The 71317-nt window shown below is 45.5% G+C and overlaps 3 protein-coding genes across 3 annotated transcripts in view; 2 read left to right on the plus strand and 1 right to left on the minus strand.

Moving 5' to 3' along the window:
- The window catches only part of LOC122730132 (zinc finger protein 2 homolog), a 23141-nt gene extending 18066 nt beyond the window's left edge, over positions 1-5075 (plus strand). Inside the window, exon 5 of the mRNA XM_043969359.1 lies at positions 2957-5075. Within this exon, the coding sequence (XP_043825294.1) occupies positions 2957-4959 (2003 nt within the window). The 3' untranslated portion in view covers positions 4960-5075. The remainder of the gene's footprint in view (positions 1-2956) is intronic.
- Positions 5076-13879: 8804 nt separating this feature from the next.
- LOC122727973 (extracellular calcium-sensing receptor-like) lies at positions 13880-24156 on the minus strand. The gene is made up of 5 exons (XM_043965929.1): positions 23884-24156; positions 20256-21203; positions 16811-17038; positions 15771-15894; positions 13880-14787 (listed from the first exon to the last, which is right to left on the minus strand). Exons 1-5 carry the CDS (start codon positions 24154-24156, stop codon positions 13880-13882), a joined length of 2481 nt encoding a protein of 826 aa, XP_043821864.1.
- Positions 24157-51033: 26877 nt separating this feature from the next.
- LOC122728484 (nudix hydrolase 24, chloroplastic-like) lies at positions 51034-53546 on the plus strand. The gene is made up of 8 exons (XM_043967145.1): positions 51034-51174; positions 51416-51651; positions 51734-51797; positions 51910-52058; positions 52300-52418; positions 52519-52666; positions 52764-52860; positions 52946-53546. The coding sequence occupies exons 1-8, from the start codon at positions 51069-51071 to the stop codon at positions 52990-52992; spliced, it is 966 nt and encodes a 321-aa protein (XP_043823080.1). The 5' UTR covers positions 51034-51068; the 3' UTR covers positions 52993-53546.
- The last annotated feature ends 17771 nt before the right edge of the window (positions 53547-71317 follow it).

Raw genomic sequence — 71317 nt, forward strand, 5'->3', positions numbered from 1 at the left:
AACAACTTTAGCAAAGTTGCAGGATACAAAATAAACCCACAGAAATCATCAGCATTTTTATATATTAACAACAAATTCTAGCAGCAACAGATCAATTCAACAACATAAAATATTTGGTAGTCTACCTGCCAAGACAAACTCAGGAATTATAAGAACACATCTGTAAAACACTTCACAGAAATAGTCAGATCTGAACAATTAGAAAAATATTAATTGCATCAAACATATATGTCTGTACTTACCCATCTATGCTTATAAAGTAAGTAACCCAAAATAGAATGTGCCACATTATCCTGGTGTACAACCTGTTCTGAGAATCAGCCATTAATGGGTAGGCCAAGCCAATATAATAAAAATGACAATCTGGGGCAGCTAGGTGGCGCAGTGGATAGAGCACCGGCCCTGGATTCAGGAGGACCTGAGTTCAAATCCAGCCTCAGACCCTTGACACTTACTAGCTGTGTGACCCTGAGCAAGTCACTTAACCCCAATTGCCTCACCAAAAAAAAAAAAAAGACAATCCTACCTAAATTAATCTATGTGTTTAGTGCCATACCAATCAAGCTATCCAAAAAAAAAATATTTTGTAGAGCTAGAAAAAACAATAAAATTCATCTGGAAGAACAAAAGCTCAAGGATATAAAGGGAATTAGTGAAAAAAATTTGAAAGAAGGTGGTCTGGCGGTACCAGATCTCAAACTGTATTATAAAGCAGTAATCAAAACACTCTGGTACTGGCTGAAAAAGAGTGGTGAATCAGTGGAATAGAATAGGTATGAATTCGACTATAGTAAATTACTATAGTAATCTAGTATATGATAAACCCAATGATCCAAACTTTTGGAACAAAAACTCATTATTTGACAAAATCTGCTGGGAAATCTGGAAAAGAGTATGGCAGAAACAAGGTGTAGACCAGCATCTCACACCATGTACTGAAATAAGGTCAAAATTACCATAAAGGGTGATAGCATAAGCAAATTAAGCTGAGGTAAGAACATGCACTTGACAACTAGGAAAGAGACCAGAATGCAGAGGTTGAGGTAGAGGTGGGGCCTCCTGTCAGCCCTGGGTCCAGTCAGTAAACCTTCCATGTTCTGGTCAATGTGCTAAGCCCTGAGCATACGAAGGCGAGCAAAAGATAATCCCTACTGTCAAGGAGCTCACAATTTAGTGTACAAACATGGAGATGTTTGAGAAGAAGCATGAGGAGCTGATCTAAAGAGAATACTGTAAAAAGACTCACATGTGTATGAGGTGGAAAATGGATCAAGCTCTCTTGCTGAGAGTTGGAGATTCATTTTTTGTTTGTTTTTAGGTCCCTAACCAGTCAATAAAATGAATTGCTGGTTACGATATAAAAGATTTCTTGTTTTCCTGGCTCGTGACAAGTAGTAAATTAAATTATAAATACTTGAAAGTCAATTACATATTACTTTGGTTTGTTGTTGGTGTTTATAACAGTATTTGTATTTAAAACCACCTTAGTAAGGATAGAATTTCTTCAGACATAACTTTCTTTTTTCTACCACTGGCAAACTGGTTATACTCTCACTGAAACTCTAGTGAATGAGTAATCTGTTGCCAACCGCTTCCTTTGAGAACCTGCCAGGGAGACAAATAGTAATATAAGTGAAGGATAGGTTCAAATCAGAAAATGCTTCAGCATTGCAAGAGTGGCCATTTAAGGGCTGTTTTTGTAGAAAGTTTGTGGGGGTCCATGATGCTTTCATGGTAGCCTCCACTGTGCATGCTCGCAAGGCTGGTTTTCAGAGAGTCTTCCATCTCTGCTCTCAGATTGCAGACCAAGGAAGATCTTGATCTGACCATTACAGCTTAGATGAGATGTGATTAGCAGGTAACCCAGCAATGAGAGATTCTGTACACCTGTGAATGTTCAATCTTTCTGGAAGTTTGGGAAGAATTTGATGTCAGGATGAGAAAGTGAAAGAATATGTTGCACTTGGTCTGTAATTACTGCATCAGATGCCTGATCCTGACAGTTCAGAATCAATACAGAAAGAATCTTCTTATGGCTGAAACATGTACATGCTTGTTGTCCTAGAGGAAAATATCTTTGTAACAAAATTGGGACATTATTAACTGCTTAAGGTGCCAAATCCTGTGAACCACTGTCTAGAACCTCTAAGGACTTTGTGAACAACTAAATAGGAAGAGCTTCAAGAGGAGTAATCATGAAGCATGCTGGCTACTTCCTTATAAAAGGACTCAAGTTCCTGTATGAGATGTTTTCAGACATGGGAAATGCCATGCATTTTTTAAAGTTGTATTTATTTTAAAGAATTTGATTTTATTTTAGTGAGCAGGGGCATTTAAAGATAAAATTTTGAAGAGAAATAAGTAATGCCTATCCCAAAAAAGTAATGGGCCACAAAAAAATCTCTTATGCCTCAGGTAAATTCAAGAAAATGTTGGAATTCATTAAGTGATTACCAGGGAAACTGTGTTATGCTTACAGACATGATAAATCATGAAATAATATTTAGCATAAGTGCACCAAATAGCATGATGTTTATGAAGAAAGGATTGAAAGTATAGACAGTGAAAGCGGAGACTGTAAACAGAGCATGCCCAGTCACAGGGTTGGAGTTCCAATTTCAGCTGCTAGGATTTGGGTCCAGTCACTCTGAGTCATTCTGAGCTCATGGCTTGAGCTGTGAATGTGATGATAATGCTGGACCTGTTTACGTCAGAGGTTTGTTGTGAGGGTCCAGTGTGATTGTGTGTGAAGCTCTTTATAAATAAAATCATCCTTCAGGTGTGAGACAATTTCATTTTCAAATGATTGATTCTGCACATTGAAGTTTGAAGGCTTCTCTTTGCTCAGGGAAACAGAATGTAAATGAGTTTACATTCTGCCAATGGAGGGAAGGGGATAGAATTACATATGTGTGTATATGTGACTATATGTATATTTATTGTTTGCTTCTTTCAGAAGGAGAGATCAGACTTGAAATGAAAGCGACTCCTGCAGAGCTAAGCTTTTCTGTGGAAGAAACTCTCAAGCACAGATTCATGAGTGACAGTCCCTGTGATTTCACTTCAAGAGAAATCTGTGCTATACATCAGAAAATCCACACTGGGGAGAAACCTTTTGAATGTTATCATGGTAAAGCCTTCAGTCAACAGACATCCCTTATTTACCATCAAATTCATATTGGAGAGAAACTAGATGTGTGTCATGAATGTGGCAAAGCTTTTAGTGAACACTCATCCCTTATACTGCATCAGAGAATTCACACCAGAAAGAAATCTTATGAATGTAATCAGTGTGAAAAGGCTTTTACACAAAAGGTCAGTCTTGCTGTACACGAGAGACTCCACACCAGAAAGAGACCTTATGAATGTAATCAATGTGGAAAGACTCTTAGATTTAGGAAGGATATTGCTGTACACGAGAGACTCCACACTGGAGAGAAACCTTATGAATGTAATCAATGTGGAAAGGCTTTTACTCAGAAGACCCATCTTACTGTACATCAAAGAAGCCACACTGGAGAGAAACGTTATGAATGCAATCAGTGTGGAAAGACTTTCAGATGTAGCTCCAGTCTTCCTGTACATCAGAGAATCCATAATGGAGAGAAACCTTATGAATGTAATCAGTGTGGAAAGGCTTTTACACAGAAGGGGGGTCTTACTGTACATCAAAGAACCCACACTGGAGAGAAACGTTATGAATGCAATCAATGTGGAAAGACTTTCAGATATAGCTCCAGTCTTCCTGTACATCAGAGAGTCCACACTGGAGAGAAACCTTATGAATGTAATCAATGTGGAAAGGGTTTCAGATCCAGCTCCAGTCTTACTCAACATTGGAGAATCCACACTGGGGAGAAACCTTATGAATGTAATCAGTGTGGAAAGACTTTCATACAGAGGGCCAGTCTTACTTTGCATGAGAGAATCCACACTGGGGAGAAACCTTATGAATGTAATCAATGCAGAAAAACTTTCGGATGCAGTACCAGGCTTGCTCTACATGAGAGAATCCACACTGGAGAGAAACCTTATGAATGTAATCAGTGTGGAAAGGCTTTTACACAAAGGGCCAGTCTTGCTTTACATGAGAGAATCCACACAGGGGAGAAACCTTATAAATGTTGTCAGTGTGGAAAGGGTTTCAGATCGAGCACCAATCTTGCTGTGCATCAGAGAATCCACACTGGAGAGAAACCATATCAGTGTAATCAGTGTGGAAAGACTTTTACCGAAAAGAGCAGTTTTACTGTACATCAGAGAACCCACACTAAAGAGAAACCTTATAAATGTAATCAGTGTGGAAAGGCTTTTACACAGAGGGCCAGTCTTGATCATCATCAGAGAATCCACACTGGAGAGAAACCTTATGAATGCAACCAATGTGAAAAGACTTTCAGATATAGCTCCAGTCTTACTGTACATCAGAGAATCCACACTGGAGAGAAACGTTATGAATGTAATCAATGTGGAAAGACTTTTACAGAGAGAAGCAGTTTTATTGTACATCAGAGAACCCACACTGGAGAGAAACCTTTTGAATGTAATCAATGTGGAAAGACATTCAGAACCAGATCCAGTCTCGCTGTACATCAAAGAAACCACACTGGGGAAAAACCCTATAAATGTAATCAGTGTGGAAAGGCTTACCCACAGAGGGCCAGTCTTGACCATCATAAGAGAATCCACACTGGGGAAAAACCTTATGAATGCAATCAGTGTGGAAAGACTTTCACATGCCGCTCCAGTCTTACTGTACATCAGAGAATCCACACTGGAGAAAAACCTTATAAGTGTAATCAGTGCGGGAAAACTTTTAGATGTAGTTCCAGTCTTCCTGTACATCAAAGAATCCACAATGGAGAGAAACCTTATGAATGTAATCATTGCAGAAAGGCTTTTACACAGAGGACTGGTCTTACTGTACATCAGAGAATCCATACTGGACAGAAACCTTAGGAATGCAATCAATGTGGGAAAACTTTCAGATATGGCTCCAGTGTTCCTGTACAGCAGAAATTCCAAAATGGAGAGATATCTTATGAATGTAATCAATGTAGAATGGCTTTCATAGAGTGCTGATCTTATTGTACATCAGAGAATCTACACTGGAGAGAAGCCTTGGGGTTGTAATCAGTGTGGTCAAGTCTTCAGGAAAAAGTCACCCCTTGTTTTCCATCAAAGAATTCTTACATAATAGAAATTGTTTAATAGCATTCTATTTTTTCCAATTGTGTAAAGACAACTTTTAACATTCTTTTTTACAAAATTTTAGTTGCAAATTTTTTCCCTCCCCTCTTCCTAAAATGGCAAGCAATTTGATAAAGGTTAAATATGTGCAATCATGTGAAACATTTCCATATAAGTCATGTTGTGAAAGAAGAAACAGAGCAAAGGAAAAAACAATGAGAAAAATAAAGTGAAAATAGTATGCTTCCATCTGCATTCAGAATTCATCAGTTCTTTCCCTGAAGGTGGATAGCATGTTCCATCATGAGTCCCTTGGAATTGTCTTGCATCATTTTATGGCTGAGAAGAGCTAAGTCATTCACAGTTGTTCAGTGTTGTTGAGAATGAGTGATAGCCCAAGAGGTGGCATTTAGGGTCTAGTAAAAGTATATTGTTGTTGTTGTTGGTTTTTTTTTTTGGTGGGGCAATGAGGGTTAAGTGAGTTGCCCAGGGTCATACAGCTAATAAGTGTCAAGTGTCTAAGGCTGTATTTGAACTCAGGTCCTCCTGAATCCAGGGCTGGTGCTTTATATACTGCCCCACCTAGCTGCCCCCCAAAAGTGTCTTTAAAGATGGGGGGAGACTAGCATGTTGGAAAGGAACCTGTTAGTGGGGAAAGCTTGAAAATTTGAGGGGTGGGGAATGAGTGAGGGTGCCCCTTATGGAAAAGGCAGAAGAGGGTGGGATCAAATACCCATCTCTTGAGGGTCTTTGTGAGAGAGTAGAGGAAACATGAATTGGTTTTGAGATGAAAAGAGTAGGAGCAGTTAGTCAACATTTATTAAGTGCCTGTGATGTGCTAGGCATTGGGCTTAGGCTAGTGCAAAAAGGCTCCCCTCAGAGAGCTCCAGATGGGGGTGGGGGCAGGGACAAGCAAACTAATCAATACAAATAAGTTATAGGTGGAATAAATAAGATAGCATTAAAGGGGGGAGTCCCCTGAATTAAGTCAGACGGGGAAAGGCTCCCTGGAGCAGATGGGATTTCAGTTGGGACTTGCAGGAGACCCGTATACAGAGAAAAGAGGATTCTAGCCATGGAGGACAGTCGGAGCTGAGAGATGAGCAAGGAGGTCAATGTCATCAGATCAGTGAGTAGGGGGCAGCAAGGATGGTGTACGAAGAATGGGAAAATAGGTGGTATCTAAGGCACAAAGGGCTTTGAAAGAAAGAGGGTTTTTGTATTGGACCCTGGAGGCGACAGGGAACCACTGGAGTTTATGGGGTTAGATCAGCAATTTAGGAAAATCCCTTTTTGGCCAAATGCATTGGAGTGGGGAGAGCCTTGAGGCAGAGTAACCCACCAGGACAATCAGTATCTGAAACAAAGTTGGAGCTTTTAAAGTAAAAGAAGAGACAAGGTAGCTGGAGGATAGGGCCGCTAGGTGGCGCCATAGTGCACAAAGCGCTGGGCTTCCTGAGTCCAAACCTGCCTCAGACACTTAGCAGCTGTGTGACCCTGGGCAAGTCACTTCACCCCATTTGCCTCCATTTTCTCATCTGTCAAATGAGCTGGAGAAGGAAATAGCAAACCACTCCAGGATCTTTGCCAAGAAAACCCCAAGTGGGGTCGGAACGAGTCAGATGGGACTGGAATGACAACAAAAACCTCTTCAGAGAGGCTTCGCAGATTCCCCGATTTCAGGACTCAGCTTGGTCATTCAGGTCGGGGTATCCCAGCAAATCAGCCCACCCTTGCAATGTCCCCTCCAAAGCCCCCTTTGCCACAGCCTTCCCCCTCATCAACCCCCCCCCCCCATCCAGCTTAAGCTGGGCAGTTGTTTAGACAGCTCAAAGTGGCTGGTAAGGAAGGATCCCAGGGGCTAGGAGGGATTTTTCAACCACTATCTTTTCACAGATACAAATATGGAAAAACATCAACAGTCCCTAGGTTGCAAGTACTGACAGTCTTGTAGAGGAAGACAATACTCAAAAGGAAGGTAGAAAGGGGGGTGGCTATGAGGGTTAGGTACCCAATTCAGGGCCATAGTAAAGAGATAAGTGAGAGAAGTCCTAAAGAATGAAGCTAAGTGAAGAATGAGATTCTTAGATGAGCTTTGTCAGTAATGGAGGTTTGGAGTTTGTAGTGGATAAGGATGGATATTGGGAAATGGAATGGGAAAGAAGACTGGAATAGTTTCTGTTTGAAGTGACTTAGGGAAGCAGAGCTCAATTGTCAGTATAACGAGTGCATGCTATGAATCAATACTATGCAATGAAGAATTGTGACTTGAGAGAATCTCAAAAAGTATAAATGACCAACAAATTCCTTAATTGTTCAGAAGTTAAATAGCAGGTCCCCTCAATCTACCCTGTATGTCTTATCCAGAAGTAGGCAATGAGTGACAGGGCTTCCATATACATCTGTTCCTGAACCGTGCCCAAATTGAAGCCCCTTTATACTGGATCTGGAACCCCTTTTTAGCCTGATGAACAGCCTCTCCCTGAGCTGGGATTCTCAGCAATACTTTTCCTGGCCAGACCCTTTCCCCAGTCTGTCTCTCCCCATTTATGTTCTTGAGTTTTTCATCTTGTAAGAACTGATGCAGAGAGAAATGAGTAGAACCACAAGAACCATATCATGCAAAGCCAATGATACAAGAATGTAAATGGAAAGACTAAAGCAGGTAGACCCCTGAATAACTATCAAATAGTGGATGTCCCTGAGTTTAGATGATGAAAGTTTCCTCCCTCTTCACAGAGAGGCCCAGAGGACTCACTATCTCCACTAGCAAATGTGCCTATGGGTTGGGATTCCCTGTCTCCGTTATTTTTCTTTGTCATGAGAGAGAATTCATCTGGAAAGAGGATGTTTTTTCTCCCCTTTAGTATAAAGATGAAACATCAATAAAACATCAAAGCAAAGGAAGAGGGAAATCCCAGAGCACAATGTGGGAAAGGGTTTAACCAACTTTAGTTTTTGTTTTTACCATCAGACAAGTCTTAAGAGAGAAGACACTTGTAAATGGAATCACTGTGGGAAGGCTTTAGGCTTGAGCCTTTTTTTTTTTTTTTTTTTGGTGAGGCATTTGGGGATAAGTGACTTGCCCAGGGTCACACAGCTAGTAAGTGTCAAATGTCTGAGGCAGGCTTTGAACTCAGGTCCTCCTGAATCCAGGGCCGGTGCTCTATCCACTACACCACCTAGCTACCCCGAGCCTATTTTTGAAAGTCCCCCCTATAGATTTGCCACACTTCTGGGATATTGGAGGAAAACACAACCTATGAAACTTGGGAGAGCCCTAGGCAGCTGGCCTGACTCAAGGAGGATGCTTTCAGCATTGCAGATGCCTTTGTGGACATTTTCTCCTTGAAGCATATTTAGAACCTGTGGGCAAACTTGATTGCATTGCTTGAACCTCGCTTGTATAATTCAGAGACTGGACTTGTTTGTTGCTTTGAGACCAGATTGGTTGCTCAATTGGGATGCGCAGGTCATGCTGACCCCAGAAACCTTTCATGGGATCCAAAGACTGAGGCAAGGAATTTCCTGAGATGCAACTTTTAAGCATCCTATATGCCATATTTGGAAACTCCCTCCAAACTGGCCACTCAGCTGTCATGTCTTTTTTCTTGGGTCTGAAATCTATAGAATGTAAAACTAGCAAAGGCTCCAGGAGTGGCCTCCCCTTTTGACTCTGCCAGAGGACTTGATAAACCTTTCTAAGATCTAGAACTTCAAAAGTAGATATGTAAATGTGTGTGCGCGCGTGTTTTTGTGTATCTAGTAGTTTGCAAGTTGTCTCCTGTTTTCTTTTTTCATTCTTAGCCTCGCTAGAGCCTGCCTGTTTCCTGGGGTACTAGATGCTTCAAAAATGCCTGTTGACTTGATGACTTGAATTAATCCACTATAATGTGAGCTCCCAGGGACTGTTTAGTTTTTCTTTGTATCCTTAATACTTAGCCTACTGGGGCAGCTAGGTGGCGCAGTGGCTAGAGCACCAGCCCTGGAGTCAGGAGGACCCGAGTTCAAATCCGGTCTCAGACACTTAACACTTACTAGCTGTGTGACCCTGGGCAAGTCACTTAACCCCAATTGCCTCACTAAAAAAAAAAAAAAAAAATACTTAGCCTACTGCCTGGCACATAGTAGGTGTTTAATAAATTTTTATTGATTGATTAAGGCTTCTTGAATTAACATGATTGAGTCCTCAGTTCAAGAGAATTTCAGGCATTCACTTATTTTCTGCATTCCAAGTTCTGATAATATCAGCTCTAGTCAAATAAGGAGTCCCATGGGGTCTGTTGAGACTAAGGAGCCTCAGAGGTGTCACTTGTGAAACCTATAACCCCCTCTCACACAAAGAGTTAAATAGTTCCTAAAGCCTTTGTATTATGTTTGAACATAACTGCATGGCATTTGCCCCCTCCCACATGCTTAGTAAAATAACTCCTTTCTTCCACAAAGTTTGGCATCATAGTCATACTCACTGGTTATACCCTTGAGGCATCGGTTTCCTATAGATAAGCTTAGGTGGCCCCAAGGTATCTCCTGAACTCACACTGTGTTGATACCCCACATAAAGCTCTACATCCTTCTAAAAATTGTACTAAAAACCTATGGTTTGGGGCAGCTAGGTGGCGCAGTGGATAGAGCACCAGCCCTGGAGTCAGGAGGACCTGAGTTCAAATTTGGCCTCAGACACTTAACACTTACTAGCTGTGTGACCCTGGGCAAGTCACTTAACCCTAATTGCCTCACTAAAAACAAAAACAAACAAACAAAAAACTATGGTTTTGTCTACTGGTCAGTCAGCTTGTTCACCAAGACTACTGATTCTCTGGTGGGATAGGGGAGCCACAATCCGGTAGCCTTACTGGGGTGATCCTGTACCCCTTTAAGCATGGGCAGTTCCTGGTAGACAGCTCCCATCAGTCTTGTCCAACACTATCACTGGCCACAGGCAAATACACTAGCCTTTACAATAAACATCTCTCTGCCATCTGGAAGCCAGTTCTGCAGGTGCAGGTCCCTGGTAGGTCTGAGCCAGGCCCTGACATGGTGCCTGACTTCTACTCATTCCCCATGTAAGGACCAAATTTAATATGTAGAGAGTTAATTGGGTGGCTCACCTTAATATTGGGGTTCAGAAAATAATGAGGGACCTCTAGGTCCGAAACTCCCTCCCCTCTGAACTGCCTTTTTGGATATTTCTCCCAGGCCAATAAGAAAGGAGTTTAACAGCCTCTTCTCCACAAATGAATCAGGTTTTATTAATGGGAATAAAATACACAGCAAAGTTGAAATTAATAAAGTCAAAGACAAGGGAATGGGGGGGGGGATGGATAATCCCCCTAGCTCTAACAAAAAGCCTATACAATCCCCAAACTCGCTTCCAGCTCAGCTAATTCAAAAGAGCCGGGTTTGTTTATTAACTCACCACCTGGGCTCCGTATCTTCAATGGGAAACAGCTACATAGCAAGGGCCCACAGGAGAAACTGCCAGGAAAAAACCTCTCTCTCGTCCACTCCTGCCAGCTCACCCAACCGGAAAAAGACTCAGACCAGAAAGATACTGAGGTCCTTCAAACTGCCTGTGGAGAGTGGTTTCTCCCACTGACATCAGGACAGGCCAGATGTGGCCCATCCCAATCAGTCTGCCAAATTCCATTATTTTACCACACCCATCAACTGGGTCTCAGCCCCCATCCCCCACTTCAGTTGTGAGAGGTCTCACTCACCAAAGCACTTCATCACTTTAGAATTGGAAACCCTTCTTTCAGCAGCTTCTTTCCCAGAGCTGGGAAGATTTTATGACCTTGCCCAAAGAGAAGGCTAAGTTCCCAAACAACTTCATAGAAAAGGAGAATTTACAGGATCCTTTGTACTTTTCTCAAAGAGTAATTTTTTATTGTTTTTCATTTTAAAGGAAAATATACCCAATCAAATATGTAACAGTTTTTAAACATTGTAACCACATTCTTCCTTCCTAAACTGTGCTACCCAGAATGGAATATAATTCTTTAAATGTAGTCTAATACAGAGTACAATGTCAGCTGGGTGGGACAGTGGATATTAGCATTGGACTTGGAGTCAGGAAGACCCAAGTTCAAATCTTGTCTCAGATTTTTACTAGCTGTGTGGTTCTGGGCAAGTCACTTTAACCTCTGACTGCCTCAGTTTCATCACTGATAAAATGGGGAGAATAACAGCTCCTATATCTCAGGGTTGTTGTGAGAATAAGATAAGATAGTATTGTGATGTTTAAAATCTAACTGTTATGACTAAAATCTAATGTGAGGTCGCCTTAAATTAGAAGCTTATAGCACCAGTCTTTGGGCATTAAGCATTTATTAAAGTATTTAGAAGTTAGCAAAAGACAGAGGAAGAACACATAGAGTTCAGAAAGAAAAAGCCTAACTACCCTGACCCTGCAGCCACCACGGAGATCTCCAATGGAAAGAAGGATCCCCATTCTCCTCCAGTGGAAGCTCCCTACAGACCCACACCCAGCTCCAAGCTAATTGGCTGGTAGCATTGATTGACACAACTTACAGGTGATTCTATGAATAGATGTAACGTCCGGAAGCTAGTCCCATGCTTTCTCCTGGGGGGGTGGGGGGGGGCACTGCCCTGGTTCTCACAATGTCTTTCTTAGCAGGGGGTGGTGCCCTGATTCTCACATTCCCTATAAAGTGCTTTGCAAACCTTAGAGCTCTGGATAAATGCTGGTGGTTCTGTGCTCCTCTTGTAGCCTAAGATGACATTCACTTTCTTGGCTTCTATGACCCATTGTTAACTTACAGCTTAATTCATCATTTCACAGCATCCAGATCAAAAGAGGAGTTAATTTTCTAAGGATATAATTGCATCACCCTTTAGAAATCCAAACCAGGTAGATGGGGGAAGGAGACTAGAGTTAGGAGACTCCTCTTCCTGAGTTCAAATCTGGAATCAGACACTTAGTAACTGTGTGATCCTGGGCAAGTCACTTAACCCCTGTTTGCCTCCATTTCCTCATCTGTAAAATAAGCTGGAGAAGGAAATAGTCAACCACTCCAGTATCTATGCCAAGACAACCCCAAATAGGGTCATAAAGAGTCCAACATGACTGAAAACAACTGAACACTGGAAACCATTTTTCAAATTAATAGCATTTCTTATATAATTGTATTCCTCAAAATCCCAATATAAGAAAAAATAGAAGCATAATAGTAACATAAACAATTTTACAGATTTAAAACATGAAACAAAATAGCCAAATGAAATCGACTCAGTTGAATGCATTTCTGAATTATTTTACATAGAACTCAAAGCTATAAATAAAAATACTTATTTAAAAAAATGACAAGCAAGATGATTTCTGAAAGGCCTGGAAAGAATTATATGAACTGATATACAGTGAAGTGAGCAGAACCAGGAGGATGCTGTGCACAGTGACAGCAATCTTGTTTGATGAGGAACTGTGAATGATTTGACCACTCTCAACAATACAATGATCTAAGGCAATTCCAAAGGACTATTGATGAAACATATTCTCCACCTCCAAAGAAAGAGCTGATATGGATGGAACACAGAATGAAGCAGGCTATTTTTTGCTTTCATGTTTTTCTTTTATTCAAGTTTTCTTGTACAAAATGACTAATATGGTAATGTTTTACATAATTGCACACATATAACCCATATCTGATTGCTTACCACCTCAGGGAGGGGGAAGCAGAGGGAGGGAAGGAGGGGTAAAATTTGGAACTCAGAACTTTAAATAAAAATTTTTATTATCAATAAAAAATGCTCAGTTTCTTCCTCCATAAATTGGGAATAATAGTACAGTAGCTCCTGCCACACACGGTGGTTGTGAAGACCAAATGAGCTGATGCCGTAAGATCCCAGAGACAATGGAAATGCCCCCCCCCCTTGTTAATTTTTCTATTTTGTTCTATCAATTGCAAGTTCCTTGAGCACAGGCCAATCTCCCTTTCAAGTTCGTATCTCCAGCACCCACTAGATGCCTGCTCAGAGTAGGCAGCTGCTGCTGGACCTGGTCCCTTCTATGCAAGAGAGAGTGCCGCAGGTCCAAGACATGAGCCACTAGCCTCCAGGAGGCTGGGCCTTGCCTTGTCGGGGAGAGGGGGTGCCAAGGAGGCCACACAGATGAGTATATAGCTAAAGACCAAGGAGAGGCCAGGGCTGACTGGGCCAGGGCTGTGTTAAAGCCAGGGATTAAAGCAATGGCAAGGAGAAGTGAGCTGAGCCCCATTCTCCTGGTGGGCTCTTGGGCACGGCATGGTGAGAGACAGAGATTGCTCGTGGGGGCAGTGAGGGTGTGTAGGAATACCAGGTTGGAAGCAGAGTTCAGAGGTAGCTCCAAGGTGGCCATGAGGTAAGTATCTGGGAGCTCTGGGGGCTGGGTCACTGGCGCCACCAGCGCCCTGACTTCCTGGCCTAGAAGCAGTCTTGTCTCTCGCGGCCTTTACCACCCACCTCACACATACTTCTACAGTGATGGACTGTTTGCAGAGCACTCCCTGCATGCTATTATTCCCATTTCACAGAGGAGGAAACAGGATGAGCAAGTGACTAACTGAGCAGTATAAGGCCTGAGCCTGGAACCAGGCTCCTCCGGACTTCTGATCGGATGCTGCAGCCCCAATTCATGAAGGCTTGGGGAGTCATTCCCAGCAGGGGCCCCCCAGCTGGAACAGGGAGCAGGTCATAAGGCTGGTGGCCTCCCCATGAGCCACGCCCTGTTGTTCCTGTGGGGCTGGAGCAGGATGATGACACACCTGGGCAGGAAGATGAAGCCCAGCAGAGCAGCGTTGGAAGCCAGAATGCTGAAGGCCTGCACGGCTGCCGCCACTGCCCGGCCCCTGCTGTGGATCTGGGCAGGCAGGGAGGCCAGCCAGACACTCACACACACCGCCATGCTGAGTGTGAGAAGGTGGGCTTCACAGAAGCCCCCGGGAAGCCGGCGGGTCAGCAGGGCCAGGACAAAGCCAGCCAATGCCAGGAGGCCCAGGAGGCCCCAGAATCCAGGAGTCAAGGCCTCGAGACATTCAGGTGAGACCGTGTTGGGGGCCAGTGACAGGCTTCTCCTCTGGCTTGGCGAGGCAACCCCCAACCAGACAATACAGACACCAGCCTGGGCCATGAGGGGCCCTGCGACTAAAGCCCGGGTCAGGCCAGGCCCCAGACATATCTGCAGGGGGCTGCCTGGCCGCACAGCCCGGAAGGCCACAAGGACAGTCGCTGTCCTCGCCAGCACACAGGAGATGGCCGTGGGGAAGGTGAGGCTGAGGGCCACCTGGCGGAGCCGGCAATCGAAAGGACCTCGGTGGCCAAGGAAGAGAAGGGAGCTGAGGCTAGAGAGGAGCAAGCAGGTGAGCAGGAGGGCGCTGAGCCCTGGGCTGCTGGCCCGCACCAGGGGCGTGTGACGGTGGCAGACAAAGATGGCCAGAACCACACCTGTAGCCAGAGACACACAAATCCCCAGGGAGGCAAGGGCAGCCCCGAGGGGGTCCCCAAACTGGAGGAAGATGGCGGGCTGCAGCTCACAGCGATCCCTTGACGGGCTGGGCCACAGGGTGTCATCGGGACACTTCTTGCAGGCAGGAGCATCTGCTGAAAAGAGAGGGCCATGCTGGAGTCTGTGGCCACTCACCCTCAGTCGTGACACCAGCAGCAGCAACAGGCTCTGCCTTTGAGCCGGGGCAGCAGCCCCGGAGAAAGGTCTGTGCCCTAGGTCTTCACAGGGTGACAACGTAGGGTATGTGCTGCCCACCTCTGGTGTGTGTATGTCCACACAGGTTTACTTAAGGGAACTTTTCCAGGAGGCAGAGATAGGCATCCCTGGAACCTGGCCCATGCCTGATTCCCATCTGGAGGACAGGAGAAGGGACCAGGAAGCCACCAACTCTGAATTGGACTAGAAATCTGTCCTTCCCCTCTAAATATTCCTGGGAGAAAGACTTGATTTTTTAGTCTCAAGATGCTTCCCCGGCAGTGACCCCTCAGCAGTATCCCAATCTTAGAGCCTCTGGCTTAACTCATTCCCACAAGGCTAGTTACATGAAAGACCATCCAAAAAAGCAAATGGTGAATAAACCCATTCATTCAAGTTGAGAGAGCAAGTCAGAATCAGAATTTCTAGAGGTGAGAAGATACCAGAAAATATACAAATGAGTGAGATAGCTCAGCCAGGAGAGAGGCCCCAGTCATGCCCAAGGATAAGTTTCTTAGTTTCTAGGGAGGCAAGCTGGAAATCAGGGAAGCCAATTTTCCCTACACTTCTGCCCTACAAGGTCTGTCTCTATGTGTCAGGAGTGGGTCCCCCACACATATGAATGCTCTCGAAGAAGGAATAAATGATGTTTCTCTTGTCCAAAGCTCACACACCAAAGGGCCAAAGGAAAAAGCTGCCACAGAAGCCAAGCAGTGAAGGGTACTCAGAGGTAGGAGGACTTTCTCCCCTCTCCCCACCCCCAGCCCCAGGGCAAGATAAAAGGCTTATGCTGGCACATAGCTAAGATTCCTCCTATTTTAAAGCTATACTCCCAGGACAGAACTTCCAAGAAGGGCAGGTTTTACCTTGGAAAGACCCTCACCTTTGAGTTCAGACACCTGTCCCACAGGGCACTGGGGACAAGCAAAACAGCAGCTTGCCTGGCCAATCTGGGAGGTCCTCCAGGTTCCAGGAGGGCAAGTCTCCTGGCAGATCGAGGAAGAAACCTGGAGGGGGGGGGGGTGGAATGGGAATATCACCTCATTACTCCCTCCAGCTCTCCATTCCATTTCCAGAGCCACGCCCCCACCCCTGCAGTATCTCCCTCAGACCATTTCAGCAGCCTCCAGCCACATCTGCACATAGGGCCTGCTCTGTGCATATCATTGCCCCATGGGGTGCAGTGGGTCTTGAAGCCCAGGCCTGGGGCTCTCAGAATCCTGGCCACTCAACTGGCTGCTTGTTTGGCCCTTGGCCAATCCCTTCTCTTGAGGCCTCAGTTTCTCCATCTATAAAATAGACTAGGTGGCTTCTGAGGTCTTTTAAGCACCAGGTCTAAGATTTAGGATGAGGGCCACATACACAATTGAGTTACAGGGAAAGGGGCAAGGTTGGTGATTATGCCAGAGCATCCTCTGATGATAGGTGAAGTGCAGGCTACTGAGGATTCACTATTCATTAAGGTCTGGCAGCAGTCACGGCACCCCCTGGCTGCCACAAACCAAACTCCATGGCCTCTAAGTCCTTTACCAACCAGTTCCCCTCATCCAGGTGTGCTGCCGTTTCTGCCTAACAACTGATGCCCCCACCTGGATACAGCAGTGCAGATGTGGTCTGACCACCACAGAGGACAGAAGAGTGATCACTTTTCTTCTACTGGACCCAGTTCCTTATTTGGGCCTCTGTGTCCAACTATGGACTCCTGTTTGGACTGTGGTCCAGTAACCCCTCCCCCACCCCCAGATCTTTTTTCAAATGAACTGCTGTCAGCCACAGTTCTACTGTGATGTGCTAGCCAAGTTTATTTCTCAAATTTAGGGTGGACAGGGATTTGTTGAAATGTAGCTAAGCATGTATAGCTGCCCAAAAAATCGTTAAATGAATGAACAAATAAATAAGTAAATGAATGAATTTTTCACCCACCTGCTCCTCCATCCTTTCCAAAGTGAGTCCACTGGCATTTATCTGCAGTTGGCATTCCTGGGCTGCTGTGTCATTAAATCTGGCAATTTCCTGGAAGGGAGGGTAGCCCCTGGGGCCAGGCTGCCATCTCATGACATCATAAAGAGCTGGGGGGTCACCATTAGCATCAAAGAGCACCTCTTCCCCATAGCTGTTGCGGAATCTCACTCTCCTCAGGTAATACAGGATCTGGGCAGAGAGTAGGGGACAGCAGCAGAGGCCATAGGGCAGGCTTCTGCTGCAGAGTATTCTCAGAGTCCCCTGGGTCACAGTGAGGGACACCCATCCCCATGCCCAAGTATTCCCTTCCCATCCATGCAAGAGACCAGTGGAGAGGCAGCTAAGGATACAGTGGGAAGAAGGTAAGATAGAAGCTGTGGGGAGGAATTCCCACTCAGGCTCTGACACACTGTGTGGCCCAGTTCAAATCACTTCCCCTCTCCAAGTCTTAGATTCTTCATCCATGATTGGTTGTAATTCTTACATACCCTACCTCAGGGGTTGCCTTGAGGACAATAGTAGAGGAGGTGATAGTTATTTGAGCCATGAGGAAGGGGGACCAGCCCATAGGTTGGGTGCCCTGAAGCTCCAAATAAAGACTTTCTATCTGAAGGGACTACCTTATGAAATTAGGCTACCTCAAGGAAAAGAAGGTGAAAAGAGGGGTTAGAGGTCATCTAGCCCCCTTGGATTCATGAGGAAGCCCTACTCCCTCCTTTATAAGGGAGAATAGTCCAAGATCCAGGGAGAGATGAGGACTTGTCTGGGTCCCACAGGGAAAAAGGAGAGACAGGATTTGAACCAGTATCCTCAAGCATCCCACTCCTGGAGTGGAGATTTGCCTCCCGCAACTGTGGAGAGTGGAGCCAACCTTTGCCCATGTCTAGTGCTTATGTTTGCCTTTCCCCCAGGGCTGAGTGAGTTCTGGGTGAGCTTTGCATGAGAAAGCAATGGTCAAGGCCTCTTCAAATCTGGTGAACATTCCATGGGAACCAGTACTAGGGATACATGGGAAACCAGGAGTGTACCCAGGGGTGCTAGCAAGCCAAAAGCATTGCTCAGGATTATGGGAAGCCTACAAGCTCAGGTGTTTTCCTCCCTGCTGCTCATAAGAGGTGAGAGAGCCAGAAGAGAGAGCCTCACAGATGAGGATTTCTTCTGCAATTTCATCATGGCAGGGGGCTCGCTGCCAAGGAGGCCTTTGGTCAGGGGTATTGGGAGAAAATGCCTAGGATCCAAACAAGTTGGCAGTTTCTCTGGGACTTAGAGCATTGCCAGGATCACAGTGATATGCAGATACAAAGCCAAGAGGTGGCTGAGATGGAATTCACACTCAGGCCTTCATGCAAAGCTGGCTCTCTAACCACTCATCTGTACTGCCTGACACTTCTCTGTGAAACTGAAGGTTGGGGGTGGGAGGCGAGAGGTCTGTGTTTCTAAATGACAACTTCAAATATAGCAATGGCAAGTTCCTAGACAGAGATGGAAAGCACCTTCCAAAGACCTGATAAAAAATATATTTGCCTAAGGTCTTACAGATTCATCCAAAGAAGCTTTAAGCTGTAACAGCATAGGAGAAAGGGGGAAGGATGGAAGGAAGAGTGACAGAGGATTAGTGTTAGGTAAGACTGATAGCAGGGCACCACATTTTGAAAAGGCTTGATGTCTGATGTCTAGGCTCAAGAACGTGTTGGAGAAAATGATCATCATGAAGCTGACATTTCAAAATTTGTCTTCTCCACATTTTTTGAGCCAGTTTTAAAATATTTCCAAGCACATCACTGGAGGAAAGATTGTGAATTCATTGGTGCATGGAAACTCCCTTCGCTAATGCTTATCAGCACCTCCCCTATAATTTATATGTCAAGGAGTGTGGTCCTGAACTTCTCAGTTCCCCCAGACAACTCTCTAAGACTATATCGAGGGGGTGAGTTCTGCTTGGACCACCTTAGGCAAGTTCTTGAACACCCAGAAAGCTAAGACTATGTGTAAGGGGCAGGTGAGTCCCTAAACATCGCATTCACAAAGACAATATTCTAATATATATTAAGAGACAGAGGAAGAATTTTTCAAGGGAGTTCTGAATTAACTTGATGAATTTCCCAAACAACACAAGAGATTAACAGCCAGGGACCCTTCTATAGAGGCATCCAAGGAGCATTTCCAAAGACGGTGGGCTTTAATGCCTGGTTTCAGAGCTGTTTGACTAAGGCAGGCAAAAGGGGATGGGGGTTCAGAGGTTTAGAAAAAACTAACAGCAGCTCTTTCCTTCACTTCCTCTCCTCCTCCCCCATCCCTTGTCCCTCTCCATCTCCTTTCCCTCTCTCTTTTTTCAGTACAAGGCTAGTACTTAAACTCTACTAGGGAATCATCCCCAAAGCTGTGTCTCTTCTTTTGGAATGTTTGTGAGCACATATAACTCAGCCATGTGTTCTTACAGAAATTCTATCAATGTCTAAGCAGCTCCAGGAGAAAGTCTACTCTCAGAAAGTGTGGATGGGCACAGGTTCTCCTTCACTAGGATACAGGACCATTCTGCTGTGTGCTCATCTTTGAGTGAGAAACAGACACAGGCAGACAGAAACAAGAAAGCAGAGAAGTGAGAAGAGAAAGAGAGTGAGGTAGAGAAAAGGAGGGGAAGAAGGAAGGAGTCGAGGGAGGGGGAGAGGGAAAAGAAGGAAGGTCAGAGCAAGCAGGTCTGTTAGTTTACTTTTACATACTATATAGAAGGGGCAGCCCTCTTTGCCCACATCATCCTGAGCCTCAGTCACTTTGTACCAGTTCCAGCCTCTGAATGTCAACCATCAAGGCATCAGGCAGCATGCCCACTCTAAGGGAAGGTGCCCCTCTGAGATCTCCATTTAGATGCCCACCCATTTTAACCTGTCATGTTGCTTTGGGAAATCATCCAATTGACCAGCACCTCCCCTTCATGGACATTTAGTCTTCTGCAGTGGCCTGTGCTATTGAGAGGTTGTCACACTTGCTGGGAGGAGCATCACTAGTACTTATCAAGGGTGAATTGGAATCTGGAACCAAGTTTCCCCATTGCAACCTTAGTCCACTATCTACTGGACCACATTATCCTGTGGTCAGAAAAAAAATGTTACCATAGGAAAGTACTCAATGGCTTGATTCTGACCCCTAAGCTTAGCCAGACCCGTGGCACACACACACACACACACACACACACACACACATATACACACTTTAGCCAGGGAACCTGCAAAGTGCAGACAATAGCCCTTCTTTGGGGTTCCTTCTCACTCCGATTTTGAGAATGGGGCCCCAAAGCAGGGGACTGAAGAGGGTGAAGGGAAAAGGTAGATGAGACTAGAGGGAAGAAGCTAGAAAAGGGTGGGCAAGGGACCTGGGGGAGGATGAGCCCCAGTCGAAGACCTCTTACCTGCCATGGCTGAAAATTGCGCATGTCTGCGCACTCCCCATCCACAAAGGGCCCATCCCCAGCTTCACAGGTGGCCAAGTTGTGCAGTGCGTGGGCCACACTGGCCACAGCATTGGCCACTGCATAGGTCACACTCAGGTCACTCATGTCCAGAAAGGGGAGATCCTGGCCCTGAAGAGTCTCTTCCCCGGTGCAGTTGTGTGCTCCCCTCCCTGCACCGCTCTTGGCCTCTGCTTGCCGTCCCACACGCCCTAATCTTCCTCCTCCTCCTCTCCCTCCTTCCTCTCCACCCAAGAGCACTCCGGGTTCTCCTCCTCCTCCCACCAAAGCCCACCCAGGAGAGGATGAGTTGTGGAACCACTGACAAAGGAACGTCTCCTCCCAGAAGAGCTGCAGGAACTTGTCCTCTGGGCTGCGCGCAGGGTGCAGCCGACCTAGGAAGTCCGCGAAGCCGGGGATGCGACCGCGATGGGCCGAGAAGGAAAGCGCCCCGTTCAGGGCCCGGCCCAGGGACAGAGGAGCCAGCAGCGTTGGGTCCCAGACTTCGCTGCTAATCCAGAGGTGGCCGCGGCCGCTGGCGCCTTGGTGCTGCAGCTCCGCGGCCAGCAGCAGAAGCTCCTGCGCACGAGAGAAGACTAACAGCACCCGAGGCTGGGCCGCGGCCAGGGTGTGCGCCGCCTTACGCAGCTTCTCGGGGTTCGGGGAGCTGGACAGCTCAGCCGCCACGTACACGCACAGCCCCGCCGCCTCCAGCTCAAGGCGCAGAGCCCTCGCCCCGAGCTGCCCATACTCGTCATCCTGCGCCACGAGCCCCACTGCGTACCAGGCCAGGTGGGCCGCCAGGCGCGCCATTCCGCGAGCCCGGGCTTTGTCGGGAGGCACAGTGCGGAGGAAGGAGGGGAAGCGCTTCTTGTCGCTGAGGACCGACACCGTGGAGCCATAGCTCACCTGGCAATAAGAGCAAGGGCCCCACATCAAGGCTGCCACCCCACCTCTCAGCCAGCTAGCTGAGCCAGAGGCCCCTGAGCCTCGATTGCCTCTGGCCTCCAAGTAGGCTGACAGTCCCCCTAACTATGGTGGATTTGCATATTTAGATGAGGGCGGAGTGACCTTTGGGCTCGACAAGTCCAACTTCGCCTTTTACAGATGTGGAAACTGAGGCCCAGAAAATCAAAGACCCCTCCAAGACTCCACCCATAATTGGAGCACAGATCTGCATCGTGCTCTCACCACTGCTTCCTCATTTCTTTAGGGCCTGCACCCCCTCAACAAGTGGATTTGGGCTACAAGACTAGGATAAATTCACAGACGATGACTGTGTAAGCCTGTTTAGGGGGAGGTGAGGATGCGGGACCCATCAGCCATTTTCAGACTCCATAGCATGGTAGAGTCACAGGGTTAGGGTTGGGTTAGAAATAAGAAATTAAGGTGAGGATTAGGACACCTCTTTGTCTATAGGATTCTAAATGTCTCCCTATTAGCTTTATGTGATCGTGGAGGATTGAAACCAGAGGTCCACTGAGGTCATTCTATTTCCCAGCCTCCCTTTCTGATAGGAGCAGCTTAGCTAGGTGGTACAGTAGATAGAATGCTATTCCTGGAGTCAGGAAGACATTTTCCTGAGTTCAAATCTGGCCTTAAACACCTACTAGCTGTGTGACCCTAGGCAAGTCACTGTTTGCCTCTGTTTCCTCACCTGTAAAATGAGTTGGCAAGAAAACCAGTATCTCTGCCAAGAAAACCTCAAATGGGGTCACAAAGAATCAGACGTGGCTGAAATGACTGAACAACAACAACAACTCTGCCTAATCCCATTTGACCAGTTCCTGCCCTGCTCTGTTCTGGACTAGGGTAGGTTCACAATTGAGGTGAGACTTTACTGACCTTTGGTTGGGACATAAGACATCAACCCAGAGACCTATAATGGTGCATCGTTTCTCTCTCTATTTTTAAAATAATAATAAACATTTTTATTTAAAGTTTTGAGTTCCAAATTCTATCCCTCCTTCACTCCCTCTGTCACCCCCCACTGAGGCAATAAACAATCAGATATAAGTTGTACATGTGCAATTATGTTAAATATTCCCATATTAGCCATTTTGTATAAGAAAACTTGAATAAAAGGGGGGGGATGAAAGAAAATGAAAAAGCATGCTGCTTCGGTCTGTGTTCCTTCTTTGGAGGTGGATAGTATGCCCTATCACTAGTCTTTTGGGATTGTCTTGGATCGTTGTATATAATGCAACATTTCTAACTCTTTCTGATGTGGTCAAAGATGTGAGGTCTTTACTTTCTTGGTGCATTTGAGAAGAGGCTGAACAACTCACTGGGTATGTAAGAGGGGGCATTACTTTTGTGTATGGCTTGGAATTGATGGCCACTCTTCTCCCTTCCAACACTCCAATGCAGTCATTCTGTCTATCAGTTAACAAACACTTATTAACAAGCATCATGTGCCAGGCTGTGTGCTAAAATTGCCAGGAATTCAGAAAAAGGCAAAAACCCAGTCCTTGCCCTCCAGGAGTTGACATTCTAATGTGCTCAACCTTTTTTCATGTAGCCCAGGATTCATCACACTGGCTTCTCTGGCTACAAAATCTGACAGCTGTCTTACTTTCACCTTTCAGTCAACTACAACCCCAGGTATGGTTTGGTTGTTTTTTCTGAAAGATGCCTCTCAAAAGGGACCTGCCCCCTTCTTGGATAAGTGAAGTTCTTTGTTTTCCTTTAACTGACATAAATCAGTCAACACACATTGATTAAACGTCTAGTGTGTACCAGGCACCTTACCTTCTTGACTACTAAGAAACCGAAGCAGCTAGGTGGCACAGTTGAGAGGACCTGAGTTCAGATCTGACCTCAGACACTTATTAGTCGTATGACCATAGGCAAGTCACTTAACGCCAATTGCTTTAAACTTCACCAGCCTGTCTGGATCATTTGGATTCCCATGCCTGAAATGTTGCAACAATATTTTTAGTTTTTTTTTTTCTTTTTTTTTTGGGGGGGAAGGTGAGGCAATGTGGGTTAAGTGACTTGCCCAAGGTCACACAGCTTGTGTCAAGTGTCTGAGGATGGATTTAAATTCAGATCCTCCTGAATCCAGGGCTGGTGCTTTATTCACTGTGTCACCTAGCCACTCCAATCATTTGGAATCTTGACTGTCATTCAGTATGTTCCCTTTCTCTCCTTGCTTGTGATGATTCAAAGGGATTCAAGCAGGAAGGGGTCTTAGAAATCATATGGTTGCACTTAAAACAGTTGGTTTGGGGGTTTTTTGTTTTGTTTTCCAGATGAGAAAACTCAAGTCCAGGCATATAAGTTAGCAAGTTTGGCTCCACCTCTGAGGTGCTGCTCATGCTTCATTGGGAGGCTGAGGTATTATTTGTTGGGTATTCCTTGGCCAGACATCTCATAGAGTCTTAAATACCTCATGTGGCAGTAACTCTTTTGGGCATCACAAGAGGAAAAAAAGGAAGGAGATGTGAATTCTGAAAAGATCTGGAAACTTTAGAAATGTACAGAACAGTCCTTGGTATCAACAGTTTCTAATGGATACTTCTAAGAGGAGGGGAGGTTTGAGCAAAAACTCAGTGATGGGCAGTGAGGGGCTGGGGTGGGCACTTACCTGGGGAATCCTGTAGAGACCCAGCCATGTGGCCATGGCAATGGAGAGTGTAGACCGATCCTCTCCAAGGATGGCAGCGAGGGGGGCCTCAGGGAGAGCACAGCTGTAGTTAGGGATAGGATACCCCTGGCCAGTCAACAGGGCCATCGTCCCCCACAGGGCCCCCAACTCAGAACTCCCAGAATCCCAGATGGCAAAGCCCAGAGTGACATTAGGAAGAAGATGAGGGTTACTGTTGATTTCCTCAATGGTGAAGACAAAACTCTGGACCATTCGGTAATGAGCAGAGGAGAACCTAAGTTAGACAGACCCCAACCCCATGGACAGAGTGAGCTCTTCATTATCACATAAGCCCCCAAATGGAAAGGACCTCATCCTAGGAGCAGCCACTACAATACCCCCAACAAAAGATCATCTACCCACTGCCTCCTGTGGAGATGCTGGAACTTAGAGCAAGCCTAAATGTTTCTACTCTACTCCTCTATTTCTAGTTCTGTCTTTTGGAGCCAATCACTCAACATGCCTTTATTAAACACCTCCCATGTGCCCAGCTCTGTGCTAAGAGCTGGGGATACAGAGACAAACAATACAGTTATTCCCTCCCTAATCCCATTTTACATTCTATCTTATGAAACAATAAGGACAACTATAAGCAGATACAAAAATATACAAAGTGAGCACAAGAGAATTATCGTGAAGAGATACAATCAGCAGGGCTCTCTTGGAGTCAATAGTATTTGAGCTGGGCTTCCAAGGAATTGAAGCATTGCAAGAGGTGGAAGGGAAGGGCAAGGAGGTGGGGGGGTGGGGCAGGCAGGGCAAATGCAGCTGGATTGAAGAGGGTATGACAAGGAGAACTGAAGGAAGATTATGAAAGGCCTGCCATAATAGAGGACTTTGACTTTGTTCCCAAGACAATGGGGGTGGCACAGTAAGGCCTGTGCTTTAGGAAAATCACTTTGGCATTGGTGGGGTTTTTAGACTGGAAAATGGAAAAGGCTGAAGTCAGGATGACCATTTGGGAGGCTACTGAACAGTTCAGGCAAGAATTAGTGAGGACCAAAGATAAGAAGGGGTGTGTGTGTGTGTGTGTGAGTGAATGAGAGTGACTGTGTGTGGTGATGTGATGTGCTGTGAAGAGAGGTCCAGATATGAGTGATATTGTGGGGATAGAATCTAGAAGACCATAGGGTCATAAATTTAGTGTTAGAAAGGACTTCCAAGAATCCAGCCCATCCCAACCTTTCCCTCTCCCCTCCACCACTTTTCCAACAAGAAAACTGAGTCCTTGAGAAGTTGTGATATGCCAACAGGCATACACATAACAAGTTTCTGACTTGGGAGTTGAACTTAAATCATCTGACTCTAGACACAATAACCTTCCTACAATACTATACTGCCTCCCCTTGCAAACTTGGTCACTGATTGCCTGGAAGATGCTGGGAGAGAAGAAAGAGTCTCATATGACTCCAAAATTGCCAATCTGTTTGACTGAAAGGATAGTAGGAATATGGCAGAAATAAGAAAGTTCAGAGAATATGGAGTGCTTTTTGCAGAAAAAATGATAAGTTTTGCTTTGAGCAAGTTGAGTTTGAGATGCCTGTAGGACACCCAGTTTGATATGTCACGAAGGCAATTAATTGGTAATGCAGGTCTGGAGCTCAGGGGACCAATTCACTGCTGGATAAATGGATCAGAGAGTCATCTTCAGAGAGCTAGGTAATCATTGAACCCACAGGAGTGATGAGATCACTGAGAGAAAGGACAGAGAGAGAAGAGAAGAGGACTCAGGAGAGAGCCTTGGTAGACACCCTCATTTTGTGATTATGATGTGGATGGTGATCCAGCAAATTAAGACTGAGAAAAAGTAGGCAGAGAGATGGGAGAAGAACAATGGTGAAACGGTGTTATCTAATCTGGGAAAGAATGTCCAAAGGTGGTTGGAACAAATGATACAGGAGCCACGCAGGGTGACAGCTGAGAAAAGATTTGGTCGTTAAGTGATCATGAGTAACTTTGGAGAGAGCAATTTCATTTGAGAGATGTAGTCAGCTGCCCGAATGGAAGGGTTAGAAACTGAATGGGAGAAGAGAGAAAAGAGGGAATGATTCTATATCAATTTTGGATGAATCTGACTGTGAAAAGGAAAACATGGGAAAGAATGGAAAAACCAGGGAAGATTTTCCGTGGATGGGGTTGGGAGTTGTGGGGGCAGGGGATCAGTCATTTCATATCATCTGGAAAATGACTGAGTCTGCTCACTGAGGCTGACAGGAAATTATGACTGTAACTGTGAAGTACTTTGGCATCCTCAGGTTGGGTCTCCCCCAGGTCTACAGAAATGTGATCCTAGAAAGAACAAGGTCAGATAACTCAGGAGGTAGACTGAGACCCTGTATCCAGCAAGACTGGGACTTGAGGGAAGATTGACAACATGGGGCAGTGTGGCGACCCTGTGCACACCAATATGTGATGTGATATGATGTGACCAATGAGTCAGAAAGAAGGCAAACAAAGACAGGAAAGCTGCATCCCTAGACCTGTTTGCATGGATGAGGTAGGACTGAACCTGCAGCCCTTAGGGAATGACAGGAAAGAGGGACATGTCATCCCAAATACAAGATCCTGCAATGCTGACAGAGAGGATGTTTTAAACCATTTGTGCTTCTTGCTCACTCACCAGAGCTGTTATGGGGTGGCCTGGGTCAGCTCTCTTTTCCCCTCAAGCCATGACCAGAGCACTGGTGTTTAAAGTGCACAGACATTTATCTCCCTCCATGATCAGAGTTGGTTCTATCAACCCTTTCTCCCTCCCACTCGACTGAGTGTCTGATGATGTTCACCACTGTCTTGAAAGTGCATTTCACAGGATCCCCAGGCCAGGACTCCCAAATTCCTAGCTACAGACCTGGACACAGCAGAGGTTCTGATAGGAAATGCAAATACGTAAGAATCAGGTTGTCCAGTTTGGAGTTAGAAGCAATCTCACTGACCATTTAGCAGGAGAGATACCCGGGTTAGGATTTGGCCAGCAGATTCAAGAAGGGATACAGAAGGACGTGGCTGAAGGACCAATGGCTCATTTCTAGGGGTAGGGAATTAAGAGTTTTTAAAAAGAGGGATAATTGTAGAGTATCCCAGGAACTAGACTGAAATTTGGGTTATTTGGCCATGAGTTCAAATCCTGACTGGCACTTCTGACCTTTATGTCCTCAGTCAGCTCTCTTCTCTTTCCTGGATCTTAGCTGACTCCCTTTAAAATGATGCTGATGGATTTCAATGATCTCCATGATCCTTAACAACCTAACAGGGATAGGAACCCTAGCCCTGAAAGCAAGAGGCACCTTGAAATGAAGCCACAAGTTTAGGAATCCAAGAAATTCACACACCACCCCATTAGCACTCATCCTGGCCCTCTCACTCTCCCTGTCTCCCTGTCCAGTCTTGGCTTACCTCTCTGGCTCTGGCTGGGCACCCAGAACCCTTTGAGGAAGGAACTGCTGAGGATGACTACAAACAGCAAAGACACCTCCCAGGATAAGGTCCCCTAATCTCTGGAAGTCAGGCTCCCCTCCACCAAGGCCACGGTTCATGAGGAGGCTGGCATTGGTGGAGGGAAGGGACAGGAGTAGAAGAAGCATCCCAGAGCCAAGGAGTAGTGGCATTGTTGGCCCCACTGGGCCTGGCAAGGTCTTTATGTCCCCTCCTGGTCTGCTCCACAGAGCCCGAGGAACCCAGCAACCTCAGGGATTTCAGACAAGAGAATGTCAGTCATTAAAAGTTCCTGGTTCTGAACCCTAAGGGGACAGCTGAACTCCTAGGCTTTCCCCTGGCTGCATGTGCTCAACTTCTGGGACACCAACCTGTGAGGCAGGGACCCTGGGGCCCTACTCCAGCACAGACACAGGTGGTTCAGAGATTTGGGGATTTGCCAATTGGTCTCCATTTCTTCTCCCAGACTCTTGGGGGTGGGGCACCAGGGGCTTTGCCAGGGCTAGGAAAACCCTAGAGCATCAGATAAGCCAAGAGGGCCCTCCTTACCTCTTATTGCCAATCCAGATGGTGCCCAGCTTCCTCTGGGAAATACCACCATAACTCACAGACATTTGTGCTGGAGCAGGAGGCCTTAAGACCTTCAAAAAACAGGTGAGGAAACCAAGGGTCTGAAAGGGAACCCATTTGAAACCCTACCCAAGGTCAGCCAGGCCACAAAGTATGATTCATGGACTTCACATCACCACTGTATCTTACAGGCTCATAAGATGCAGAGCAGGAAGACATTCTGGGAACCAACCATTTTAATACTTCATTCCGCAGCTGATGAAACTGAAGCCCAGGGAGGGGAAGGTCTTTGCCATATGCATCTAATCAAGATCTGGAGCAAGAAGAACACTGAACACAATGCCTGGCATGTAGTAGGTGCTTAATGAATATTTGTTGGCTGACTTGAAAGATGCAGAAACAGGCTCAGAGCAGAGTCGTGGACAGCTCAAGATGCAGTGAGCCTTAGTTCAGACCAGCATTGTCTCTGGCTGTTAACTGGGTTCCCTGCCTCCAGTCACATGAGGCCCTGGCCTGGAACTTCTAGATGTCTTTATTGCTCACTTAAGATACAGACTCCTTACCCTGACACCAGAGTCCTCCCCTGCTTTCCAGCTTTGATGTTCCTCCATTCTCATCTTTCCCTTTCCTACCCACAGGCTCTCATTCACCCTGTCATGGGAGCCTGGAGTAGTTGTTCCCTCACAGCAATTCATTGAAGTCCCTCTTTTCCTTCCAGACCCCAAACAGGCATCCCCTCCTGGCATCATGAATAGAGAGCCGGAGGTCAAGTCGCACCTCTGACACCAGTTGGCTGTGTGACCTCACAGGACTCAGAGCAACTCTCTCTGACTCTAAAGTACAGAGAAGATGACCACCTATACTTGTGGGAATTGCTCCTTTAGGTTCTTCATTATTTGGTTTTATTTTTTTAATCTCAGTGTTAAAGGGTGTGAAGCTAGTTCACCACTAGCTTTTGGGTTCAGCCAGATGGGGGCAAGTGGGATATTTTCTTGAGCACTGTCAACATCTCTACCCCCACCTCAGGGCTTCCATTGCTCAGGGGACCATAACATGAGGACCTTGCCATTTCAGGGCCTTCATTGTATAGGAGACAAATTTAATATGGGGAGAGTTAATTGGATGGCTCGCTATAATATTGAAGTTCAGAAAATAATGAGGGACCTCTAGGTCCAAAGTTTCCTCCCCTCCAAACTGCCTTTTTTAGTTATTTCTCCCGGGCCACAAGCGAATCAGGTTTTATTAATGGGAATAAAATGCACAGCAAAGGTGAAATTAATTAAGCCAATGACAAGGGAATAGGGAAAGAGAAAAATGGATAAACTCCCTGGCTCTAGCAAACACTGACACAGTCCCCAAACTTGCTTCCAGCTCAGCTAATTCAAAGAGCCAGACTCATTTTTATTAACTCACCACCTGGGGTCTGTAGTTTCAATAGGAAACAGCTGTGCAGCCTCTCAGCGGTCTGCTCCTGGAAGCTCACCAACAGGAAAGACAAGCTACCCTCAGCGAGCATTCCCTTTTCTACTTTTACTCTCCCTCCCCCAAAAGGGAGGTCCTTCAAGCTGGATGTCAGAGAGTGGTTCCCCTGCTGACATCAGCAGCATATATCACTCAGTGCAGGCCAGGTGTGGCCCATATCCAATCATCCCTAGATGGTTTCCCAAACAGTTCGATCATTCAGGTGGGACCCCTGGGTATCTGCCAAATTCCATTATTTTATCACAATTGTATGGCAAATTTCATAGAATAAAAAGTATTTCAAATGTCCCATTGCAGCTCACATTAGAAAGCTTTAGTCAATTGCTTTTGCATCGAATGCCCTACTTGACCCAGTTCCTTGAACCTCTGCTTCTTCTTCTTCTGACCTGGCATCCTCCTGGTAGATGAGGCTTCAGGAGAGAAAACCTAGCAAGCTCAATCATGGGAGATCTGTGTGTGCATCTGTACATACACCTGTATGTGATATAAATGTGTACACACATATATACACCTTTCTTTCTACTGGACACCTCCAAATACTGTTCTTCATCCATCCTGTCTCCATTCCTTAGATCTTTCCCAGGCCATCATGCCTGCACTGGTTGTACTTCCCTTTCCCATCCTCGGTGAACCAGTTCAGCTCTACATTCTACCTCTTCTCTTGAGTCTGTAACAATTGGAATGACGCCACCTGCTGGAGACTTACTGTAGAAAAGTTCCACCATGAAAGGAAGGTCTTTGAGGGCAAGAACATGTGTCTTTTCTTTGGCGTCAGGAAGTAATGTTTGTTAGTGGGAGGAAGAAGGAAGAGCTGGGCGCTCTGGCTGGGGCTCTTTCCTGGGGACTCTGGTGGAGAGCAGAGCTAGAAATGTGCTCTCCCTTTAATAGATAGGAATCTAGGCCTTTTCTCTCTCTCTTTACCAAATTCTTATACTCCTTAATAAATGCTTAAAAGTCTAACTCTTGCCAAAGCTTATAATTTATTGGCAACCACTCATTAGATAGAATCTTAGCCCTTAACAAGTCCTTTGTCCCCTTACCGTATCAAAGGTTTTGCCCACTTAGAAAATCCTAAAGAATCAACTAAAAAACTACTTGAAATTATTAACAACTTTATCAAAGTTGCAGGATACAAAATAAACCCACAGAAATCATCAGCATTTCTATATATATTACCAACAAAGTCCAGCAGCAACAGGTAGAAAGAAAAATTCCATTTAACATAACTGTAGAAAATATAAAATACTTGGGAGTCTACCTGCCAAGACACCTGCCAGGAACCATATGAATACAAGTATAATACACTTTTCACACAAGTAAAGTTGGATCTAAGCAATTGGAAAAAAATATTAATTGCTCATGAGTAGGCTGAGCCAATATAATAAAAATGATGATCCTACTTAAGTTAATTTATTTATTTAGTGCCATACCAATCAAACTATCAAAAAAGTATTTTATAGATGTAGAAAAATAATAACATCATTCATCTGGAAGAACAAAAATTCAAGGACATCAATGGAATCAATGAAAAAATGTGAAAGATGGTCCAGGGGACAGTCTCCATAGTGATTCTGTTCCCAGGCCACATATTCCTCTCTCCTAATAAACCTTTTTATTTTACAAGATTCATGATGACCCACCAATTTGTGGGCAAACTAGCCCCCTGATCCAGCTCACAAAAGTCTCCCCAATCTCCCCAAAAGTCTCTGCCAAAACCCAGGAATGACAGGTAAAAAAAAGAGGGCTGCTCATTTGGCTCTTAGATTCCCTGGTGGGGTGTGCACTGCACTTTCTCCTGTCAGGAGCCTCAGATGTGTTGGGCAGTCCCCCACTGTCTGAGGTTGGATTGTCCAGTCTACATCCTGATTCTTGTTTCTCTACAATCCTGACTTGAGAAATGCTCAGGGTTTTGTCAGCACTCGCTTGTATGTAGGTGCACTAATCTCTCAGGTGCAGTCTAGCCCAGCTCATCAGTATAAGAAAAAAGGAGAAAGCATTCCATGTGCCCCACCCCCCCTTCATCCTTAAAAATTGGAACAAATTGGACTTGGGGGAAAATAAACAAATGATTTTTATTGTAATACAAAATGGCCGTTATTTTCAGGAAAGCGGAGAATTAAGGTAGACAAGCCTCCTGATCAGCCCCTACCACACCTGGATTGGGATAGAAGGTAAAAAGTAACCTTCACTACCTCATAGTTGTTGGTTTGTTTGTTATGTGTGTTTTACATGTATTTATGTATCTGTCAAGCATTGAAGGGTTTTTGTTTTGTTTTGTTTTGTTTAATTCTAAGATCCCCCACAAACAAACAAACAAACAAACAAATAAACAAAAACTTTAGGAGCAGATAGGTGGCAGAGTGGATAGAGCACCAGCCCTGGAGTCAGGAGGATTTGAGTTCAAATCTGACCTCAGGCACTTGACACTAGCTGTGTGACCCTGGGCAAGTCACTTAACCCTAATTGCCTCACCACACACACACACACACACACACACACACACACACACAAAATTCCCTTATATTCTCCAGCTGTGGCCAGGCTGGGAAGGTGGAAAGGGCAGGCTCGGACTGTAGGATGTCTTTACATTGTGAACTACTCAGAGTTTGAATTTGGTATTGAAATGTAAATTCTCTGCTAGGTATTCATAGCCTTAGATGAACATTGTAAAAGCTATTGGGGGGGGGGGTGTTTTGGTTTTTTGTTTTGATTTTGCAGGGCAATGAGGTTTAAGTGACTTGCCCAGAGTCACACAACTAGTAAGTGTCAAGTGTCTGAGGTCAGATTTGAACTCAGGTCCTCCTGAATCCAGGGCTGGTACTTTAGCCACTGTACCATCTATCTGCCCCTATTATATAAAATTTGAAACATAGCCTTATGCTATTCAAATGGATAATTATTTAACTCCTATGAAACACAACACTCCTGGTGGATCAATGTAATAGGTTAGGCACAGGAGTCACAGCAGTAAATTACTATAGTAATCTACTGTTTGATAAACCCAAAGACTCCAGTTTCTGGGATAAAAACTCACTATTTGACAAAAACTGCTGGGAAAACTGGAAGATAGTATGGCAGAAACTAGGCATAGACCAACATTTTACATTGTAGACCAAAATAAGGTTAAAATGGGTACATGATTTAGACATAAAGGGTAATACCATAGATAAATTAGGAGAGGAAGGAATAGTTTACCTCTCAGATCTATGGAGAGGAAAACAATTTATGCCCAAACAAGAGACAGAGAATATTATAAAATACAAGATGGAAGACTCTGATTACATTAAATTAAAAAGGTTTTTTTTACAAACAGAAGCAATGCAGCCAAAATTAGAAGGGAGGCAGAAAACTGGGAAACAATTTTTACAGCCAGCATTTTTGATAAAGGCCTCACTTCTAAAATATATAGGGAACTAAATCAAATTTATAAGAATGTATGTCATTCCCCAATTGAGAAATGGTCAAAGAATATGAACAGGAAGTTTTCTGATGAAGAAGTCAAAGCTATTGCCATATGAAAAAAATGCTATAAAATCACTATTGATCAGAGAAATGCAAATTAAAACAACTCTGAGATAGCACCTTACACTTATCAGATTGACTAATATGACAAAAAAGGAAAATAATAAATGTTGGAGAAGCTGTGGAAAATTAGAACACTAATGCATTGTTGGTGAAGCTGTGAGCTGATCCAACCATTCTGGAGAGCAATCTGGAACTATGCCCAAAGGGCTATGGGACTGTTCATATCCTTTGACCCAGTGGTACTACTGTTAGGTCTGTATCCCAAAGAGACCATAGAAAAGAGAAAAGGACCCACATATACAAAAATAATTATAGCAGCTCTCTTTGTGGTAGCAAAGCATTGGAAATCAAGGGAATGCCCACCAACAGGGGAATGGCTAAACAAGTTGTGGTATATAAATATAATGGAATACTATTGTGCTATAAGAAACAATGAGCAGGAGGAGTTCAGAGAAACCTGGAAGGACTTACATGAACTGATGCTGACTGAGAGGAGCAGAATGAGGAGAACATTGTACACAGTAACAGCAACATTGTGTGATGAACAATGGGGATAGACTTGGTTCTTCTCAGCAGTGCAACTATCTAAAACAGTTTCAAAGAACTCATGATAGAAAATGTTCTTAGCATCCAGAAAAAAGAACTGTGGATTCTGAATGCAGATTGAACCATACTGTTTTTACTTTTGGACTGTTTTTTCCTTCTTTTTTGAGGTTTGCCCCTTTTACTCTGATTCTTTTTTCACAAGATGACTAATGGAGAAATATGTTTAATGTGATTGCACATACACAACCTATATCAGACTGCTTTCTGTCTTGGGGAGGAGGGAGGGAGAAAAAAATATGGAACTGAAAATACTGTGAAAACAAATGTTGAAAACCATCCTTATATGTAACTGGAAAATAATAAAATACTTTAAAAAGAAAGAAAGAAAGAAAAAAAGAAACACACCACTCCCTGTCAATATTAAGCCTTAAGTGCCTCGACTTCGGAGGGCTGCTGCAAAAGGAAAAAAAAGCCTGCCTGTGTAAAGTATAGCGCAAAAGCACATGCAACTAAACTGTGAACACTTGACTGGTAAGTAATTGTTTCAAATGGTTTTGTTTCAAGTTTGTAACAACTCCTAATATTGTTTTAAGGTTCTATAATTTGGTTACTGTCAAAAAAGCAATGAATGGATTAGGAAGCTGTTGGTCTGCTGACCATATGTTCTGTAGTACTAACTTATACTGTTAACTAAACTATTTGGAGTTACATACATATTTTTTGTTTGTTTGTTTGTTTTTGTGGGGCAATAAGGGTTAAGTGACTTGCCCAGGGTCACACAGCTAGTAAGTGTCAAGTATCTGAGGCTGGATTTGAACTCAGGTCCTCCTGAATCCAAGGCCAGTGCTTTATTCACTGCACCACCTAGCTGCCCCCCATACATAATTTTTTTAAAGGGAAACAAACTGAGAGTCTTTTTCTCTCTTTCTCTCTTCCTCCTTCTTTCCCTGAAGCTGACCACTGTGATGTCATGGGCATGGATGAGAGAAAATAAGTCCAGAGAATTTTATGATTGGTGAAAACAAGTAGAAAGCTGTATCTTGTTTGCACTGATGGTGTGAACAGAGAGTTTGAGAGTAAACTTTTGAGGGGGGAAAAAGAGGAATGTATTGTCACTTTAAGTGCTTACCTGCAATTAAAAGGTCTGTGAATCCAGGTAGAACCAAAAAGTAATTGAGTTTGATTGGAACACCCAAGATGGATATTTACAGAGTCTTGCAAACTAAGGTACTGGTCAATTTTAAAGTAACTTTTAAATTGGTGTGTGTGTGTGTGTGTGTGTGTGTGTGTGTGTGTTATAAAATTCCTAAACAAGGAATGGTCTTACTCAGAATTTAAATGGTTGCTTATTATATAGAAGTAATTTATAATGATTGATCTTTACACCAGGACAAGTTTTTTTCTTTCATAATAAATATTTTTATTTATAGCTTTGGGTTCCAATTTTTATCCCTCTTTCCCTCCCTCCCCTTCCCCCTCCCTGAGGCAGCAAACAAGCAGATATGGGTTATACATATATGATTATGTAAAACATTACCATATTTACCAGGACAAGTTTAAACTCAAGAAGAAGAAAAAGAAAAAGAAACAGAAGGGAAAGATGTTATATGAAACTTCTTACATGCGTGTGTCTCCTGGTAAACTTTTTTGATCATTGCAACTCCATGAGAGTAGAAATTTACTATTTAAGATGAAATATTTGGGGACTGTAATTGATATTGTTTTGAGTTTTAAATTCAGGTATAGTTGTCTGATGGATCATTGTCAGTAATCCACCATTAAGTCAGTAATGCCACAAGTTACTCAGAGGGAATGTGCTGCTACAGGTGGAGGTATCTGGAAAAAAGCCAAGAGGACAATCTTGATCTCACCTAAGGTATGATCCTTCTGGCTCAGCTTCCCCATTGTGTTCCTGATGAACAAGAAATGTTTTTCACCTGGTTATTCCTGAAGTCTGGCTATGAGGTAGAATTATCACTGCATGACTGGTTGTTGCTTGCGACTCTTACCTATAATCAAACAGAGCTAAGGATGTTTTATCCTGGCTGTTATTTGTAATCATGTTCCTGCTTTTTCTTTTATAGCAGATTTCTATAATCAGAGAAAGTAGTCAGTAGAAGATATGAGCACAATGCAGGTATGTAAGATCCTGCTGTTTTCAATCTAAATGTGTGGTCACTTGATATGCCAAACAACTAGGTACATTAATACTCGGATTTTCCATCTGTCTGTTAATGCTTACATGGTATTATAATAAGACTAAATTAACTGAGTATCTTCCTTTTTGGTTTAGAAGAAACTGAAATTCCTCCCCATTAAAAACATATTTTGATGAGAGGGGGGATAGTAACTAGGATGACTTATTTGGGTTAAAGATAGTTATGCATTTCTTGTTTTTCATTTGGAAAGAAAGAGGACTATTTACCTCAAAAGATTCTCCTGTGAAGCACAGAAAGAAGATTCTGGAGGCCAAAAACCTGCCCATTCATGTCTCTGTTATTCACTACCTAGGGCATCATGCTATCAACTCCTTCATAGCATAAGGGAATCATAGGGCTGACCTTGGTGCTAAATCAATTGCCTGGTCTATTCATCTGTCTGCTCTAGCCCTGACTCCTTGTATCCTACTGTGCCCCAAGGTATTTCCTCTTCCTATACCAAAGAGGAGACAGTACAGGCTGAAATTCAAGGTTTTGTTCCTAAGGATACAGGATGGTGGTACTCTCCTTCCAGTTTCTGCTTCTCCCCAGGAATATGATGTGGAAATATGCAATGGGCCTCCACAATTCCACTCACCTGGGCAGGGAAGCTCTAAACACTTTAGTAAAGTCTCTCTTTATTTATTTATTTTTTGTGGGGGCAATGAGGGTTAAGTGACTTGCCCAGTGTCACACAGCTAGTAAATGTCAAGTGTCTGAGGCCAGATTTGAACTCAGGTCCTCCTGAATCCAGGGCTGGTGCTTTATCCACTGTGCCACCTAGCTGCCCCCTAAAGTCTCTCTTTATCAGCAAGGACATCTCTAAGATGTCTGAAATTCCTGTGCCCTCTGTGCCCAAACTAATACCACCTGGTCCCTCAAAACTCCCCCTCTCCTTAAGCAATCCAAAGACATGGGGAACTATCAGGGGAAGATAGGCTGATAGATTTTACTCACCTACCACCTTGCAAAAGGTATAGGGTTCTTTTAGTCTTTGAAAATACCTTTAATGGATGCCTTTCCCAGCAGAACAGAAAAAGTACAGGATGTAACAAAAGCCTTTCTCAATGAAATAACCCCTAAGTTTGGCCTTCCCAAATCACTCCAGAGTGATAATGGTCCTGTCTTCATCTCTCAGATTACCCAGACAATTGACCCTTACCAAACTCTTCAAGGAAGCAAAGATTGTGTCCTTGCACTCCCCATTGCACTCACTCAAATTTGAATGGCTCCTCCAGCTAATCTGTGACTAAGTCCCTTTGGACTCCTTTACGGGAGACCTTTTATTTCCTAGACCCAGGAACACATTCCCTTACCAGGGTACTTAGTGTTTCTGAAAACTTGGAAAACAGAGGGACAGAATCAACTGGTGCCTTGATGGGAGGGTCCCTATAGAATCAACCTATCAACACCCACAGCTGTAAAGCTTGAGGGGCAGACTTCATGGACTCATGTTTCTCTCATTAAACCCTTTGTCCCCTCAGAATCAAACAGTGGGAAAAAGAAGGACATATATTCCTGTGAACCAGTGTAGGATCTCGTTTCTCTTCTGCTGCTGAACAGGCACCCTGGAATGAGTATTCCTTCTCTCTTTTTTGTACCCTCTTATTTTTACTTTTGACCCTTCTTCTCCTTGGTGCCTTAGGGACTGAACCATCCCACCTATGGACATTCCCCTCAACATTCTCTGGGCTCTCTCATATCTTTTGATAGTTCAGTATTTTATTATTTTCCAGTTACATATCAGGATAGTTTTCAACATGTGTTTTCATAGGATTTTTAGTTCCAAATTTTTCTCCCACCCTCCCCTCCCTACCCCCTCCCCAAAACAGAAAGCAATTTAATATAGGTTATATATGTGCAATCACATTAAACATATTTCTGCATTAGTCATATTGTGAAAGTAGAGTCAGAGCACAAGGGGAAAAACCTCAAAAGAGAAGCCCCAAAGTAGAAACAGTATGGTTCAATCTTCATTCATAAACCACATCTCTTTTTTCTGAATGTTGAGAACATTTTTTATCATTAAGTTCTTTGAAATTGTTTTGGACCATTGCATTGCTAAAATGTATTGTTCATCACACAATGTTGCTGTTACTGTGTACAATGTTCTCCTGTGTACAATGGTTCTGCTCCTCTCAGTCAGCATCAGTTCATATAAGTCCTTCCAGGTTTCTCTGAACTCCTCCTGCTCATCATTACTTTGCACATTGATTTTTTATTTTTTGTTTTATTTTAATTTTTTTGCTTTGAATAGAATTTTATTTTCTAAAATATATGTAAAAACAAATTTTTAACATCAATTTTTTAAAACTTTGTGTTCCAACTTCTCTTCCTCCCTCCATTCCCACCCCCCACCCACAAGAGCTCAAGCAATTCAAAATAAGTTATACATCACATTGATTTTTTAAAACTTCGTGTTCTAAATTTTCTTCCTCCCTCCCTCCTTATCCCTCCCTATGAAATCCAGCAATTCAATATAAGTCATACATGTGCAGTTATGCAAAACATCTTCTTATTAGTCAGGTTGTGAAAGAAAATAGACAAAATACCTTTAGAAAGAGGAGCTAACAGGGGCAGCTAGGTGGTGCAGTGGATAAAGCACTGACCCTGGATTCAGGAGGACCTGAGTTCAAATCGGGCCTCAGACACTTGACACTTACTAGCTGTGTGACCCTAGGCAAGTCACTTAACGCTCATTGCCTTGCACACACAAAAAAGGAAAAAAAAAAGAGAGAAAGAGGAGCTAACAAATAAAATTATACTTCAATCTGTATTCAGATACCATCAGTTCTTTCTCTGTTGATGGTTTGCATTTTTCATATGTCCTGATATCCTGCTCATCATTTCTTTCACAGTTACTATTGCTAACTATATTACCCTCCATCTTATTCCTTCCTGTGGAAATTTATTTTGATTTGGGGACCCTACCTTTAGGCTGAGATTAGAAAGCCTTAGGCCCTCAGGGTCTCTCCCCCTCCTCCTCAGCTTCAGCTGAGTGAAAAAGCCCCATTGGCTATACAAGACGCCAGGTCAGACAGCTGGGGGGAAAAAAGCCCCCAGCTCCCTCCGACCTGAACGGAGCTATCTGAAAGATAGCCTGTGCTGAGACACGTGAAGTGGGAGTGCACACCCCCCCCCCAAACCAGCCACAGCCCTGGCTGGCTGATTAGCTTGTTTTGTGGGGGTGAAGGAAGCCCCGAGATTTGAGTGGAGAGAAGAAAAAGTATATATAGACCTGAGAGTTAGACAGGAAAGAAAGAAAGAAGAGGGGAGATGGACTAGAGGACAGACTAGAGGAGGACAGACTAGATAGAGAGACAAGATTGGAGAGGGGGGACTGACTAGGAGGAGGGACTAGATAGACCTGACTAGAGGGGAGCACAGACAAGGATGGAGGAGAGTTTGGTTCGGAAAAGGAGAGATGGGGCTGACAAGGTTACAGGCCTTATTACAAACCAGGGAAAGTGTAACGTGCCCTGAGGCAGGAGGCGGCTAAGGCCCTTATTCAAGAAGTTCGAATCGCAGCAGGTGGGAAAGAGACCAATGGAAAGAGACAGCAGGAAAGCAGTCAGGTTGTACTTTATTTCCCTGTATTCCTAATTTGAAATAGTATCTCATAAATAAACTCTGCTTTGATTGTTTAGTTAAGAGGCTTTTTAATCTTTAGTTTATCAGTTTGGGAGCAGTGTGGTGGAACTTTATAAACGGCCCACATTAAATTAACGAAGTCAGCAAAATAGTCAAAAGTCCCCAGATTAGTCCTCCAGTCAGCTTTAGCCCCCCAAATCAGGCCCAGTCAATTCAAAAATATTTCACACTCCCCTTCATATTTACTCTATTTTCTATCTTCCTTCACCCTATCCCTCCTTGAAAGTGTTTTGCTTTTTACTGCCCCCCTCCCCCAATCTGTCTTTCCTTCCTTCACTTCTCCCCACCCCTCTCCTTCTCCTCCCACTTTCCCTCAGGACACAATATATTACTATACCCACTTGAGTGTGTATATAATTCCCTCTTTGAACCAATTATGATGAGAGTAATGTTCACTCACTCCCCTGCTCCTCCCCCATCTTCCCCTCCACTCCACAAGCTTTTTCTTGTTTTTTTTAATGTGAGCTATTTACCCCCAATCTACCTCTCCCTTTCCCTTTCTTCCAGTGCATTCCTCTTACCTCTTAAGTTTATTTTGAAGATGTCATCATGAGTCAAATAGGTGACACGGTGGACATAGCACCAGCCCTGGACCCAGGAGGCCCTGAGCCCATATCCAGCCCCAGATATAAGCCAACCCACCCTGCTTCAGGGAAGGGAAAGGGAAGGATAGAATTTGGAACTCAAAACTTTAAAGTGTTTATTATTTAAAATTTTTTTAAATAAATAAAACCTATACACACACACAACACAAACCGGATCTTGCCCAGTTAAGCCTCTGTCCAGTATCACCCCTACCATCCACTCCCTTCATTCCAATTCACATGCTGCCCAGAAAAGTTGGAGAAAATTATGAAATGGCTGACTGGGTCCATTACAAGTTTATGTTATATAATTTCAACTGGGACCACCCTGCAGCAAGACAATCATAATTGTCTTACCACAGCTGCTTTTCCAAATCTTTTCATCCTTTCTCAAATCTCCCACACCTCCCCCTCCCCTCACTGAACAAAGTGAGGTCATTTTCTGAGAGTGACTTCTTGTCACCTCCATCTCACATCACACAGATACCCTTTGCAAAGAACTTCTCCTTCACTTCCATCTCAGAAGAGGTGGCCCTTCTCTTTGTCAAAGTGAACCCCTCTGTATGCACAAGTTATCCCATTGCATCCTATCATCTCCAACAGATTGCCCCTACCCTCTTTCCCATTTGCTCAGTGATCTTGAATCTCTCCTTGCCATTGGCTGCTTCCCTACTAAATGCAAACATGCTTGTGTCTTCCTCATCTTTCAAAATCCTTCCCTTGATATATCCATTCACATTATGTGTCATCCCATATCTCTCTCCCATCTTGATAAAATCATCTACATTCATTGCTCTCTTCTTCTTCTTTTTAATTCTCTGCAGTTTGGCTTCCAACATCATCATTCAGCTAAAACTACTCTCTCCAATGTTACCAACAATCTCAATGGCCTCATTCTTCTTGGCCCCTCTAAGCCTCAGACATTTTCAATCAACTTCTCCTCCTTGATACTTGATTCTCTTTGTGCTTTTGTAAAACTGGTATCGTATGGTTCTTCTCTACTACTCCTTTGTCTCCTTGGCTAGATTTTCATCCACTTCATGCCTGCTGACAGTGGGGTGCAGGAAAGCTCTGTTCTGGGTCTTTCTTTCTAGACTATTCCACCTGGGGATCTCATCCATTTGGATGGATTCAATTATTGTCTCCGTGCATTGCTCTCAGATCTACTCATCCAGTCCTCATCTCTCTCTCTCTTCCCCAATTGCACTTTAGATATCTTGAAGTGGATATCCCATTGATATCTTAAATTCAACACATCAAAGCTGAATTCATTATTTTTCTTTCCCTATCCTTCCCCCCTTCTAATTTCCTTTATACTGTCCAAGGTACCAACATCCTTGCAGTAACTCAAGCTGGCAATCTAGGTGTCCTCCTCAACCCCTTCTCTCTCACCCCCTGTTTATAATCAAGAGTCAAGTCCTGTCATTTCTATAGTCACAACTAGCCTCCTCTTCTCTTACCAATATTCTGTTGCTGGGGCAGCGAGGTGGCACAGTGGGTAGAGCACCGACCCTGGAGTCAGGAGGACCTGAGTTCAAATCCATCCTCAGACACTTAACACTTACTAGCTGTTGTACAAAAATATTTATAGCTGCTCTTTTTTGTGGTGGCAAGGAATTGGAAATTGAGGGAATGGCTGAACAAGTTGTGGTATATGAATGTAATGGAATTTTATTGTGCTATAAGAAACAATGAGCAGGAGGAGTTCAGAGAAACCTGGAAGGACTTGCATGAGCTAATGATGAGTGAGATGAGCAGAACCAGAAGAACATTATACACAGCATCATCAACATTATGTGTTGATCAACTGTGATAGACTAGATTCTTCTGACCAATCCAATGGTACAAGAAAGTTCCAAAGGACTCATGATGGAAAAGGCTCTCCAAATCCAGAAAAAAAAGGAACCGTGGAATATGGATGCTGATTGAACCATATTATTTCTTTTGGTTTTTGGTGCACTTGGTTTTCTGTTTTGAGGTTTTTCCTTTTTTCTCTGATTCTTCTCTTATGACTAATGCAGAAACATATTTAATGTTATTATGTATATATAAGCTATATCATATTACCTGCTGTCTAGGGAAGGGGGGAGGGAGGGGAGAGAGGGAAAAAATGTGAAATTGGAAATCTTATATAAACAAATGTTGAAAACTATTTCTACATGTAACTGGAAAATAACAAAATACTTTTATTTTTAAAAAAAACCCTTACTAGCTGTGTGACCCTGGGCAAGTCACTTAACCCCAACTGCCTCACCAAAAAAAAAAAAAAAACCCCACCATATTTCCACATTAGTCATGTTGTAAGAGAAGAATCAGAACAAAAGGGGAAAAAAAATTGCAAGAGAGAATAAACAACAACAACCACAAAGCAACAACAAAAGTGGTTTAGTTTGCATTCTGACTCGATAGGCCTTTCTCTGGATGTGGGCAGCATTTTCCAACATGAGTCTTTTGTTATTGTCTTGGATCATTGCACTGCTGAGAAGAGCCAAGTCTTTCACAGTTGATCATCACATAATGTTGCTGTTACTGTGTATGATGTTCTGGTTCTGCTCACTTCACTCAGCATCAGTCCACTTAAGTCTTTCCAGGTTTTTCTGAAGTCTGCCTGCTCATAATTTCTTACACCACAATAGTATTCCATTACATTCATATACTACAACTTGTTCAGCCATTACCCACTTGATGGGTATCTCCTCAATATCCAATTCTTTGCCACCACAAAGAGAGCTGCAATAAATAATTTTGTACTTGTGGGCCTTTTTCCCTTTTTTATGATCTCTTTGGGATACAGACCTAGTAGTGGTATTGCTGGGTTAAAGGGTACCAATTTTCCCACATCTTCTCCAACATTTATAATTTTCCTTTTTTGACATAACTGCCAAATGGATAGGTGTGAGGTGGTACCTCAGAGTAGTTTTCATTTGCATTTCTCTAATCAGTAGTGATTGAGAACATTTTTTTATGTGGCTGTACATAACTTTAATTTTTTCATCTGAAAACTGCCTGTTTATATCCTTTGACCATTTCTCAATTAGGCAATAACTTGTATTCTTATAAATTTGATTCAGTTCTCTATATATTTTAGATCTGAGGCCTTTATCAGAAACACTGTCTGTAAAAATTGTTTCCCAGCTTTCTGCTTTCTTTCTAATCTTGTTTACATTGGTTTTGTTAGTGCAAAACACTTTAAGTTTATTTTAGTCAAAATGATTCATTTTGCATTTCATAATGTTCTCTAGCTCATCTTTGGTCACAAATTCTTCCCGTCTCCACAGATCTGACAAGTAAACTATTCCTTCCTTTTCTTTTCTTTTCTTTCTTTCTTTTTTTTTTTTGTGGGGCAATGAGGGTCAAGTGACTTGCCCAGGGTCACACAGCTAGTGTCAAGTGTCTAAGTTCGGATTTGAACTCAGATCCTTCTGAATCCAGGGCCGGTGCTTTATCCACTGTGCCACCTAGCTGCCCCAATTCCTTCCTTTTCTAATTTGCATATGGTATCACCCTTTATGTCTAGATCATGTACCCATTTTGACTTGACTTTGGTGTATGCCCCTTTGATTCCTTAGAGACAGCAGCATTCCTAAGTTCAGTCTTGTGGCATGGCCAGGAACAAAGTTCCAAAGTCTTTGAGGAGCAGCTTGGGAATAGGGAAAATATTCTGTGCATTTCCAAATGCTTCCCAATCCACTCTTTTTCCTGTGTGATTATGGGTGTAAGTCATTGTCCATCTGCTGTTCCTGTTCTAGATAGGTACTGACAGGCCAGTTTGATGGATTTTTCAACCAACTGGATGGTGTCACTTGAATGACAAGCATATTTTATCCCATCAGATTTCATTCCTCTTAGATTGTTAGGCTGGCCTTTTTTGAGTAATCATAGATCTCAGAGAGAAGGCCCTGGAATAAATATGCTGAGGCTTAGTGCAATTAGCATATCACCCCAAAACAGGAACACCTGGATTTTGCTACATTAGTTCTCCAGGGGATTTACTAATAAGTATGACCAAAACTGAGAATGTCCCTTTCAGCAAGCCTTGAGTAGAGAGAACTTTGAAGGGGGCACACGGGGTGTTTGTTATTGATATTTCTGCCTTGGGCAAGCAAAGTGTAATGTGCTCACAGGCCAGCTGCCTTCTGGAATAAAAATTAAAGAGACCTGAGGGATGCATCTCTGTTGTCAAGGTAATCATTGAGAATAGTGTGTCTTGTTGAAAACAACATTGAAAGGAGAGTTTCTGTGTATAAAACGAAGAAAATAGAGTCCAAGTCAGAAAGCCCATTGCTGTGGGACTCTTTCCTCATAGATAAATACCCTGCCCTCCATAGGAGTTAGGGTTAGAGCAGGAGAGATTCAGCTTCCTTCAGTCTGAATGTAGCATCCATTTGGCATCCAGCTCCAACAGGGGAGATGGAAGAAATCAATCCCACTCCACATTACTGAAGGAAAAGACTGGGAAAACATGAGAGGTGTCCACAGTATTTGTCATAGACCTATTCTCAGCTTGCTGCATTAGAGACTGTGAGGAGTTTCTCCTAGGGTAATGTTTAGAGCTCTCTCTCTCTCTCTCTCTCTCTCTCAATACTCAGGGGAGCTAATATGATGTGTGTGGGGAGGGCGGGGAGGGGGGGGCTAATTGATCAAATTGACCATGAGGTTTCCCAAACAATTAAAAGACTCAGTGACTCAGTTTCCCAAGTTTTATTGAAAGACTGTTGACCACAGGGAGAGCACCATGGAGATAGGTGGTTCAAATAGATTTATATTTATATTTATAGTGAGAAAAAGTGGGTTATCTCCTCATTAGCTTAGTCTCCTCCTTATGGGAGGTTCATGGGAGCTCTTATCTTAATTTGGAATTCCTGGGGTCCTAAGACAACCTCTGAGGCAGGTACCTTTTTCTTTGGTGGTATGTTTTGGGGGTTTACACATCATAAGGTGAACCTAAGGATACATTTGTTCCTTTCTGTGCATGTTCCTAAAGACATGCTTAAACTTCTCAAAGCCAGAGGGTCTCTGTGTTTATGATATCTCTTCAGATCTGGTTTCTAGGTGTCCTGTAATCTAGAAATATTAATGGCTATTAATTATTAATGGTCCCTGGATATTTGCTTCTGTTGATGGTAAGGGTTGATACCAGTAAAGGATTGACTGAGTGGTAGAGAAAGCAGGGAGAGAGCTTCAGCATGTCAGTTAGCACCTATGATGTCTTAAGAGGGAGAGCCAAGAGTGCTCACCAAGGAGGAGAGCTTGAGGCCTCAAGTTTCTACTTAGCAGCCGGGTCCTTTCCCACCAAATTCTGGTTACGGAAAAGGTTATCACAAGTGGTATATAGCAAGAAAATCCATTTATCCAAGGAAATTCACTCATTCATTTATTATTATTAAATCAATTATTTATCCAAACAGAAATCAAAGATGTTCTTCAGATTAGAATATACCAGAAAATATAGGTGTGACTCAGCTCTTGAGATGACATGACATGATATCTCACTCATCCCCAATATCCCCCAAAGAGAAATTCCCAAAATTTCTAGCAGACAAACCAGAAATAAGGGACATGTTGAGAAGCTAGCTTTTCCTCATATGTTTACAAGAAAGTCTCTCTTTCTCCTGCAGAAGATCAGCCCCAAAGCCAGAAAAAATAAAGAAGGTATGTCTTCTCTCCAAGTAGTAGTAATAGTAGGCTTCCACCAGTCGCGGAGAGCCATGAATCAGCGCCTTGAAGAGCCACAGGCCACAGTGTGGCTGTGCAGTCCAATACGGGATATCACTTTGTCATCTGACAGTGGGTAGAGCACTGGGCTTGGAGTCAGGAAGACCTGAGTTCATATCCAACATCTGATACTTTTTAGCTGTGTGACCCTGGGCAAGTCACTTAGCCTTTTTCTGCCTCAGTTTTCTCAACCCCTCAAGATGAGAAATAATAGGAATATCTCACAGGGTCATTGTGAAGATCAAAGGAGGGAATATTTGTAAAGTGCTTAGCACAGTGCCTGGCCCATGGTAGATAATTAGTAAATGCTTCCTCCTTCCCTCTCCACACTAAGGGAAAATACTCCAGGGTCGGAAATTAGGTTGCAAAGATGATTCTCATGAGGATTTTGTGGAGATGGAAAAGTGGCTAAAAAGAGCCCTGGATACTGACATTTTCACATTTATTTGTTTTTGTTTGGGCTTGTTTGGATTTGCAACACAGTGGAGCAGAATTTTTCCAAATGCTTAGTTTCCTCTCTTCTTTCCTCTGTCTTCAGAATCAGTGGCTCACCACCCCTACCGCCATCCCTTATTTTCTATAAGGAGTCAAATCCAACTATCGAACTTTGTTTTCTTTGCCTCCATTTATGAACCATGATGTTAGAGTGAAAATCCAGTACTTCTACTGAGAGACTGATGTTTGAGTTACTTATATGGATCTTATCAAATGTTGGAGTTGGTGGTGTTGGGTTTCTTAGACTTGTATCTGTTTTGCAAGTTTTATTCTTAAATGCCCTTAGAATTATCTGTTTTAATTGAATGTCATGCCAAATTTATATTGTCAAATTAATTAGCATTTAATAAGTGCCTACTATGTGCCAGGCACTATGCTAAGGGCTAGGATAAAAATAAAGGTAAAAATGTGGTCCCTACTCAAGGAGCTCACAATCTAGTGGGAAGACAATATGTAAGCAATTATATAATATATATATATATATATATATATATATATATACACAGGATAATTTGGAGAGACCTCTTAGGCTTCTTCCTGAAGATGAGATTTTAGCTGAGGTTTAAAGGAAGCCAGGGAACCAGGAGGAAGAGACAAGGAGGGGCAGAAGGAGCAGCCTGTGTGCTCTGCTGTGTGCAGAGATTCAGGGTCCTGTAACAAGGAAGCCAGGGCCACTGAATCAGACTATGCAGAGGGGATTAAAGAGAGGGGCCAAGTTTTGTCAAAATGGGTACATGATTTAGACATAGTTAAATTAGGAAAGGAATAGTTTACCTCTCAGATCTATGGAGAGGAGAAGAATTTATAGCCAAACAAGAGATAGAGAGTTCATGGAGCTCAGTGCCTAGTGCTCTGATCTTGTTCTTTAGTTGATTGGTTATTTATGCTCTTCAAACTCCCCAATTCTATTCATTGCTGAACCTGTATTAGGCCTATTTTTATACAATAATAATTATCCATTTTTCATCTATAAAACTAACGTCATTTACTTGTGAAGGGTTTTAAAAGCCAAACAGGATTTCAATTTGAATCCTTGAGGTGATATGGAACCACTGGAGTTTATAGAGTAGGGGAGGGGTAAAAAAGTCAAACATATGCTTTTAGGAAGCTCCCTGGGACAGCTAAGGAAAGTATATAGACTGGCATGGGGAGAAATTTGTGGCAGGCAAAAGAACCAATCATTTATTGCAATAGTCCAGACCTGGAGATCAAGAGAGAGAGTAGGGCTGGATAAGTAGGTCTAGAGTCATCAGCAGAGAGGTGATAACTGAAACCATGGGACAGATGAGATCACCAAGCAAAATAGTCACTGGTTCCTTCCACCACTTCACATTATTTTAGAGCTATCTTGCTCCTGATGGTGCAATATAATGTTTTTTAAATGATATTATATACACAACTGATTCTGCCCTTCACTTCCATTTCTAACTGGCAGAACAAGATACCAAACAGTGAGATCCTCTCTTAAGCTAAACTGCCAAGCATTCTATACTGCAGAGAGCACAACTCCAATGGGCTAGCCATGTTGTTCAAATGCCAAACTTATGTTTGCCTAGAAGACTGTTTCATGGAGAACTCACAGAATGAAAGCACTCACATTGCAGTCAGAAAAAGTGATATAAGGATACTCTCAAAATCTCTCTTAAGAACTTTGGAATTGATTGTATGGCATGGGAGACAAGGGCACAGGACCACCCAGCAAGGTGTGCCCTTGTCAGAGAAAGTGTTGTTCTCTGTGAGCAAAGCAGAATTGAAATAGCTCAAAAGAAATATGAGATGCATAAATTTTGAGAATCCACTGCAAGTGTGGTAGAGTATTCTGAGCTTATATTGGTCTGATTAGCCTCAGTCAGACACACTGTAACTTGATGTCATTTCAGTCCTCTTTGACAACAAAGGACAACTACCATTGCCACCTTCACCACCACTATCCATGTCTTTTTATTTTACTTTTATTTTTTATTACTATCCATTTCAAATTTGTTGACAATGAAAGAACATATTTGCTGGATAAGGTATTGTCCAGTTCCTTTTGTTTCCTTGTTATATTGTTTGATATCACTTTAACTTCCCAAGAAGTGATTAGAGTTTGTGTCAAAGTGTGTCCTTTTACCCCTTTCTTATTGTTCAGTGTAAACAGCTGTTTAAAATAAGCTAGGCTGGAGCTGAATATGTTGCATGCCCCATCTTCTTACCCACTTTATTCATTGGTTTTCAGTACTAATTTTGATCTTTGATGTAACAAGGAGATGGTATGACAATACATAAACAGATCATTTTGAATTGTGTATCCCCACTGGTAACTACCTGCTCCGTCTCCGTGTGTGACTGGAATGGTGGCCTGGGTGTAGTTGCAGAGAAAGCTCACACACTGTGTAGCATGTACTCTTCTTTGCCAAGTGTGTCACTGAAGTTTGTCAAAGCTTCGAGTCCTTTCCATGGCCCACGTACCAGCTGGTACCTTTCCATAGTAGGTGAATTTTCTTACTCCAGCACAATATCAAACAAGACCCTGGGGGGATTCCCAGTGAGGGGCTAGAAGTGATTGATTTGGGTAAATCAGATGATACAACAACCACAAAATCAGAGATGAAGAGTTTTTTCTGTGCAGTGATGGGCATGACCAGCCTTTGGCTGGTTACTTTGGGCACACGTTTACTGGCCCATCTCTCAGAAGAAAGAAAAAGCAATAGCGCCAAAAACAGTTCCAGAAGGCGGCAGTAGCGAGACAGATGCAGAAGCAGAGCAGAGCAATTCCTAAGTGTCCCAGCAGATGGCAGTACATGGCTCTGCCATGCTGAATGGAGATGACCAAACAAGCCACCCTTATGCAGTAAGGATTCCATTCTCTCAGTATCTGAAAAAGGCTTGTTCAGATCTCCTCGTTGTAATGGGGGTCTAACCCATGCCCAGCGTCTTCCATGAGGAAAAGCTGCGTGTCCTGCTTCTGGGAATAAAAGTACTTTTGAGAGTCTGTGAACTAGCGAAGGAAAGGCTCTCTGACTGACCACAGTACTTAAGCAGCTGCTGCTATGTTTCTCTGGTCTTAGTCACTTTAGCTGTTCTATTCATAGTTGGAGTCCTCTATTCATAGGGGCAGCTGGGTGGCACAGTGGATAGAGCACTGGTCCTGAAGTTGGGAGGACCTGAGTTCAAATGTGACTTCATTTACTAACTGTATGACCCTGGGCAAGTCATTTACCTCCAAATGCCTTAAACATCCAAGGCCATCTCTAGTAATCCTGACTTCTCTGGAGGAGAGAGTAAGGTTGGTGACCTTGCACAGCCCACCCTCCCTTAAATCCAGTTCATTACAAATCATTAGATCAGAGGTCCTCACAGTTTTCCTCAGGAGGAATGACTGACTTCAGTGGGGAAAACATGGGCTCTAGAGCCAGAGGTCCTGGGTTCAAATCCTGCCTCAGGAGCACACTCCTTGTTCATCCCAAGGCCTCTGGCTCTGGCCACGAGCCTCCAGAGGTCCTTTCTAGCTTTCCAATCCGTCGCCCCTTGTCTGAGAGGACATTGTAGCCGAGTATCGAGTATTGGAAATGGTCTAGCCCAAGTGCCTGACTCGCAGTGAGCTGTTCAGGGTCCTAGCACGCTGGCCTCCCTCCCAGCGGTCCGACTCGCCTCCTCCTGCGGGCTCTCCCACTCCTCATGCTTGCTGCCCAGTCTGGCCATTTCCTATCAGACCGGAGGGCGTGGCTTCCCCCTTCGGACTTCGTGGGGGCGCTTTCTAGCTCAGTGGACAGACCGGTACAGACTCCTTCCCCCTGCCCATTCCCTGGCGAGTTAAAGCCCATGGGAACAGACGCGCGCCTCCCAATAGATCCCTTTTTCTTCCAACCCAAAGGTCAAAGGGGAGGGGAAGGGAGGAGAGGAAACAAAGACCGAGAGCCCCGTCCCCTGCTCTGCCCCACCGATCTGTTGGGGGGGGGGGCTGGGGGATGGCGGGGGGGGGGGGGGTTAGAAGCAACTGTACCACATTGGCTGCCAATCAAATGGTACTTTAACGTTTGTTTGCAAAGTGCCCTACGCCGTCCTCTCCCTTGAGCCGCACAACCACCCCCGGAAGTAGGGGCTGTTACTGTCCTCGTTTACAGCTGAAGAAACTGAGGCAGGCAGGGAGGCTCACACAGCTAGCCAGGACGTATGTGGGGTCGAATTCGAACTCAGGTCTTCCACCTCTCTACTGTAGGCACCCGCTCAGAGAGAAGAGGAGCCCAAGGCACCCTCGGAGGATCTCGCTGTTCCTGGGGGAGGCGGAGGAGGAGGGAGAATCGGCCGCCGCGGGCTCCTACTCCCTCCCCAGGCAGGCTCAATAGCTCTAGCCCAGGCTCAGCCTCTGGAGGGTGGAACTCCGCCCAGTCTTGTCTCCCCCCGCGCCCCTCCCCTCCCCTGGGAGCCTGGTGTCCCCGGAGGTTAGCGCGGGGCCTGGTACACAGAAGTTGCTTACTAAGTGGTGATCGGACGGGGTTCGTGCTTCAGAAATGCCTCGCGAGGGAGGTTCCACTGGCCGCAACCCCGCCCCTCGGCTCCGGCCCCCGGGCTTCCCCAAGGGCACCAGAACCCCCGGCTAGAGGCCTCCCCCAGAGCCCAACTCCTTCCGCGAGGGGCGGGGATTGACCGGTAGACATTACGCATGTTGATTGGTCCTTTTCCATCAGGGGGCGGGGCTTCAGCTATCCGCGCCCCTTGCACTTCAAGTTGAAATCGTAGAGGGGCGGAGTCTCCTAGTAGCTCCCACACTCGCTCTGCTATTGGTCAGAATTCCCTCCCTAGAGGAGGCAAGGACGCGGCTTGGGGAGTGATCGCAGCTCTGATTGGCTGAGCCGATGGAGAAGCGCGAGGGCGCGGGTCACGAGGTCAGAGAGAACTTGGAAAGAGCTGACTCTGAGCCGGAGCTAGGCTGCTGCGGACTGGGATGGCGGCGGCGGCGGCGGGGACGGTGGGCGGCCTGGGCCCGGGCTCGGGCTGGACGGCCGCGATTCGGCGGCTGCTGCGGCTGTTCACCTCGGCTCGGAGGCCAGGTCTGGGAACCCCGGGGCTGCCTGGCGCTGTCTCCCCGCCGCCCGACCCGGAGCTCGGGGAGCCTTGCGCCCTAACTGCCCTTAAGCGGCCTTCTGCCCTCCCCGTCCCCTTCTCCTCCTCCACCTCTTCCCCACTCCTTCTATCCCCCCTCCTCCTCCATCCTCCCTCTCCTCCTCGCCTTCCATCCCCCTTTCTCCTTCTTCCCTTCCTCCTCTCACTGGCTCTCCTGCCCACCTGCAGGTTCCTTAGGCCTCCAGTGCCTCCCATTGGTGGTGGAAGGCCAACAGGTAGGACTGGTGGTGCCCGCTGTCGTCAGGGAACTACGAGCCTTTCCCCGCGTGTTCGTGGAGGTGGCAGGGGGCCTGGAGCTTCGAGGGGGTCATTGCCCAGAGGAGCGCACAGAGGCCGTGGCGGGGGTCCTGGCGCAGCTGCGAGCTGAGGGCCGCCTGGCGAGGCTGGCGAGGTGGCGAGATGAGGTGAGCTCAGCTCGCCAGGGGTGGGGGCAGTAGGGGCGCTCAAGCTTCTCTCACCCTGACCCCCCACTCCTCTTCTGGGCAGGCATACGAGGTGCGGTCCAGTTTCGGAGCTCCCCCCTTGTTGAATGTGGAGCGAGCAGCAGCCTGTGAGTGCCTCCCTCTGCCATGCCTGGACGATGAAAGCGGGCAGGGGGCAGATGGGGCTGTCGGCCTGGGGTCCCTGGAGGCAAGGAGCCCCTCCTTCCTATCTCTCCATAGCCTTGCTGGGGATCCTCCAGTTTGGGGCGCATCTCAATGCCTTCGTGCTGCGAGGTCAAGATGATGGGGAAGGATCCCAGGAGATGCTCATGTGGCTGGCAAAGCGGTCCCCTCACAAGCCCACCCATCCTGGCCTGCTGGACAACTTGGTATAGCCCCAACAGGCCCACTCCCCCCCCCCCTTGGGGACTCTCCAGCCCAGGCCCTGGAGGCCCAGTGGGCAGCGTGTTAGACTTGGAGTCTCGAGGACAGGACCCTGGGGATGCCTGACTTCTGGCCTGGAATCAGGAGTGACAAGCATGCAAACCTTTGGGTGCCACCTAAAATCTGACTCCATGGTGGGGGTGACTGCAGGGCCACCTGGCTCAGGATCTCTTGTCTCCCCATCAGGCAGCTGGGGGCATAAGTGCTGGGCTGGGCGTAAAGGAAGCCATGGTGAAGGAGAGCTGGGAGGAGGCCCGAATCCCTCCGGAGCTGGCCACTCAGGCCCGGCCCGTGGGCTGCCTCAGGTAACAGCAGCACTTCCGGGCAGTGGGCAGGGGCTGCTGTGCCCCCCCCCCCCATGTCTGTCTGACAGGCTCCTCTCTCTTTTCTTGTGGCCGGTCTCAGCTACAGCTATGAGGAGATGGACGGGGAAGAGTTTGGGGCCGTGGTTCGGGAATGCCTGTTTGTTTTTGACCTACAAGTGCCAGAAGACTTCACCCCCCAAGTGGGAGATGGGGAAGTCCAGGAGTTCCACCTCTGGCCCCTGGACAAGGTCAGGGCTGGCCTAGGGGTGTGGGCAGCAGGACCCTTCTGTCCTTGGCAGATGTGCAGGAGGCCAAGGCTTACAGTCTGTTCCCTTCTCACACCAGGTCAGGGAAGCTGTGAGTTCTGGCAGCTTCAAGCCCAACTGTGCCCTGGTGGTGCTGGACTTCCTGATGAGACATGGACTGCTGCATCCTGACCAGGGTGAGAAGGAAGGACCAGAGGGTGTGGGCTATTCTGCACTGGGGTGCCAGCCCCTGACCAGACCTCTGCTCTTGTGCTTGGCCAGAGCCCCTGTACCCAGAGCTGATGGCAGTGATGCACCAGACCCTGTGAGCCATGCCCAGGATGCCAGCAGACAGTGGGAGCAGCCAGAGACCTAGAACCCAGTTTGGGGCAATTCCACACTCCTGCAAAGGGCCAAACTTCTCCTCCCAGATCCCGGTGTCTCCCGTCAGACCTGCAGGAATTGGAGGAGGCTCTGGCCCCAGAGAAGGCCTAGCAGGGGACATGGGACAAGACCCGGTGACTTTCCCAGGGCAGGGATGAAGGAGTGAGAGGTATGAGGCCACAGGGACAGACAGGGGGAATCACTCCCTTTGTTCAGCCTGGCGCCTGCTCCGCCCATGTCCTCTCTGCCTTCAGGCCCCACACCCTTCCCCTAGACAGCCAGGGGCACCACAGTGGGCAGAGCACCAGGCCTAGCGTCAAGAAGACCAGAATTCAGACACTTGGTCACTGGCAGCCCCAGGCAAGTCACTTCATCTCTCTGTGACTCAGTTTCCTCAGCTGTGACACATGCCTCACAGGGTGGTTACGAGGATCCAATAAGATGATATTTGTTGATGGTTTGTTTTTTAAATAATAAACATTTTTATTTATATTTTGAATTCCAAATTTGATCCCTCCTCCCTGGGGCAGGGAGCAAACAGTTGTGTAAAATGTTGCCATAGCCGGGGGCAGCTAGGTGGCGCAGTGGATAGAGCACCGGCCCTGGATTCAGGAGGACCTGGGTTCAAATCTGGCCTCAGACCCTTGACACTTACTAGCTGTGTGACCCTGGGCAAGTCACTTAACCCCAATTGCCTCAACAACAACAAAAAAAAGGCATGAAAGATGCTCTTTGTACAGAGCTTGGCACGCATTGGGTACCCCATAAATGCTTCTTTTCTGCCCTTCCTCCTTCAAGTCCTACTGAATTTCTCAGAGCCCCATCTCTAACCCTGGACTGGAGGCAGATCCTTGGCTACTTGCCCTGTAGTTCCTCTGCCCCTGACAAAGTTTCACTGTGCCCTGTTCTTGGCATTCTCTTCCTTCTTTCCCTTGATCTCCACTTGTTCAAGACTTCACAGGTGCATCATCTAGGACTTATTTACAAGCAAATGCAGAGGAAGAGCCTCACCATGCTGGAGGGAACCCCACAGAGGACTAAGAGGAGATCCCTGAGGAATGGGCTGGAACCTATACTCTTGGGGGCGGGGGACGGAATTACCCAAAGACCCATCAGTAAGATCATGACTCCTGTGGCATATTCACAGGAAAGGGGGGAAATACCAGTCAAACAGACATTTATTAGGTCCCTGCTGTGTGCAAGGTGCTATGGAATAAAGCAGGCATGACAGTTCCTCCCCTCTGAACTTACAGTATAGTGGAGGGAATGAGATCAGACAGGGAAATTACTGCATATGAAGAAAACTGACTGTGACCTGTCCCATGGTCCTCCTGTCCACCTGGACTCTGGACCAAGCTGGTCAGCTCTTCCATTTGCCCAGTGGTCATTGGCATTTGGGGTGACATCTTGCTCCTATTAAATGTCGATCTGCCTCATGACTTCTTCCTCTTTCCAAGAGAAAGTCAAGAGTTGCAAACAAGCAGGGTCCTTGCCCCATCCCCAAACCCCAGACTAGGAACAGGAGCCCATGGCGGCCAAATACAAGCTCACCTGAAATAGGGCCTGAAGACAGGGAAGCCCACCCCCTCGAGGCCAATCTCTTGACTGTTGGGAAGTTCTTTCTGGCTTGGAGCCTAATCCAGTCTCCTTGCAACCCCTTGAAGGAAGACCACCATGTCCCGAAGAGCCTTATTTCAGTCTCAGCATCTTCACCTCCTTCAATTCATCCTCATACATTGTGCACCCAAGGCCCTTCACCAGGCCAGGAGCTCTCCTCTGAAAGAGTCTGTGTCCATAGGAAAGCCCAGAGCCCAGAACTGAACCCAAGGCGCCATCGGACTGCAGCTCGGCCCAAATCACCTGGGTTTCTTGCCCTGCCTTATCCCACTGCTGACTCACTGAGCTTGCATTCCACTCATGCCCACATCTCTTCAGGAAAACGGCTTTCTAACCATGCCCTTCTCCCACTTTATACTTGTGAGGTTGGGGGGTTTTGGGTACCCAAGTACAAAACTTAGCATTTGACCGAATTGACTTTTATTTTTTTATATTTAGAATTTTATTTTCCCAAATTACATGTAAAATACAAATTTTGACATCGATTTTTAAAACACTTTGTGTTACAAATCCTCTTCTTCCCTCCCTCCCCACCCCACCCCCCCAAGAACTCAAGCAATTCAATATAGGCTATACATGAGCAGTCATGCAAAACATTTCCACACTAGCCAGGTTGTAAAAGAAAACACAAATACAAAACTTCAGGTAAAGGAACTAAAAAAAAATTATGCTTCAATCTGTATTCAGACACCATCAGTTCTCTCTCTGTAGATGGACTGCATTTTTCCTAAGACCTTCAAAGTTGTCTTGTGTAAAAAAAAACAAAAACATTATTATATATAATCTAATCTGGAAAAATTTATAATTGTGCACTATATGAAAAATTATACTCTTAGAAAAATTATAATTGGGCCATAAGTCCCTTCGTGGTCGCCATTCAAATGTGGAAATATTTTGACTTACTGGGACTAATTTGGGGGCTAATCTGACTGGAAGACGAATCTGGGGATTTTTGACTAACTGGCTATCTGACTGCTATTGATTTAATGTGGGCCGTTTATAAAGTTCCACCACACTGCTCCCAAATTGATAAGCAAAAGATTAAGAAGCCTCTTAACTAAATAATCAAAGCAGAGTTTATTTATGAGATACTATTGAAAATTAAGAATACAGGGCAATAGAATGGACAACCTAACTGCTTTCCAGTGCTTCCTTTCACCTACTGCACCTGGAACTTTTTTTAATACAATAAGGGCTGTAGCCGCCTCTTGCCTTAGGGTATGTCCCACTTTCCCTGCTCGGCTACTTTTGAACTCCGAGCCCCTTTCACTTTGTCGATCCCCCTGCTTCTCGCTTCCCTCTCCTTACTGCCACCACTGAACCCTGTGTGTCTCTCTCCCTGATCTCTCCTTCTGTTCTCCTAGTGCTACAGGGTCCTTCTGTTCTCTTCATCTCCTGGCCTCTCCCAAGCTCCGTACATCTGCCTCTTGCTCTAGTCCTTTAGCCTTCTGTGTCCTTCTCTGTTCCCTTAAAATCTTGTCGGTCCCCCTGAGTCTAGTCCTTTGGCCTCCCCCCTTCTAATCCAACTCTCCAGATTTTCTTCCCACTCAAATCTCAGGGCTTTTTGCGCCCCCACTGACCTGGCATCTTGTACAGCCCACGGGGCTTTTTGGCTCAGCTGAAGCAGAGGGGTGCCCCTCACACACAGAAAAGCCTTGAGGGCCTAAGGCCTTCTAATCTCAGCCCAAAGGTAGGGTCCCCAAATCAAAATGAATTTCCACACTTGAATAATTGCATTGCTGAAAATAACCTAGTCATTCACAGCAGATTATCTCACAATATTGCTGTTATTTTGTATACAGTACATTTCACTTTGCATCAGCTCATGCAGGATCTTCCAGGTCTTTCTGATAGCATCCTGCTCATCATTTTTTCTTAATAGTAAACTACATTTATGTTCTATTTTAAAGAGAGATTTCCTTACAATAAACCAATGAGGTTGGTTATTACAACAACAATAATAGATAACATTTATATAGCACCTTATACCTGACAGAGAATTTTCTTCACAATAGCCCAGCAAGGTAAGTATCATACATTTTGTCATCATCATCAATCAATCCTCATCATCAATCATCAATCAGCCCTCATCTTCCCCCAATCATCCTCATCAGTCAATCCTCGTCTTCCCCCAATCGTCATCAATCAATCGTCATATTATTCTTGCCTCTGCTTCAAAATTTTTTCAGTTACTATCAGCAACTGTTTCCCTCCATCCTATTCCCTCCCCATGATATTTACTCCATTTTCTTTTACCTCATCCCTCCTCAAAAGTGCCCTGCCTCTGACTGCCCTCTCCCCCACTCTGCCCTCCCTTCCTTCACCCCTCATTCCTTACCCCCCCACCACCACCACTTCTACTTTCTTGCAGGGTTGGATAGATTACTCCACCCAATTGAGTGTGTATGTTATTTCCTCAAGTCAACTCTGATAAGATTAGATCTAATTGACTTTTATTTCCTTAGATTCAGCTCTAGTGGGTGAAGACCATCCAGTGTAATGTGTGGTAAAAATTATTTGTGGTAAAAAATTATTGGAGTTTTAGCTGACTCATTTGGGAGGGGGCACACCTGGCCCACCCTGAGGTTACATATGCTACTGAGGTCAGAAGGAGAACTCTCCATAGGCAGCTTTTGAAGGACCTCCCCTTTTGGGGGAGGAAGATTGAATGCTCCCTGAGGGGAGGCACTTCCAGAATGCTATCTCTCTCTCTCTCTCTCTCTCTCTCTCTCTCTCTCTCTCTCTGGCTTCTGCCTTTCCGGCAACTGTAGACATCTCAAGTGTGGTGAGTGAATGCAAATTCCTTTGAATTAGCTTAATTGGAAACGATCTGGGGATTGCATAGGCTAAGTTTAGAGTTAAGAGAATTTATCTGTATTTTCTTTTCTCTACTTCCTTATCTTTGATTTTTATTAATTTCACTTTTGTTGTTTAATTAATTCCCAAGTAATAAAATCTTATCCTTTTATGGAAAAGAAGCTATAAGGCTCCTTTCTTATTGGCCTGAGGAGAAATATCTAAAAGGGCAGTTCAGTGGGGAGGGAGCTTTGAACCTAAAGGTCCGGGACCCCAATAGTTTGGTGAGTCACCCAATTAATGCTCTGTGTATTAAATTTCGGTCCTCACAGATGTTTCTCTCCCCCAGCCCTCAGTCAAATATCTCCCACCATCTCTGTCTTTGCCCAGATCTTTGATAACATAAGAATAAGCGCAGATACTCCCCTAAAGACCTCTGGCATTGAGTCATTAACCACCAATCCTTCACTCCTGTCATCCAACCAGTTCTGAGTTCATCTGATGCAGTGTCAAATCCATGTCTTTCCACCTTTTCTGTGAGAATGGTGTGAGATAGCCCCTCCCCGTAGAGCAGATGTCAGCTCAGGGCTTGGGGCACTCTCAGTGTTCATCAAGAGACACGTCCAGATTGGCATGGAGTGAGTCACACAGCCCTTGGAGCTCTCCCCTGTGCTGAATAGTCTAGACATGACATGGGAGGGCTGGACAGATGGCCCTCTCTGCTTCTCCTGCTTGCTCACTCCTTTTCTGTCCCATGACTGGCTCATCCCCTATTCCTAAGTGTGGATGTTTCCAAGGCTGTCCTAAGACCTCCTCATAGGATCATCAGGTTAGAGCTGGTAAGGAGCTTCTGAAGAAGGGACATAGAGATTTTTAGCCTGGGATCTACACTATGGGAAGATTTCAGGGGTTCTATGAACTTGGATGGGGAATAAATGCCTTTATTTTCACTCATCTCTCCCCAACATTTACTTCCCTTATGGGTTTTTAAAAGTATGCTTTTGAGAAAGGATCCACAGGTTCTAACAGATGCCTGGGGCCCATGACACCCCATTGCCCTGGCCTGCTTGGCCAACTCCCTCATCTTGCTGATGGTTGGAGCCAAGGGTCAGAGTGGTTCACACAGGCATCAAATCAGTACCAGGTTTTTATGCCAAGTGCTCTTTCCATTTGACTTTTCTCCTTTCCCCATCTTGGAGATGTAGCTCTCCTTCTAGGCAGTCCCAGGCCTACGTATCCCACTGGTCAGTCAGTCAACAAGCTTTTATTAGATGTTCACTATGTGCCAGGCGCCATGTAAACATCAGGACTGTGACTGCAGGCAAAAAGACTGACTGTCTTTGCTCTCTGAAAGGGAACTGGATGGTTGGGTACAGAAAGTTCCAAGGTGAAGAGTCAGCCGGGCAGCTGGGAGAGGGATGGTACCTTCTTTGACTTGGGCTCCCCTCTAAAGCGGGTCTTCTGGGAGGAGCCAGTGAATCAGAAGAGTGAGCCTTGGGGTTCTTCCAATGAGAGATGGACTCCAGGGGTATAGTGAAGGTTGGTGCTTCCAGGAAAAGTCCTGGGCTCTTCTGGGGCTCCATTTCTGTATATATTAAATGAGAGGGGCACGTAGGTGGCACAATGGAGAGAGCACTGGCCCTGAGGTTGGGAGGACCTAAGTTCAAATCTCACCTCAGACACTTACTAGCTTTGTGACCCTGGGCAAGTCACTTCACCCCAATCGCCTTAAACATCCAGGGCCATCTCTATTCATCCTGATGTATATCTTGCCTCTGGACCCAGATGACTCTGGAGGAGAGAATGAAGCTGGTGACCCTGCACAGCCCTCCCTCACTTAAACCCAATTCACTGCAAGTCATGACATCACCCCCAATGTCCTGGTCCTGGTGCACAGTCCTGGTCTTCAAGAATGAAGCACAAACAACAATGTATCAGATGAGAGGTTTACCTGTCCTTTTACTTTACATTCTGCCAGTCTGCCATAACTTGTTATAACCTTGCTATGCTTGAGTTATCCTAGATCCCCCTGGTCTCCTCTTGGTCTCCAGCTGTCTAACTGCTTGAGTTTGCCTCCCTGGCTCAGACCCCAAGTAGCAAGTCCTGATGACTTTTTTTTTTGCAGGGCAATAAGGATTAAGTGGCTTGCCCAGGGTCACACAGCTAGTAAGTGTCAAGTGTCTGAGACCAGATTTGAACTCAGGTACTCCTGAATCCAGGGCCGGTGCTTTACCACTGCACCATCTTGCTGCCCCTGTCCTGATGTCTTTTGATGATGATGCCTTCATAGAAATGACAAAAGTATTGATGCTGACAGGCCTTGATAGGGACAGACAGCCACTGATGACCTCTGACTGGGCAACAAACATTTATTAGGTGCCCACAATATGCTCAGCATTGGACTAGAAAGCCACAAGGGAAACAACCCTAAATGATATCATACATTCTGTGACAGGAGAAGAGTAGGGGCATAATGGGTGCAAAGCAAATTTGAAATGACTGGCCAATAATTTTCCAACCAAGGATGGCTTGGAAGGTCATAAGGAGGGAGCTGCTGTACCAAGACAGAAGTGGAGCCCAACCCCACAGTCACACTGACACAGATCCAGTCCCAAGAAGGCCTTCCAAGAGAAAGAGACCCCCAGAGCCTCTGAATCAGCTGCAGCACCAGTGTCATTTGGAACTAAGCTCACAGTCTGGTGAAAAGGCTGAGCACTTGGAAGGGGGGAGATTACGGGGATCTCTGCTGGTGCTGAGGTGGAACTTGGGTTTTTCACCCTTGCTGGAAATGAGGAGGTAGGCTTGAGTAGCAGTAGCCCAGGTGGGAAAGGGCACAGGTTTGTCAAAGCTGACAACCACAGCACATAGAGTTTTGCTGTCTGGTTGATTGGCAAGGTAACCTGCGGTTATCTACTGACCAGGAAACAGGCCAGGCAAGTGAAGAACCTGCCACTCCTTAAATCATACCACGTGGGACCTCCTGAAGCTTGGGACAGTGCAGCCTGGAAACAGTGTCCCACTTTAAGGAGCTAAAAGTCAAGTAAAAGAAAGGTGAGATGAGCCTTAGTGACAAGGAAGATCGAGGCACACCCTCAGAGAAGGATGGCAATGCAAGGGACCCTGTATCTAAAGCTTCCAAGAAAAAGATGAATTGATCTCAGGCAATAGAAGTACTCAAAAAGACCTTTGAAGATAAGGTAAGAGAGGTAGAGGAAAAACTGGAAAGAGAAATGAGAGTGAAGCAGGAAAGACATGAGAAAAAAGTCAACAGCTTGAAAAGTCAAATGGAAAAGGAGATACAAAAGCTCTCTGATAAAAATAATTGCCTAAGAATTAGGATTGAACAAATGGAAGCTAGTGACTTTATGAGAAACCGAGACACAATAAAGCAAATCCAAATGAATTTTAAAAAAATAAATAAAGGGCAACGTGAAATATCTTCTTGGAAAAACTACTGACCAGGAAAATAGATCCAGGAGAGATAATTTGAAAATTATTGGTCTACCTGAAAACCATGATCTAGGAAAGAGCTTAGACAAAAGGTTGGGCCAATTGGACTGGAATGATGTGAGGAATCCATTGGGTGAGATTGGTTGGAGCCAGATCATGTCTGCCTTGTGCTTTAGCAGCTTAACCATGATTAGATGGGAGTGTATTGAGCGTAAAGGCAGATAGACCAACAAGAAGACTTGGATAATCAGTGTTGCAAAGATGAAATTACCAAATGGATTTAAGGCCTTGGCAAAAGATTGGACACAAAGGGGAGGAGGTACACAGATGCTGAGTAGGAACTTGTGGGGGGGGGTGCCCTCTACAGGAATAAGAAATGTCAGAGTCAGGAGGAAGGGGTTAGGAAGAAAGACAATGAGCTCTGTTTTGGACATATTGAGTTGAAGATGTCTACTGGACATCCATTTTGAGATGACAGTTGTATATGCATATTTGGAGGCCAACTGAGAGGCTGGGGCAGGACTGGCTGACCTGAGAATCTTCATTATAGAAATGGTAACTAATTTCAATAAGTAGGGCAACCATAAAGCAAGACCATGAAAGTCAAAATGCCCACAGTCTCCTAGAGATAGTGTTCTAGAGTCAAACATTTATTCTGATGCCCATCAGTTTACATTTTTAATTGGTTGTTGAGAGTTGACTCAATAAAGAAAAAGACGCTTGCAAGAGTTTGTGGTACAGTTTTAATCATAGCAGTGGCTGTGTTGTTGGAGGGAATAGTCTGGATGTGAGAGATATCTGGGTAGGTGTGAAGGCTGGGAAAGTCAAAGATGATTTCGAGGTCTTGGCCCTGGGTACCTGGTGGTACAATCAACACAAGTGGATGTTCATTGGACAACTGGGTTTGGAGGGAAAACCTGAGTTCCATTTGGGAAGTGATGACATTGAGATGGATGCCTTAGACATTCAGGCAGAGACTACTCCTGAAAACCAAGAGAGCAGAAAGATGTCCCTTGAGCCTGTCTCATCATCAGTCCCTTGAAGGTGGCAGAAATGCCAATGGTGTATCCTCAATACAAATCCCATTTCTCCTGCTTTTCACACCTACTGTGAGTGAGGTGCTTTCCCTACAAACTGGTCTTGCTTGTATCTCCCCCAGAAGCTGTTCCTAAAGTCTCTGTCAGCACAGTCCAACCTCTGTCGGGTTCTTAGCAGGAAAGGCTGAGAGTGGGCCACATTCCCATCTAAGTATATCCACCCTAAATATCACCAGCTCTTTGGCTCCTAGGTGGGCATGTAAAAAAAAAAAAAAAAGCCCAGCCCCGTGTTCAGATCCACAACACTGAAATTGGCTGAGCCTTTTCTTTGACCCAGCCCTCCAAATCATTGATGTGAGATTTCTCATTCCCATAATTACTAATGAAGAACTATCCCCAGGGAGGCCCAGGGTCTTGCTACAACAAAACCCCAGGTCTGATTCCTGAGTTCAGGGCTCTCAGCCCCAATATCCCGTGTGGAATCACCTCTAGTCTGTGTAAAGCTTCAACATGGTCCATGGTCTGAATAGTAGAAATGGAGATACGCAGAGGTAGGAGGGGGTTGTCCCTGAGTCAGACCCCAACCCTCCACTTTGGCTTGGTTTATGCCATTCTGATGCACTCAAATAGCACCCTCACATAGCAGCCCTGACAAAGGGGAATGAATGGGCTCCGAAGGACTTCATCTGCTGACCTTCAGCTGGTCCTACTTGAGCCACTGGATGTCCAGGCCAGGAAAAAAAACATGCCCATGCATAACTTGGGTGTCCCCTTGTCTCAACAGTAGGGGGCAGCAGAGTATTGGATTTGGACTGAAGTCTTGGGTTCAAATCACAGCCCTGCCACTTCCCGATGTACCTTGTGACCTTGGGCAAGTCCCTTGTCTTTCTAGCCTCTATTTCCTCCTCAATAAAATGAGAAGGCTGGCCCCTGAGTTCCCTTCTGCCCCTGAGTCTCATGGTTATGAAGCCAGTTGCCCCTGCCAATCCCTGTAAAAGATGAGAGAGAAGGTCCCAATTCCCAAAATGGCCTTGGAAAGGGGACCCCATTCTAAGGCTGAGAGGTTTTGTGCTGTCTGCCTCCTCCTTAGGTGAAATGCCCAGGGAGGACAATCCAGGTCCCCTCAAAGTTAGGGACAGAGGGTGCTGCTGGGTGGGTGGAGGAGGGAGCCCTACATGCACATACACAATGCACTCATGCACACACATGCGCTCAGGCACTGGGGCAAGGGGTGGTATAGGCAGAAGAGAGATGAGCCAGGACTACTTGGGAACAGAGTGGCTGGGGAGACAGGACTGCTTCCCACCCACCCACCCCCAGCCTCAGCCCCTCATCCCAGGACCCATGCATCCCAAACTGCATGGGGTAAGGACATTCTTCCTCCAGAACTGCAGGTGCCATGAGTTGGAATACTTTAGCAAAGATCTCTGTCTATCCAGGGAAGGGCTTTTATTTGTGCTGCTTCCATCTGCCTGAGGCACTTTTGAGGCCCTGAATACCTAACCCTGAGTTAGGGTCAGAAGTTGGATTCACACACACACACACCCCCCATTCCATGTCCAACACTGACGTTCATGTGGGTCCATAGCAAGGACCCCTCTTCTCCCTTTCTAAAACCATCAAGACACAGAAGGTCCTACACATCCTACCTACCTACCTACTGTCACCCATTCACTGGGAGGAGGAGCAGTCTTAAAACCATTGCAATTCCCACCCCACCCCCAGCACCCATGTCTGAAGCAGTTATGAAGACCCCAGACACTCCAATATCTCGGACCCATCTTTGTATCGAATCTTCAACTAGACTTGCCCAGACTTCTGGGGGACCATTTATCCAGACAATTCTCAGCTACCTCTGTGCCTTGAGTGGGGGGGGGTCACTTTATTGGGTTTTCTGACATGATTCCTTTCCCTGGGGCCCAACTGCTGAGGGTGATCAATCACTAGGAAGCTCTCCTGCATATTTCCTGCTCAGATGTTGGACAGCTCCTCTGAGGTCCTCTCACTCTCATGGGGATGACATGATCCCAGGAAACCCCTTTGTGGGCACAGTCCCACAAGGGGAGGTCTGAAAGGTGGGCACTTCCTTATTTCTTCTGCTGGTCCCAAGGTCCAAGGGTGGCACATAGCAGGTGTGGGATTAATGTTCCCCAGGAAGCAAACCTCAGAAGGATGTCAAAGCTTGCTTTCTCTGGGCTGTTGCTGCTGCAGCTGCTGCTCCGGCAAAGCCAGCTCCATCCACAAGATGCCGCTCTTGCTCAAGTCTAGCACCATCTGCTCTGAAGACGGCATCAGAAGGCGCTCAATGCACCCTTGGGCTCAGTACTCACCTATACAAAGGGAGTGAAGGTGAAACGCAGGCTAGGGAAGTCACCGTCCTGAGCTGCCCGGGTGTACCTGAACACACACACACACACACACACACACACACACACACACACACACACACACACGGGCCCCTGAAACAGAACACACATACAAATGCCCCACACACACACACACACACATGGACCCCTGAAACAGAACACACGTACAAATGCCCCCACACACACACACATGGACTCCTGAAACAGAACACACGTACAAATGCCCACACACACCACATACACATATACCTAAAACAACTCTCACACACAGAAACAAGCATCCCAAAAGCAAAGAGCACACATGCCACACACCCCTGAAACAGAACAATACGCAAATGCCCCCACACACACAGACACACACACGGACCCCTGAAACAGAACACACATACAAATGCGCACACACACACACACACACCCCTGAAACAGAACACACATACAAATGCCCCCACACACACACACACGGACCCCTGAAACAGAACACATGTACAAATGCCCCCCACACACACACACATGGACTCCTGAAACAGAACACACGTACAAATGCCCACACACACCACATACACATATACCTAAAACAACTCTCACACACAGAAACAAGCATCCCAAAAGCAAAGAGCACACATGCCACACACCCCTGAAACAGAACAATACGAAAATGCCCACACACACACAGACACACACACGGACCCCTGAAACAGAACACACATACAAATGCCCCCCACACACACACACCCCTGAAACAGAACACACATACAAATGCCCACACACACCATATACACATATACCTAAAACAACTCTCACACACAGAAACAAGCACCCCAAAAGCAAAGAGCACACATGCCGCACACCCTTGAAACAGAACAATACGCAAATGCACCCACACATACCACATACACATATACCTAAAACACCCCCCCCCAATACACACACACCAGTGTGGCTTTTTCAACCTATAGGAAAGTCAAAAGCAAAATGGCATGGGCAGCATCTTAAAGCAAGAGGTTGGGGAAACCTTGCTCCAAGAAAACTAGCCAGAAATCAAGCCGAGGTTAGGGAAGACCCATCAGAGAACAAGAAGCTTGTGAAAAAAAGAAGTGTTCTACCTCAGGGAAGGCAGATTGAGGTCCCTGAAGAAAGAAATCAGTAGAGAAGCAGGGAAAGCACAAATATGTTTCTCTGGGGCTGTTTGCTTATTTCCAGAATCCAAGTGATCAATACACTAGTCACAGTAATGGCCATGATACTCTGAGGTTCTCTGGAGATGGCTTCCCATTTTGTGAAGGTCATCATGGGCTCTCCTGGAGCCCTTGTGGATCCCCTGGGAGCCTCAGGGATAGTCTGGGGGACTCTTGTCTACCACAACACATGAAGGTCCCCTGGATATGTTCGGGGTAGGGCACAATCTGCATTAGCTAAGAAAGCTGGCATCCATACCAGTAGAATCTCAGGTCCTAGAAAGATGGAATCAACACATGACTTTAAGTAAATACATTCAGGAAAAGTCATCCCTAGCTGATAAGTAGGTTTTGTTTGTTCATTTGTTTGTTTTTTTCCTGGGGAGCACAGGGAAAAGAGAAAAGGTAACCTAGCAAACAGCCTAAGACTTCCTAAATAAAAGAAAGTCTACAGCTTGGCCATTAAAGGCACAAGATGGCTGCCAAACCAAGAGGCAACTTCACCAGGATTCACTCAGTGAACTTGCAAAAAGACTCTACCCAGCATCTACCACAGAAATTGGTAGGCCAGGACAGCTGTGGTCTTTTATCATTTTGTTCCCAGCTTTTAACTCTTCCCCCTTGACTCTGCCCTGCTACACTCTCAGCTCTAAGGCCCCTTTCCCATTTCTCTCCCACCCTCCTTAACTGTACTTCTATCTGCAGCCCGGCCAGTGGCCTCTGCTCTAGACAGAAAGCTCCCTCTCATTCCTGGCTCACAATCTATCCTCCCCAAGCCACCTCTCAGGATCCACCCAAAGAGCCGACAAGCTACTCTCTACTCTCCCCTAAAGCTCTGATCACGCCCCAACTTCTCAAGAAAGCCCTCCCCCAGAGTCTGACCTAGTCCTAATGCAAGGTGACCCCACCACACTCCAGTGCCCCTCCCTGGTCCCTACCTCTGCACCACCAGCATTTTGATGGCCAGAGAAAGGCAAGTGCATATCACAAATGATCTCTGCTCCACATATGGGGTGCTTCTTCTATGCACACACTAAGGTCATTTGAGATTCCTTGATGGACTCAACAACAGAGACACCTTTTTTTGATGAGTCTGCTTTTGGGATCCATTGACACAAGGAGACATATCCCTAAGGTTCATGCTGCTTCTGCGAGGAAAGAGGGTCTGCAGAGGATCTTGGTGGCAGATGCCCCTGGAATGGGCTCCCTGAACAAGAGAGGGGCACCATGCGTCCAAAAAGAAAGTCCTAAAAGAAAAGAGCCTAAGAAAGCCAGTTTGTCCAGCCTAGAGTACACCAGCCAGTGAGCCACTGTGGTGCTTGTCCATTACATCTTGTAACTTGCACAGAAAGGAAACGGAAAAGGACCATGGGCCAGGTGGTGTGTGGTCAACTGTGCGGCACTATTAATGGACTCCCACTTCTCCCATGATGGAGGCCCCCAATCAGGATCAATGTCCAGGCAATGCCACAGGGCTGGGCATCAGATACTGGGGCCGGCTCCAAAGATCTGTGGCCCTGGGTCACTGAAGGGGAAAGGGAGAGGGTCATGATGAGCAAGAATGGGACACTTATTTCAAGTAGTGACTATTACAGCACAAAAATGTCAGGGAAATAGAGTGAATCAGTTATATGGTGTGAGTGTGAACAACTTATGGGTAGCCCTGTATAGGAACATCAAGAGGCCTAGAGGGAGGCTCCCAAATCACTGGACAGAGCCTCATGAGCAGCCAAGAGTGTGACTGGTTGACAACATTCAGCAACAGGGAAAGGGTCCTCACTGGGGGAAGATCACAGAATCCTGGAGGGGCTGGCAACTGCTTCTCCTCATGTCCTCCTCAACTGAGAGCCCCTTAGGGACAGGGACCAAGCATGTCTGTCCTGTCCTCCTTGGCCCACTGACTGCTGAGCCTCTGGAGAAGGTGTTTACTCTTTGTCTTCACAAAGTAATCATTATACAAAGAGACTTTAAGTCCTATTTTTTTTTTGGTGGGGCAATTGGGGTTAAGTGACTTGCCCAGGGGCACACAGCTAGTAAGTGTTAAGTGTCTGAGGCTGGATTTGAACTCAGGTCCTCCTGACTCCAGGGCCAGTGCTCTATCCACTGCACCACCTAGCTGCCCCTAAGTCCTATTTTTTAAAAAGCACTGACATTTCCCTCTCATTCCCTTATCACCCCAGAGCTCTCTGTACCATGTTGAAAAGAAGAGAGACAGAGACAGAGACAGAGAGACACAGAGAGATAGAGACAGAAAGAGAGACAGAGACAGAGAGACGGGGGGGGGGAGAGACAGAGAGAGTCAGACAGATAGAAAGAGACAGACAAGGAAAGAGAGAAAGAGAGGGAGACAGAGAAAGAGACAGAGACAAAAAGAAAGAGGGAGAGAGAGAAAGAGAGGGATTCAGACAGAGATACAGAGAGAGACAGAAAGGGAGAGCCCAAAAAGAAAAACACTGGCTTCCTTGGAAAGAGTCTGTACCACTCGCCTTCCATAAAAGGGATGGGTCTTGACTAGGAGCCAATGGGTCTGGCCCTAGGAGTCTGGGTTTTTACTTTTTTTTTTGTTGCAGTCGACGTGGATGTCTGGAGGAGAGCCTGAAGTCCCCAGACTCCTTCCAAAGCTGTAGAGTCTTAAAGCCTCAAGCTGGGATCTAGTTCCAGCCACGTCAGCTCCAGGAACGAAGGCTCTGTGAGGCAGGTCCAAGCCCGATCTCCTGGCCTCAGGACTGCTCAGGTCACAGACACCATGGAGGAAGACCAAGTAGCTGTGGGCTCCAGCTGTGCCGATATTCTGGGCAAAGTTGACAGATCCTCATCTCTCCCAACTCTTGGTGATGATCAGCAAAGATATGCACTAATCAATGAACATTTATTAAGCACCTACTTTGTGCAAGACACTGTGCTAAGTGCTGGAGATGCAAATATGAAAAAAGACAAGCCCTGAAGGAGCTTGCCATCTAAGGGGGTAAGACAGTACACACAAGGAAGTAGAAAAAGGGGGAGGTGATCAGCCTGAGAAGGGACCCAACTTGGAGGCGTGGTGGAAAAGTCAGTCCAACAAGCTTCAAACCTGGACAGTCAGGTGAGAAATGAGAAGGCTGAGCTGAGCTGAGCTCCCTTGATGGAGGCTTGGAGTTCATGGCCCCATTCTCTAGTCAGAGAAGCCAAGGATACAGATGATACACAGAGTGATGAGGTTATTCCAATAACCTATGCCTGAACCCTCCATGGCTCCCCATTCCACAGTCCCTAAGAACAGGTTCACAAAACACTCCACTTGGGCTCATTCTTCTAGGACTGGGCCTTCATCAGCCACTCCCTTCCTCTCACACAAGCACATAAAGAAACAGTCCCTGTTCTCAAGGAGCTCACATTCCGCTGACACACACAAGGAAGGAAGTCTAAAGAATTTACAGGGATAGAATCCTAAGAGCTGAGGGCAAGAGCTTCCTGGGAGAATTGTGGTTATTGATGATTTTCCCTAGGACTTCTCAGAGAAGGAGACAGAGTTGGAAGAAACTCCACTGGGTCTGTTCATTTTTTGGTAACTATTGTTGTTTAGGTTAATTGAGAGCAAAAGAAGACTACCGTATTCTCTGCTTCTTGTTCCCAATGTTACTCAAGGTCCCAAAGCAAATGGTGGCCATCCCCTTCATAGGCATATGAATAGGCATCTTTTCACAGGAGCAAATGCCCACTTAGCCAGACTACTGGGATGCGGCCCAAACACAACAAGGTTCTCCGCTGGGAAAGGATCATTTGCAAGTGAGTACAAGGTTGAAAATGTGCTCCTAGGAAGATCTGGAGGAATCTGGCTCGCTCTTTTCCAATTCAATCTAACACACACCTTCCCTGTGTCAGGCACTGGACAAGACTCCACAAAGAACAAACCCTGCCCTCAAGGGGCTTCTCTTCTCATTGCAGGGGGCGAAAAAGAAGTGGTAGAGGATCCAGATGCTGAACACGCACAGATAAGGGCCTACAGGATCATTTGAGGGGAGGGGCACAGAGTGGTCAGGGGAGTCTTCCCCTAAGAGGAGATACCTGAACTTCCTCTTTTCACTTTTCACCTGCTTTGTGTATTTAAATTAAAAGTTACAAATATGTAAAAAGTAGTCATAAGTTCCAGGGGAATATGCAGGACAAAAAGGCAGAGTTGATAAGTGCCCACTCCATGCCAGGCACTGTGTAAGCCCTGGGCAGTCAATGAAAGGGATGAGGCAGTCCCTGCCCTCTAAGAGCTCTAACCTGTGGAGGAGACAACACCTTAGGGGGGCCAAATATCAGCCCTCCAGCCTCCATTTTAACCTGGGCATGTGATGAGCATCCAGATCAACTGGTTATTAGCCAGCACCCAGGGCCGTGTCTATCTCGCCACTGGACCCAGAAGGCTCTGAAGACCTTGCACAGGCCTTCTTCCAATTCACTGCAAGTCATGACATCACCCTGATGTTGCAGTCCTCTTTGAGAATGAAGGACACAGTGGGGTGGAGTCAAGATGGCAGAGGAAAGACATTAAATGCACAGAGCTCCTGATTGAATTACCCCAAAAACAGCAATAAAAGAACACCTGGAGCAGAAAAAAAACCCACCAAAATATGGGCTGAGATTATTTTCTAACCATAGACAGATTAAAGGGGGCCATTCTGGGCTATGAGTAAAGTCCAACCCTGTGATCACTGCACCAGAGGAACTTAACTCCCAAGCCTCTGAATCAGTTGCAGCACCAGTGTCTTCTGGAACTGAGCTTGCAGTCCATTGAAAAGGCTGAACGACTGGCCAGGGTTGGGGGAAGTGCAGGGGTGTCAGCAGGACGTAGGGAGGAATTCAGCTATCCCACCCCAGCGGGGAACCAGGAAGAAATCTTGAGCAGTGGGAGTCCCAGGTAGAGGAAGGGTGCAGGCTCATCAAAGCTAAGAACTGTAACGATTGGAATGACGCCACCTGCTGGAGACTTACTGTAGAAGAGTTCCGCCCATGAAGCGAAGGTCTTTGAGGGCAAGACCAGGAGTCTTTTCTTTGGCATCAGGAAGTGATGCGGGCTAGTGGGAGGAGGAAGGAAGAGACTGGCGCTCGGTCTGGCTCTTTCCTCTGGACTCTGGTGGAGAGCGGAGCTAGAAATGTGCTCTCCCTTTAATAGACAGAAATCTAGGCCTTTCTCTCTCTTTACCAAATTCTTATTCTCCTTAATAAATGCTTAAAAGTCTAACTCTTGCTAAAGCTTATAATTTATTGGTGACCACTCATTAGATATTTTAGACAGTTTAGCTAGAATTTTAGCCCTTAACAGAACCACACCACAGAAAGCTTTACTGGTTGGTTATTTTTTGCTTGAGGTTATCTTCAGACCAGAGAACAGGCCAGGCGAGAGGAAAAACCTACCCTCCCTCAAACCAAAACACCTGGGACCCTCTGAAGCTGGGGACAGTGTAGATTGGAAGTAGGGACCCACTGTACGAGGGAGTTAAAAGTCAAGTAAAAGATGGCAAAATTAGCAAGCAAAGAAAGTTGAGAATTATTGAAAGTATCTTTAGTGGCAAGGAATACCTAGGTGTACTCTCAGAAGAGGATAACAACCTCAGGGCCCCTACATCCAAAGCTTCCAAGAAAAATATGAACTAGTCTCAGGCCATGGAAGCTCTCAAAAGGGACTTTGAAGAGAAAGTAGGAGAGATAGAAGGAAGATTGAGAGAGAGGGAAAGAGAAATGAGAGCAATGAAGGAAAGTCATGAGAAAAAAGTCAACAGCTTGAAAAGTCTAATGGAAAAGGAGATAAAAAAGCTGTCTGAAGAAAATAATTGCCTAAGAATTAGGATTGAACAAATGGAA

This window comes from Dromiciops gliroides, chromosome 5 (genome assembly GCF_019393635.1).
Source record: "Dromiciops gliroides isolate mDroGli1 chromosome 5, mDroGli1.pri, whole genome shotgun sequence".
Lineage (NCBI taxonomy): Eukaryota > Metazoa > Chordata > Mammalia > Microbiotheria > Microbiotheriidae > Dromiciops > Dromiciops gliroides.

Excerpts from the sequence above, each read along its gene's own strand:
- LOC122727973 (XM_043965929.1), bottom strand. The coding sequence starts at position 24,156 with ATGGTCCAGAGTTTTGTCTTCACCATTGAGGAAATCAACAGTAACCCT. Across the intron at positions 21,204-23,883 it reads GTCTCTACAGGATTCCCCAG|GTGAGCTATGGCTCCACGGT; the intron begins GTAAGTGCCCAC and ends TCTTATTGCCAG. Across the intron at positions 14,788-15,770 it reads ACAGGTGTCTGAACTCAAAG|CAGATGCTCCTGCCTGCAAG; the intron begins GTGAGGGTCTTT and ends CTCTCTTTTCAG.
- LOC122728484 (XM_043967145.1), top strand. The coding sequence starts at position 51,069 with ATGGCGGCGGCGGCGGCGGGGACGGTGGGCGGCCTGGGCCCGGGCTCG. Across the intron at positions 52,059-52,299 it reads CTGGCCTGCTGGACAACTTG|GCAGCTGGGGGCATAAGTGC; the intron begins GTATAGCCCCAA and ends TCTCCCCATCAG. Across the intron at positions 52,861-52,945 it reads ACTGCTGCATCCTGACCAGG|AGCCCCTGTACCCAGAGCTG; the intron begins GTGAGAAGGAAG and ends GTGCTTGGCCAG.